General features: G+C 35.5%; 4 protein-coding genes and 1 pseudogene across 6 annotated transcripts; 1 reads left to right on the top strand and 4 right to left on the bottom strand.

Annotated features, from left to right (window-relative positions):
- Positions 1 to 166: 166 nt before the first annotated feature.
- LOC142539065 (uncharacterized) lies at positions 167 to 2,009 on the bottom strand. Its single transcript, XM_075644358.1, has 4 exons — positions 1,664 to 2,009; positions 1,394 to 1,553; positions 902 to 983; positions 167 to 413 (listed from the first exon to the last, which is right to left on the bottom strand). Exons 1-4 carry the CDS (start codon positions 1,854 to 1,856, stop codon positions 219 to 221), a joined length of 630 nt encoding a protein of 209 aa, XP_075500473.1. The 5' UTR covers positions 1,857 to 2,009; the 3' UTR covers positions 167 to 218.
- Positions 2,010 to 3,664: 1,655 nt separating this feature from the next.
- Positions 3,665 to 7,445, bottom strand: LOC142540958 (SNAP25 homologous protein SNAP33-like). Of its 3 annotated transcripts, none has more exons than XM_075647452.1 (6): positions 7,208 to 7,445; positions 5,782 to 6,376; positions 4,659 to 4,752; positions 4,372 to 4,502; positions 4,156 to 4,253; positions 3,665 to 3,990 (listed from the first exon to the last, which is right to left on the bottom strand). In XM_075647452.1, exons 2-6 carry the CDS (start codon positions 6,274 to 6,276, stop codon positions 3,891 to 3,893), a joined length of 918 nt encoding a protein of 305 aa, XP_075503567.1. In that variant the 5' UTR covers positions 6,277 to 6,376; positions 7,208 to 7,445; the 3' UTR covers positions 3,665 to 3,890. The 3 variants fall into 3 exon arrangements, with proteins under 3 accessions (XP_075503567.1, XP_075503568.1, XP_075503569.1); XM_075647453.1 differs by having other exon boundaries at positions 5,782 to 6,337; positions 7,208 to 7,400; XM_075647454.1 differs by having other exon boundaries at positions 5,782 to 6,329; positions 7,208 to 7,399.
- Positions 7,446 to 10,547: 3,102 nt separating this feature from the next.
- Positions 10,548 to 12,581, bottom strand: LOC142539066 (uncharacterized). Its single transcript, XM_075644359.1, has one exon. It carries the CDS (start codon positions 12,183 to 12,185, stop codon positions 10,821 to 10,823), a length of 1,365 nt encoding a protein of 454 aa, XP_075500474.1. The 5' UTR covers positions 12,186 to 12,581; the 3' UTR covers positions 10,548 to 10,820.
- A 6,145-nt stretch (positions 12,582 to 18,726) lies between these two features.
- On the top strand, positions 18,727 to 22,116 carry LOC142539067 (biotin carboxyl carrier protein of acetyl-CoA carboxylase 2, chloroplastic-like). The gene is made up of 7 exons (XM_075644360.1): positions 18,727 to 19,060; positions 19,776 to 19,832; positions 19,956 to 20,089; positions 20,172 to 20,490; positions 21,032 to 21,103; positions 21,603 to 21,668; positions 21,842 to 22,116. The coding sequence occupies exons 1-7, from the start codon at positions 18,923 to 18,925 to the stop codon at positions 21,863 to 21,865; spliced, it is 810 nt and encodes a 269-aa protein (XP_075500475.1). The 5' UTR covers positions 18,727 to 18,922; the 3' UTR covers positions 21,866 to 22,116.
- Positions 22,117 to 22,253: 137 nt separating this feature from the next.
- On the bottom strand, positions 22,254 to 60,469 carry LOC142538556 (UDP-glycosyltransferase 83A1-like; annotated as a pseudogene).
- Positions 60,470 to 61,539: the final 1,070 nt, after the last annotated feature.

Here is a 61,539-nt window from a genome sequence, read left to right on the forward strand (position 1 = left end):
GTCTCACACAAGTTTTTCCCTAAAATATAATATATTGTACTCAAATTTTTCATCTGATCTACAAATTATTTCAACAATTTCACTCATTAAAGTAACGAGATTGTAAATTACTTGATCTACAAATTATTTCAACAATTTGAAATTTAATTTGATATAAATTATTAAAAAATAACTTAATTATAAAAAAAATAACTTAAATTTATGTATTTTTTTCCTTATTAGAAGCAGAAGCAATGTTTGAAAGAAACTTTTCCTGTGGGTCTCATTTTGCTTGACTTTTCTTTCGCAATAGACACTTGAACTCTTCTTTTCTCCTCGATTTTTGCCTTTGCTTCAGCCGCTAAACGATCGATCCTCAATATCTTGCTCTGGTAATGTTTCATGTTTCTTGATTTTTTGATCTCCAATTCAGTCTGAAAACAACAAAATTGAGAATTACTACACTTACACTGATGTAAGTTACATCATCGAAAATTAATTTGGGGAAATGACGTCTTCGGTTTTGTAACATATTTTTCATACGATTGGTCAATTCACAGTTTTAATCCAATAACTTATACTATCCCCCGACTTTTAGTTTTTTTTTCCACCGAAGTGCTGACCTCGCATTAGACACCACTCGACAACAATGTATGTCGCCACATCTCTATTTTCTAGTGACATGTCATCATTTTGTTGTGACATGTCATCATTTTTCTTGTCACTTTGGCACTCCGATTTAAAAATAAAATTTAAAAAATGTGCAAATTATTGTTCTAATACCATAAATTGAGCACAACTTGACCAAAAAAAAAAAAAAAAGTACTTAAAAAGGACAAAAATATAATTTTCCAAATTATTCCCAAGAGTTTTATTGGATCATGCATGCAAAGAGTGACCATGCCATATTAAACATGCAAACCTCTCGTCTTTCGAGTCGATGTTTTGCTTTGGTCTTCTTCTCTTTCTCCCAAGCTTGAATCTCTGCGCACATCTTATCATATCTGCAAACGAGATCCATCCCTCGATAGAATACAATTCAAATTATATATCAAACTTATGATCAGGCATGCATGAACTCGTGTTTCGGAATGCACGCGCCGCCCGATTCACCGGAAAATTTTTATATATATCTGAGTCTCTGTTCCTTGTTTTCAGATGTACATGATCTTTATATATAATATAACTGCTAAAATTATGAAATCTATTCTAAAACTCAATCATATGTACAAATTTCGTTGCACCGAGTAATTGAGCAGTCCCCGCCGGTAGATAAGTCTGTTACCCTCCATGTTTTGTGACTAATTGAGGTGACTAATATCCCTCTCCCTCTCCCTCTATATATTTTATCCCTTTCTATCAATTAGGAATGTATATTGCATGAAGAAGAAATCAAATCAATGAACAATAATACCGTTTTCGAATCTTTATCATTTGAGCTTCTCCCCAAGAATCTGCATTATTCCTGCGTACCCTCGAAGTTTCCTTCGACCTTTCATGCCCGAATAGGATAGGTGTAGGCCTCGAAAAGAATGAAGTCCTATTATTCCTCTGAGTTGGTTTCCTCAGAGAAACTTTTCAGACCAAAATTGTAGGATATCTTTCAGTCTTGGGAATTCATGCCTTAGCTTGATGATCATGTAAAGGAAAATAATAACTAATGATTAAAACAGAAGGAGCATACCTGTTTTGGCTGGTCTGAAGGGCTCATCTCTTCTAGTACTTGCCTGCCTTGGATATCTGGAACCGGTTTCTTGTGATTCGATGGAATATATGGCATGAGCAGACGCAGCCAGCGCGGTGGCGAATTCGATATCCCATGAGTCATATCCACGTCTCATTTTTGGTCTACAAACTTTCGAGAAATATAAGAGCATGTACTTCTATATATGTGAAATTTATCTTGTAGCTTATTTTCTCAAACTTTGAATTGAGGCCTTCAAGGATATTGTCCAAATTTTACCGCCCTTTTAAAGAGACTATTAATTTATATTGTAGAAATAATGAGGCCATGCAATACAAGATTTCTCCATATATATATATATATATATATATATATATATATATATATTTGAAAGACAATCCAACTACAAATAAATGTAGGTAGCCTTTAACTCAATTCGTTCACTAAAACAAAGAATTTTTAATGGGCTGTGAACTCAAAACCTAAAGAATAATCTGATAAATCAACTTTTAAAAAAAAATGAAAAACTTTTGAACGTGGATGATATTTGTTGTGAACATTATAATTCGATTCCTTGTTTGTTTCAGAGATTTCTTTAGAGTGTATGCCGTGAGATTGAATGAGTAATGCCAAAGTTTTCTTAAAAAAAAAGAAGAAGTAAAGCCACCAATATTCTAACCAAACTCGTTTCACATTTTCAAATTTAAGCGAACCGAAAACAAAAATAAAATCCAATTATTTATTAGGAAAAAAAATACTCTGAAACCAATTCTTGATTATAATAATTTTATTTACATCCAAAAAATTAAGAAAAGTTATATCGTAAACTCCATTCCACGGAATTTTCAACAGAAAACATAGAAGGTCAAAATCTAGCATGTGTTTCCAAGAATTGTCCTTGGCTCATGTGATGAAGGGAAAAAAAATAACATACATTAATTGTCAAGAAAATGAAAATGTGCCTAAAGTGTTGATTCAGTTCTTCTTTAATGTAAATTAATGCCTTTTTTTTTTTTGCATGGAATAATAAAATTTTGGGGACCATTATATGCATATATTTATTTTTTGTGGCTGATATGTATTTTCTGAAAAATAAAAATATTCATGGTACAATTTTTCCTATTTATTTGCTGTAATAATATCATAATTTTTTTTTTTTAAAAAAGCACAATATGTTTGGAAGTTGGAACTATTTTATGGGTGGGTTCACAAAGTTAATTGTACTGTACATGGACTATTTATCTAATAAAAAATTCAATAAAATGATCTATACTGGTTCTCAATTATTAAAATAAATTGGTATTTGTAATGAATATTAAATGGGCACATGGCTTTTATTGAAAACATTATTTTCAAAAGTATTTAAAATTATTTTGGAGCAAGGGCGTTTATTTTTTACAAGCTAAATGTTTCGATAACAAAAAACTAAAAAAAAAAATTGGAAAAAAAAGAACCTATTTTCCACTAAAATTTTAGATACGAAACTTTTTCCAGTGTATTTGTTCATAAATTTGTCCTATTTATTCATAAAAATGAAGAAGCACGATATTCCTTTATGACCAAAGACAATATCATCTTCCTTCTTGTCTAGCTAAATTGTTAATAACACATAATTGAAAGGCGAACATATTACATATTAATGAGAGCCTAGATTTCAACATGGAGATAATTTTTGGGAAGAAGCTCGTTACAAGTATACGTCGAATCCGATATCTTCTCCCAAATTTGAGATTTCGAATTTTTTTTGAACATGAGACATGTAGATTTGTGTTAGGTGCAATAATTGTCTCTGCTTAGTAGAACGATCGAATCGTGGTGCTTGAGCTGCTGTGCGATTTAAAAGATTTGAGTTGCACACTTTTGGTAAAACGGTAATTACTCGGTCCTACAATTGACATCAGAGCCAAAGTCACGGGTTCGATTCTCATTGATTGCAAGGAATGCAATTATTGGGAAGAAGATTGTTGGATGCAATATAGTTTTTGGTAAAGCGGTAAGCACTCGATCCTACAATTTGTATGTGTATAAATGCATACATGTACATATAGAAAGATAATAATAGTTAACATGTAGTGTCATAACAAGTTCAAATTTTGTCCGAATCATATAGAAATATGGATTGCATATGAAGCTACGGTTCTAGAAACCGGTGAAACGCGAAGACAACGGTAACGTAATGGAAGGTTACACAATATGGGATAACAATCACAGCCATGGCTACAGCCTTCTACTTTCCAAGCAAACGACGGCCACGTTGAGTAACGCCTTTCACTCGGATGTTTAGGACCTCCACATCATCCTGAACATTATCGATAGCTTTGGTTTGCCTGCAGTGTAAGAACCATAGGAGAATAATTAATTTGCACCTCCAAAAGATAATCTATTTTATCATAGTTTGATAGTCGTGATAGGTAACGTTGCCACACAAACACCAAGATATGCACTTCCCGGAACTAGGAAAATAAATTGAAGAGAAAGGTTGAATAACTGACCTCTCAATTTCAGATCCCATGTCTATAGCCATATCCTTTAGCTCCCCCAGTATGTTACTTAAATCTGAGAGGGAATCATCCTGTTTGGCTTTCTCAAACTGGCGGAAAAATCATGTAACCATAATCAGTCGGGCGTCAAAAAATGTAAAAGGTGTACTTTTATCACATCAACGCTTTATTTCTTGAAACCTAAATATTACACATGAAAAAGCATACCTCAACTTTCTGCAACGCATTTGTCGGTTCATTCGGAGGTGTATGGCTGTGAGATCTTTCCTTGGAAGCATGAGTCAGCCCCAATTTCTCTCTTTGCTCCAAGTGATTGCCCTTTCTTTGCACCGGATCATCTACAGAATAATTGAAGTCTTAAAACCAAGAAATCGTAAATAAAACTATAAATAGCAAACCTTCGCACGGGTCTAGGAATAATAAGCCTAAAGATCAGCTTTATTGGGATGTTTAACAAATGATATTGATGATTAATAAAAAAACATGCCACATACCTCGAATGATCACAGGGCCTGCTATTGGGCGAGTTTTCTTGGGCTTCCATGTCTTGGAGAACATGCCCCCAAGACTTCCCATGAGCTTTTCACCCTGTAATAAGTAGGCACATGGTTTTTAGGATCAATTATTGCAAATAGCAGAGACATAATGAGCACAATTGGCCAAAACATTTAACAGATGTAGGAATGATGAACTAACATTAGCACATAGACAAGGCATTGTTCAGATTCACTTGAGTTCTTTAATTCATACATTTTAGTAGATAAATCCAAAATCACCATTAATTTTTAGTAGTTTCACAGTGCCTAGACCATCTTCATGCCTTCCTAGAACTAAAATGATATTAATGAAGAATAGTTTTTAGAATGTTTTGTAACAAGGATAGAGAATGGAAGTGATGGTAACTCTGAGTTATTAAGTATATATTCAAGAAGCCAATTTTCTAGCCATAAAGGAGGGTGAAACTAATGTATATATGCAAAAGCCATTAGAAATACGATCATACAAACTTACTAAAGCATGCAAGAGACAGATAAGCTCCTCACGAGTTTAGGCAAGGAAGTCAAAGATTAGGTTGAATCAAATATAAAAGAGCATACTAATGAGGAGAAAGAGGGAATCATTTTCGAAGAAAAGATGAAGGAAGAAAAAGTCTTTCTTTAAAAATAGATAAACAAGGAAAAAATGTTACAATTTAGTTCTGAGGTTTCACTATTGAAGTTGAATGAAAGAGTTTGAGTTCCTATTTTAACCCAAATTCTTGACTCCACGCCTCTGCTCCCTCTCCTTAGATCTAGCAGATGGATACAAAATTATACATTAAGTGCTGTCAATAATGCATTTTCCCTTGCTGTATTTCCATTTCATTTTCTCCACCATAGTTTAGCATTCGCATATGATTTTAAAAGTAACAATTCTAAACTTAAGCCAGGAAAAGATTAAGGGCAAAACTTAGAATTGTGTTTCCTGTATACGCCTTTCAGCGAGTCAAATGTCCACAAACTTATGTACTAACTTAATGCTTCTTGCAGATACTGTTAATGACAAACATATCTCTGGCTTCTAAGACGCCAATAATTCTGCATCACCAGAAACCAGTCATTAAAAAATTATGCATACCCTACTAAGGTCATGATCGATATCAGCAGCAACCATGTGAGTTCTCGTAATCTGTTCTCCCTGTTGATGCAAGGTAATCAATGTTTTAGTAGCATCATCTCTCATATCTTCAGCAATTTTGAGACAACCATTGACAGCATTTGTAGTCTCTTCCGCCTTATATACAGCATAATTTTCCAATTCCTGCACACCTTGGTTCTCCAATCCCCCGGAATCCATGAAATCATTCTTGTACTTGTTTCTGGCTGCCGAAGAGAGAAAAGAATTAGATGACGTGGTCCCTTTAATCTCGTCATCATCAAAAGGGTTCGAGCTCGAATTTGGTGTCATGGGAGAAGGGTCTGAAGAGGTTCGTCTAGCAGCTTGAAGGGATTTCTTATTGTCAATTTCATCATCTGAATCAAATGGATTAGAAATGGGCTTATCAGAGACTTTTGGGTCGCCTGAGTGGTGTTTAGAGAACCTATGCAATGGGGATTTCTTGTGACTAAACATTTTATACCGCCAAATGAATTAAGGATCAAAATAGATGTGTACTGATAGTGAATCTGCAAGTCTAATCAACAAAAGAATATGTCCTGAATTCGTGAAGTTCCTGTGAAAGAAAAATAGTATGTATCAAACTGTCAGGGCGTCTGCACGAGCATAGAAACAAGCATAATAATAAATCAAAATCAAAATCAAAAATCAAAAAAAAAAAAAAGAAGCTTAGAACCATTGAACAAACCAAAGAAAGAAAAACAAAAATTTGATCAGCAAACATGGACTGATAAAGTAAAATAAAATCAAGATTATGTGAATCACAAAATGAAGTAACAAAGTCCCGTTGAGCGAAAAGAATAACTGGGTCAAAGACATAAAAGGTCCCAACTCATGAATCTTCCATAGACAACGAAAGTAAAAGCTTCCAGCCGTTCCCGACAAGAAGATGAACTTACAATTTACGTAATTCACTAACCAATAACTCTCTTTCTGATTACTGCAACTTATGAAGTGGTAATTTAGACAGAAAAAAAAAAGAACAAAAATCCATTCTACAAAGCAAACGATTTATATACAACGTTGATAAGTATTCATTAATCGGAATTGCATTCATACAGAAGTACTAAAAATACGGCATGTGATCAAACTTTCTGTCGGAAACCAACCAACCAACAAAATAAAAGTACAAAAATTACAACGAAAGGACTTACGATTGACTAACAACGATCAAATCAGCTGAACAAACGTAACTAAAGAAACTGTAAGATCACATCTCTCCTCGAGCAAGAAGTACAAAACACCCAGAAAGGGGGGAAAACGAACAAATCAAACTATTACTTTCCATAAGAAACTGAAGATTGAAACTTTTCAACTGAGTCACATGTAAAGCAACAAATTTATTCCAAATTCTTGCAAATTAAGAAAAAAATATAGGCGGTAATACCTGAAATTGACGAAAAATTAAAAGGATAGTCTAGAATTGGGAGAGCTCCAAAAGAGAAAGGAAGCCTCTTTCTGAAAATTCAACGGCGATAATACAGAGAAATGAATTTGGAATGGTAATAAATAATAAAAAAAAATGATGAAAAATCGTCAGAGAGACTTGGTAAGAGCCAAGAGGGTTCGAAATTGGTTGGAAACTGCGAGTATTCAAACACTGCCCGCTTGGCCACGAAACCAACGCTTTCAACATCTCCTTGACTACATGCTCTCGCATATTAAATTATATTTTCTTATATTTTGAAATAAAATTTCATAAATGATTTTTTTTATAGTTAATTAATTACGAGAATTTATTGTCACGACAATTGTGATGAAATTTTGGATTATTTAATTTTAAATTGATATGATTTTTGTTTCTACAGGATATATATAAATGTATATATAAAAACGATTGATTAATGAACCAGAGTTGCTTTGCAGGTTATTGTACTAGTTCGAGAGTTTACTCAATTACATTTAAAATCTATTTCGATAAACTTATATACTAACTATTTATAAATTTTAGTTTATTAAATATTTTAATAACATAATGAAATATGTGAATCTTATTTAAATTTAAACTCACAGCGATCTGATAAAATAAGTTATCATAAAAAGTGTAAGAGCGAACATTTATCGTTTTACCAAAAGTTATAGATTGTGGTGGTAACGGTGTAACTCAAATTTTTTAAATCGTAGATCAATTCAAACAACACGTTTTGACTGCCCTACTCAGGAGGGACAATCATTACACCCAACAATCTTCTTCTCAATAATTACATTTATTGCGATCAATGAGAATCGAACTGGTGACTTTAACTCTGATGTCAATTGTACAACCGAACTTTTGCCTATTTATCAAAATCTATATATTGTGGTAATCACGCAGTTCAAATCTTTTAAACCATACATCAGTTCAAAAATCACGTCCTGATTGCTCCTCTATCTAATAGGAACAATTATTGCACCTAACCAAAAAAAATATTGTAATCATCAAAAAAACTATTTTTCATTTTTTTTACATAGATATTAAATTTAATCACATCCAATACATATGTAACTTTGACAGTGAAGATAGTGTAGCCATAATAAGGTTTAGATGAAATTTTATGGAGGTCAGGATTTTATTTTTCCCCGTAGACAAATTAATTTTCAAATCATCAAACTGCTGCGTTATTATTCCACGAAACAAATTCAACATTCATTTAAATTATCGTTGGGAAAATTAAAAAAAAAAAAGCGCATTATCCAAATAATAATTAGAAAATACAATAAAATAAATATCATTGTTCATAGTAATTTAATTAATTAAGAATCACTTAAATAGATTGTTGTCAAAAGAGTCGTGCTTGTGTGTGTGTGTGTGTGTGATAATATTGTAATTTACGCGTAATTAAAAGCGTGTACGCGTGTTGGACCTCTTCCAATTGTAACATTGAATTCATCCACTAATGCATTTTTTTTTTTAGTTTCCTCCTAAAAAGTCAATCGGTGCAACACAGAGCCGAATTATATTATATTCAAGTGTGTAATAAAATAATAAAAATTAGATTAATATACTTGACCAGGGTTAATTGCATCAATACCTTTTATTTTAAATAAAAAAAAGATTAAAACAAACTAGTGAAAATTAATAGCATTTTAGATCAGATGGACAAATGAAAGTAATAATTTTTATCGGTGAAATGAATAAATCATATTTATCAGATGGACAAATAACCTATTACTTATGGCATTTTGTAAATATTTTAATAACATACTATTACCAGATGGACAAATGAAAGTATAATTTTTTTTAATAATAACAAAATAAAATAATTGTAATTTCTCGAATAATAAATCTCTTTTGATATAGTATCCTATATTTTCATCGGTGAAATCATATCGATATTTACAAAAACAAGTAATACATTAAAACCATCTACCCGAGAGGGAGCTATATATGCGATAGTTGAGGTTTTAATGTTCAAAGTTGTTTAATTGATTGATTACAATTTTAAGTTTCTCGGCTGTGCGTTCAGTTGTCCTAACTTCTCAGCCGCATTATTGGGTTCCGTATGGATGTTTTTACAGGTAAAAACAAAGTAAGGTGTGATAACCATTATAGTATGAGTAGGTTTTTTTGTAACACACTCTCATGTATTTTTATTCGTGAGACGAGTCAGTTATGTTTATATTTACAATAAAAGTAATACTTTTGAAATAAAAAATAATATTTTTTCATAGGTGATCAAAATATAATATTCGACTAACAAATTGACCCCGTGAGACCGTCTCATAAAAATTTTTGTGTTATATATTCGGTCCAACAACCTCTTGAATCCTGGAAAATCATTTTGATATTCATGATAAAGACGTCATTTTAATTGTAAAAATAGACTTCAAAGAGGCAAAAATGTGTGTTTCAAGTGGTATTATAAAGTCACGCATTAGTGAATGAAGCACACATTAACCTAGAACAATAATGTATATAATTGACATATAAATATATAATAATTAAGTACGAAAGGGAGAGGAGAAAGGGTGGCCCTGTTATCTGGTAGGCGACTAAACAACCACTTTTAGCTAACTAGTAAAGTTCTGAATAAACCCATATTTTATTTCATTTTATATTATTTTATTTCATTTTATATATATATATTTAGGAAAAAAAATGAACCATATAAAAAAAATTATTTAATACACATGTTATCTTGTCAAAATATATGGTAAAAATAAGATAAAAAATGACTTTGTATGCATATATTATAAAATGCTTCCACATGCCAATTTTCAATACCTCATAATTTCCCTTCATTGTCAAGTCAAAATAATTACAGCACAAGAATTTAGGTTGCAGATGATGCAATGCATGCCACGTTACAAGCTACAAAAAATATATATATTATTGACATTTGGAAATATTTAATGTTAAATCCCCATATCTAATTAGCACAAATTTTTACGATAAAAATTCGTGTGAAACGATTTCACAGATTGTATTTGATGAGATTGATCTCTTAATTAGATCATCCATAAAAAATATTAGTTTTTATGCTAAAAGTATTACTTTTGACTCGTCTCATAGATAAAAATTCGTGAGACCGTTTCATAAGAGAGCTACTCAGTTCGGAAATATAAATGAAAACCTATAGAGATTTATCGCGGCATACGTACAATTTCAACTGCTGCAGGTTTTATGGTATCAAAATCGGAAATTATAAAGAAATTTTTTTGCTTTTGTTCTATGTAGTTATTTATCTTCGTTCGTACTCTCTCTTTAATAGTGAAATTTAGGCTCAGGAAACAATAAAGATTTAAATATATTAAAGATAAAATGTTACATAATCCAGAAATGACAAAAAAAAAAATCTGAAAAAAAAAGAAAGAAAATGTTACTTGAGAGCTAATAGGGCTAATAATATTGCTACTGCTTAGAGAACTTCAAACTTCTGTAAAGAATGAATGAATCTGTACATTGGTAAAAAAGCTAGCAAGATCATCATCGTCAGCTTGAGAGAAAGCCGAGCAATGGAAGTTTATGCTCGTTTCCACTTTCGTGATCGTTGCTGATCCCAATCCACCATTCTTCATGATCAACTGTAGGCAGGCAAGTTGAGATCAAGAAAGTCCCGAGTGTTCGAGGCCGGCGGCATTTGAATCACAACAGACGGATGAGTAGTGGTTTTTGGCTGATCTGATGTCAAATGTGATCTCTTGTGCCCACCTAAAGCCTGCCCTGATGGGAAAATCTTGAAGCAAATTGGGCACTCGTGCTTCTTAATTTTCAATAATCCAACTTCTGATGCAGTTTTGGTGGCGAAAACACTGAGTTTTTCAATGCTTTGAGTACTTTGTATTGGTGAATTTTCGGTTTCGAGGCTGTCGTTTTCACTTCTTGGAGCGCAGCGGCCTTTGAACTTTTTGTGGCTTGCTCTGTGACCCCCTAGAGCTTGGTACGAAGGGAAGGCTTTTTGGCAAATCGTGCATAAAAATTTGCTGGTTTTCTCAAAATCATGGGAATCAAAAGGGCTGTATGTAAATGGGGATTTGTAGCTTTCAACAGGCAAACTAACTTCAGAATCATTTGAATCAATGCACTTTCTCTTGCTTGACTCAGCCTTGTTGAATTTTAGCCCTTCAAACTGATCCAATCCACTTTTCTGAATCAGATTCCTCGGCGAGTTAACTTCAGATTCTCGATCAAGATTTTTCTTCTTTCTCGTGTTCTTGAGCTTATCTTCCGATTTCTTGAACTTCGACTCACTACAAAACGACCCCTTGCCAGAAATTTTACCGAATTTATTAGCTTCTGAAAAATTCAAACTATTATAAGAGGAACCAGAAGAATTCATGTCAACCCAATTTCCAGTATCCCTCGAAAGCATGATCAAACTCAAAGCAACCTCTTCTTGCTCTTGCTGATCAATCTCAGAAACACAAGGCGAAAAATTCGCTAAAGACGATGAATTTGTCGTAGATGTGTACCTTTTCATTCTGTTTGACCTCTTCTTCTTGCAAAATGGAGCTGCTGATTCATTGTCAGATTGGCTATCCCAAGAATCATCTTCCGAACTATTCGCAATCTTTCTATTCACAGAGTGGGATTTCATATGGCCAAACAAAGCCTTCCAAGACTGGAAACTTTTGCCACATTCTTTACATATTTTTTCTTGAAGCAAAGTATCTTCTTCACTTGGCGTTGATAATATTCTTGCCTTCTTTGGATTCTCCCTTAGGCCATAACTACTCGGACTCCCGAATTCCGAAAGTTTGTCAAATTTAGCATTGTTTCTGCCATCGGAGAGAAGTGGAGGTATGTTTTCTTGAAACTTATGATCTCGATCAGATGAAATATTGATCAAATGAGACCTCATGTGGCCACCCAAAGATCTCCCACAGGAGAAGCTCTTGCTGCAAAATTTGCAGATATGCAGCTTCCGTTCTTGATCTCCCTCCATAGAGTTTCGATTTTAGAGAAACTCAGGAAACACAGATCAGAAGCAGATCAACAAATGTCGTCCAACTTCTGGCTTATTAAAACCAGAAGAAACGGCACAAAATCAAGGAACGAGAATATTATAATAAGCTCAAACTCGAAGTGGGATCACAGGTTTCTTGAATCTAGAACTGGTGGAGAAGAAGGGAGTAGAATAAGATCCGATAAACAAGAAATGTGTAAACGCAAAATTTAAAACTAGAGAAATGAAAAAGAAAGGCAAGCTAGTTAGCCACTAAGGTAAGACCCCCTCTTTGTTTCTCTCTAATTTTAAGCTACTTTTACTAGTTGCAGAAGAAGTAGTAGCTATAGGGTTGTTGAAAGTTGAAGAAATTATCAATTTTGAAGGCAGAGTCGGTTACCTTTGTTGCTTATGATGGCAAAATATTTACATATATATATATACATACATACATATATATAATTATAATGTCAAGAGATATTTTGCAAGATTTTTATTCGCGGGATTTTGAATAAAAAAAAATTTATTCAAAGAAGAGCCTAAAAATTAATGTACAAATACTTAATATATTTATAGCATCACTCTATATATATAAATATATATGTATTAGTAATTGAAATGGGTTCGTGTGGGAGGAGAAATCCATGCATGAAAGCAAAGATAAAAAGAGGTAAATAAAGCAAATACAGATAGCAGCACGTGTACTCCAATTGAGAATCCAACATTAACTCAATCCTGAGTAGGTTTTTTGTGAGACGATCTCACGAATCTTTATCTGTGAGACGGGTCAACCCTAACGATATTCACGATAAAAAGTAATACTCTTAACATAAAAAGTAATAGTTTTTCATTGATGACCCAAATAAAAGATCCATCTTACAAAATACGACCCGTGAAATCGTCTCACACAAGTTTTTGTCTCCAATCCCGGATTTAAGAAATATTCAACTTTTTTTTTTGAAGTAACATATTCAATTTTTCAAGAAACTAAAAGTTAACTGATAAAAAATGATTCTTTCCTTTGTCTCTTGCTATTGGAGAAGCCTGCATTCCCAAATGAAAGAGGGGATTTGGTGGTCTGGTATATTATCCAAGAGGCAACTTGGGGTTAGATTTTTTTTATAAAAAAAATCTATTGGCAAAATATAAAAAAAAATTTAATTTAAATAAATATATTTAAAACATTATATTTTTTACAATGATTTTTATATATATAAAAAAATTGTATACATAACCCGCATATGTATATGTTTTTTTTTAAGACAAAAGAGATGAGATAAAAAAATATCAGTTGAGACCAATTAAGCTAAAGCGCGGTCTCAACCCACTCACATTCCAATTCAAAGTAAAACTTTTTTTTCCTAAAATAAAAACAAAACTTTTTAATTTTTTTGCATATATTCCTACTTTTCACACTATCATTAATTTGATATATTTGTGTGTATGATATCAAAATCAAAGTGAGATGAAGTCTCGTATTCGATGTCTAATTATAACAAATTTCTCTTCAGTTCGAAAACAAAAATCAATTAATATTAAAAAAAACTAAAAAAAAAACCAACCAAGATTAAATATTTAATCAACCCTTAGTTAAAGGCTCTTGTGATTCCACTCTTTGTCGTCTTGACGGTTATACTTTTTGACCTTTTGGCTCTATTCATTATAGTATTTTCAGTTTATTTATTTAAATTAAAGAAAAATATTCAAAAATTCTGGGCGGGGCCCACCTCAACATATCCATCCTCGTCTTGCTTTCAATTAACCTTCCCATTTTTATTCCCCAAAGTTAAACATCCATTGTAATTTTATCACATATATATACTAACTTTGCATCTCGTGCACGTGTTACGTGTTTGTACGATTATATATATGATTTTATAGTTAGGACGTAAAATTAAAGAAGATGTGTTAAATCAAATTTATTACGTTAAATTACATCGTAACAATTAATTCGATCCGAGCGCACGAAGCTCCCGGCCCGACCTATATCAACTAACCATATAATTTAAGTAGAGTATAGATATGACGACGACGCTTCTTTGTAATTAGCCGGCTCTTATTGCACAAATCGAACTTTTTAATTTATTGTTCTTGTTATTAATATACCAATGCATTTTCAGCCTGCATTTCGATTCCAAGATCTAGCTGTGCATTGCCATTAATCAACTTTTGTGTACGAGCAGGTCTCTTGTGAGACATGTCAACCTTACCGATATTCAGAATAAAAAGTAATACTCTTAGCATAAAAAGTAATATTTTTTCATGGATGACCCAAATAATATATCCATCTCACAAAATACGATCCGTGAGACAGTCTCGACACAATTTTTTTTGCCAATGTTGTACATTTTATTAAGATTAATAAATTTAATTCGATTAAAATGAGGGCACATTAGCACGTAGTTGGAGAGCAACTACGGGGAAATATCTCACACGATGCGATATTTAATAATGAGACACATTAATTGTTTACATGTTTGTGTGTGTGATTTAAAAGTACATAATTAAGACAAGTTTAATTGACCTCAACTCGATCATTAAAAACCTCCTTACAACTTTTTCTGTATTTTTTTTTTGTGATTGTATTATTTTGATTTCATGGAGTGTTAGGAAGAAATTCTTCTTATCTTGAAGTGATTTTTTTTATAAAAAAAATTATAAAGAAGAAAGTTAGAAACAAAAATACGCGGAATTTGAAAATAAAAATTCAAAGTTAATACAAGTTAAAGTTTTGCGTGTTTTGAGAAAAATTATTTCCGAGCTTAATTTTTAGTAAAACGACAACACTGTTTTTGTCCTATATAGCATTTATATTGGTTAGTTATCTGAATTTTGGTACGGACATTATCAACAATGTATTTATATAATTATTGTTATATTTTAAATATTTTGTATCAAAAATTATTTATCTTGTTGTAATATTAATTCTTGAAAATTTATATAATATTAATAAAATTTAAAAAAATGACAATTTGTAAATATGCACAAAATATCTAATTAAAATGGAAACGAAAATTATAAAAAATACAATTTTTTTTTAAAAAAATAAATGTTTGTAATAAAATATAATTTGAATTTTATAATTCTATTTCAAACTCTCGAAAATTAATATATAAATAAAAGTTTATATTTTTAAAAATCTTCAAAAAAACTTTAAAAATTGAGATCAATTATGAAATATCATAAGTTTTTCAAAGATAAAAATATCAAATCATAATTTTAAACTATTAACAAAATAGCTGAAGAAAGAAAGTATCTCAATTTTACTTCTAGATAAAAATTATTGAAGTAGGGGCTAGAAATTACAGAAACAGAAACAGAAACAGAAGCAAGTATTCACAAGCACCCAAGACACTTCCACTCGGCTAGAATATATAATACTTTTCAAATTGTTCAAATAATTTTCCAAATGTTTATTCTTGTTTTTTGTTAAAGCATAAATTATATATGCTTTAGTGATAGCCATTTCTTTGGAAAATATGTTACATAAAATCATATTTTTTCACGTGTTGGGTAAGATATAAGAACTTGAAGACCCCTTCGAGGTTTCTGGAGACGCGAGGTTTCACAAATGAACATGATTTATTTATTTATTTTCATGATATGGTACGTAGTTGTGATTGTGTTCACTGACTACTAAATCCATATGACGAGTAATGAAGAATTGGAAATTTAGGTTGATTTACTTGGCTTTTACGTATAATCTTTAGCGCCAAGTCAAAGCAATAATATCTACCAAGTGTGCACTCATTTTCAGCTAATTGAAAACCTTGAAATTTGTTGATGCTTATGATGTTGTGGCATAAACTTATCACAATTGTATTTATATCTAAGTTCGAACTTAGGTGATAGTAATAAAAAAAACCACACCCCATGTAATAAATAAAATTATGATGATTTATCCAGTACACATTTACGTATATATAGCGGCTACATGTTCCCCATTTTAAAAAAAATCCTTGACACCGATATTTGGAAAAAAAAAAAAAAACTCGACATTTAATCGATTTTTTTTTTTTTTCAAATTATCTTGCAAGTGCACTAATAGACGTTGGGATGCAAAAATCTTCCTTCCTTGTTAGAGTAATAGAAACGTGATGTTTTGACTTCTATACGGTTTAAAACATTTTAGATGCACAATTATCATAAGCTATAGTTTTGGGTAAAATGACAAGAGATCGGTCCTATAATTTGTTTCAAATTCAAGGTCATCGGTTTGATTCTTATTGATCGCAAAAAGTGTAATTTTTGAGAGAGAGAATTTTTTGGCAGGGACATAGCCACAGAGATTTTAAATGTGGTGAGTGGAATCTGTTTCGAAATATATATATATAAACATAAAAGCGTGACATATTATATCGATACATAGTTTTCTATTTATTAAAAATATTTTAAAATATATATATTTTTCTTGAAATAATAAAAAAGTTTTGAAATATGTTATTTGGAGACGATATTCCATTTTTTGTCTTTAATTATTGGGGTATAATAATTATCTATACTTGTTAGAGCAATAGAAACGTATCGTATGAGCTGTTGTACAGTTTAAAATATTTGAGTTGTATTATTACTACAATATTTAATTTTTAGTAAAACGACAAATACTCGATCTTACAATAGATTTATCGAATACAAAGATCATTCTTTACAGGGACTTATAGCTTACTATACTGCTTAATTAACTAAAATTAATTAGAGAACACATTTTATTTTTAATCTATTAGGATGAGACCAGAATCACGTTTTCTTCCATAAACTAATTTTTTTTCTTTGTAATTGATGTGTAAAGTATGAAAAAACTTGTGTGAAACGGTCTCACGGATCGTATTTTGTGAGACAGATCTCTTATTTGGGTCATCCATGAAAAATATTAATTTTTATGTTAAGAGTATTACTTTTTATTGTGAATATCAGTAGGATTGACCCGTCTCACAGATAAAGATTCGTGAGATCGTCTCACAAGAGACCTACTCGCAAAATATCTGTTTATCAGAAAACTCGTTGAAATCAAGAGGATATAAAACAACCAATTAAAATAATCTAGCTTGATGTAAGCTTTGACTATTTATTTGAATGTTCAAAATAGCTCACGAAATCTAGCACAATATGTGCATCAATTTCATCTCAAATGATAAAAGAAGATTATTTCAAGGTTGGCTAAACAATATTAATATAAAAAACAGATATTTAAAAGAATAGTAAATAACACAAGATACATGAAACGAATCTCGTGAAATCCAAATAATAATCATATGTTTGGTACACTCGACCATCTAAAATAATAAATCTTAGACTGGAAACATAAAACTAGTGAAGATTTATTCGATACTACATTCAAGATATCGACAATTTTTTCGCGAACTCCTTACGTGAAATACTTACAATTCCGCTGATGTTCACTTGGAACAATACCCGCGGAGCATCAAACAAACGCTCTTGACCCTCGATGCTTTGGGCTTTATCGAGCCACTCCTTAGGTATGGTAATACGAGTCATTAGGGCCGGTGCCTAAAATTGACTGCTATTTATTTGGAGTATTACCAGATTTATTAAAACTTTTCTAAATTTAGTCTAAAATATTGATTTTATATTGAATTTTTTTATCCTTTAATTACTATTTTTATGTTCTGTGAATGTGACCAATTTTTATCATATTTTTATATATCTATATTTGGTAAACAAATGGATTTGTTTTTTTTTAAAACAATCTATAACTATACACCTAATACACTATTATTAAGTCAAAAATGGAATACTAATTACTAGAGGAGTAGGTCTCTTGTGAGACGATCTTACAAATCTTTATATGTGAGACGAGTCAACACTATCGATATTTACAATTAAAAGTAATACTCTTAATATAAAAAGTAATACTTTTTCATGGATGACCCAAATAAAAAATCTGTCTCACAAAATACGATCCGTGAGACCGTCTCACACAAATTTTTGTCTTACTAGAGTCCTCGACCTGACACAATACTGACCACTAAACATCAACCATAATTCTGGTAGGAATAATGTCATGAAATATAAAAGCTAAAATCTTATTTACTAGAATTTAGATCGAAGAATTTGATTTGAAATATAGATTTAACTAATACTAATATTAAGTGAATTTGAAATTTATTGATTTTGATTCAATCAATTTAGATTTATAATCTCATTAGCTATAATATATTATATTGTAATTGAATTTGATCAAATTCATCGACTTACTTGGAAAGTTAAAAGTGAATTTCAGATCAATTTCACGTTGTTACGAAAGTTTATTAATAATTTACTAAATATGAATATGATTTGAAATACATTTTTCATTATCTTTCATTAAATCAAACCTTTTAAATCTATCAATCCAAATGCATTATTAACTTAAACATATCGAAATTTAATATTAAGTCATGAATTTTATATTTATATATATTTTATATGAACTACAATTATATTATTTAATAACTAAATGTTAATTTCAAAAGCTGGAGGGGTAAAGTGAAATTTATTGTTACTGGTTTACCGAATAAACAAACGTGGAGGGAAACGGAGAAACTGAGGCATGCATTTGAAACGCCGCCGTGTCGTTGGGCTTTGTTTATATCGCCCTCTCCCCCCCGCTTCGTCTTTGTTGTTTTCTGCTGATTCCTCTTCAAATTTATCGCCCATTTCTCCCTACAAAAACCTTGTCATTATTCTCTTGATTTTCACCCCTCATTTGATCGAAATTCTCGCTGATTTGATCGCCGATGGCTTCTTTTAGCGTTCCGTGTCCGAAGATCTCGCTTCTGCTAGCTGCTTCATCGCATTCCAGGACTGCTGGCAGCCGACATTGTCCTGCGTCGTTCTCTCGATCCGATTCCAGATCAGTTATCGCTCCATTACAGGTTCATGTTATTCTTGTGGTGCTTCTTTTACTGACGTGGACTCAATCTACATCTTTGTAGCCCGCTTTGTTTGTGATCTTTGCTATAAATTGAATTGATGCCTGGAGCTCAGATTTTAGTCGTTTGCGCTAAATTATATCTCTTTTCGAATCGATGTTTAATGTTTGGATTTGCTGAGCTCGTTGCGGATTTATCTGTCGCCTTTATCCACCCATACCATGCTTCCTCGGTTAGCTTTCTGGTAAACTTTGCATGTCATCGACACCATTTTTGTGCTGGAAAGGTTTATCGTCAATTTCTGTTGCATTTAATGATAAAAATTTCATGTTTGGTATGAGTGTCTCTTTCTTTACATCTCTGGCTTGTTAAGTCACATGAATTTGTTCGTCTGGATGCCTTGTTGGGCTGTATCCGTGTTTCGTTTCATTAACTTTGTTACTTTCTCTAGCATAAATGAATGATGAACCTCAGGAGCATGGCTTTATATGGCAATTAGATCACATGCTATAAAACGAAGAAAAGAAAAAAGAAAGGCAGTACTGAATTGCTTGGCATTTTTGGTTCGTGCTAGTTAAAAAACTTGTATGTGGTGATAAAGAATTTTCTTTATGGTTAACTTTGACAAAGAAATTAAAGGAAGACATTTGTATTTTGTTTCTGAATCTTCTGATTATTGTTGCTGCAAAGCCATAACTTGAGGATACATTTGTTCCAGCAAGGGCGTAGCCATAACCAGTCTGCAATCTTTAAAGTTTACGCTCAGCTCAATGAGGTAAGATGACACTTATATGCTATTATTTAATCTACTATTGCCTTTTTATCTTTTGTTTTTGGTTAAAAATTATTTATCTTGATATGCCTTGAATTTGAGATAAGATTACATTACCTTATCTAGGTCGCTGTTGAGAAACCATCAAATTCTATTCCGGCACTCGAGTTAGTTTTAGCCAAAGAATCTGAAAGGCAACTTGAAGTTCCAGACGCATCATCCATTTCAGCTTTTATGAACCAAGTGGCAGATCTTGTTGAGTATGTGAAGGACATTGCATAAACATCACAACACTTTCTGATTGAGTATTGACAAATTATTTTATTTATCTGATGCGTCCAGGCTTGTAGATTCAAGAGATATCATGGAGTTGCAGCTTAAGCAGATGGATTGTGAACTCCTTATCAGGAAAAAGGAAGCATTACCACAGCCATCAGTTGCAGCTCCAATTTTTTACACATCACCTCCTACTCACCAGGCTATGCTTCCAGCACCAATGCATCATGCAAATGTTCCAGCTCTTGCTTCGTCAACTCCAGCTGCAATGCCAACACTGCCACCTGCACCAACAAAACTAAAATCAGCACATCCTCCATTCAAATGTCCAATGGCTGGAAACTTTTATCGTTCTCCTGCTCCTGGTGCACCAGCTTTTGTGAAGGTTAATACATTTTCTTTTATTGCATTTGCTTATGATTTCCCTAAAAGACCGTGCATGCTTTGAATTGTGTTTGTATGATAGAATGGTGCCTTTGTCGACGATTATCATCCTTCACTGGTTCCCAAGAATTTATCCGATCCTTCTACCAGTTAATTTCTTATCAACCTCTCATATCCAGATGAGTTGCAAAGTGCAAAATTTATTATAGCTGGTAATATTTGTTTCAATTGTCTCTGCAAACTAATAAATGGAATGACAGAAAAGTGTTTAAAACTTTGAAATTGTATGCTTCTGTGTCTTGAACTTGAACTCTGTCTTATTCTTTCGCACTCAAGCCTTCAAATTTTTTATCTTTCCTTCTTGGATTCTAAGTAGGCTGCTAGCGGTGTAACTGGGTAAAATTTACACACCACTTTCTCAGTCCACACCAACTGATAGGGGTCATACTCTCTGTGATTTTAATTTCCATTCTTATCATTGTTCTTCATATAGTTGCAGTAATTCAGTTCTGTAATTTCTAACTCAGAGTCTGATTTTATAGGTTGGCGATAAGATCCAGAAAGGACAGGTTATATGCATCATTGAGGCCATGAAACTAATGAATGAGATTGAGGTGAGCTGCTCTGTTTGACTGTCTTACTTTCCGTCACATACTCAAAATTCAATATTCAAAACATGACCTCAAAGTATTATTTTCAAAATTTTCAATTAAATTATTCTCGCATGCTTCAATCAACTATGGAAAACACTGCTTTTTACAAAAAAAAAAAATTATCTCCACGTTTTTCATGAACCATTTCATCTTTTTCGTTCAATTATGACACAATATCATTCCACCACATATCATTTTTATTTTTTAGTTCATGTCTAAATATCATTCTAGAAAAACTTTCAAAAGTTCCAGTTTTTTGCTTCCATTTTTTTTAGTTGAAAGACCAAACACCAGCTATCTGGTTTTATATCGGTGATAGAAGTAAAAGAGTTCTACGTGCCAAGATACAAGCTCCAGAATTCTTAACAAAATAGTGTTTTCCATGACTTTGTAGATGATAGTTATAACCGTTTCTACATACAATAGGATCTAATACATTTTATGGTGCATTTTTTCGTAGGCCGACCAATCTGGCACTGTGGTCGAGATACTCGTAGAAGATGGGAAACCTGTCAGCGTGGACATGGTATGTATCCTCTATGCTCCCTGCCTTATTTCATCACTCCTATAATGCAAACTTTCAGATTTTTCAAAGCCAAGTCTTTGAGAACAAATCTCCAAAAACACAGGAAATATAACCAAACAAATCCCGTAGTACTTTGTTTATTTTGTTCACAACGTATTCCATTTCCTTTGCAGCCTTTGTTTATCATCGAGCCATGACGAACCAGGTTCAGTCCGTAGTGAAGAGCAGTCATATATGTATAAGTAAGAAAGTGCGAGATCTCTTTGGCCCTTTGGGATATTTATTCCAACATTAAATGATGGTGTTTTTAGAATAATAGGGTGTTTGTCTCATGTTGATACGTCTTATTAATTATGAATAATACAATTTTTTTGTTTTTTGTTTTGATGCGACAAGATAGATATTCTTTTCCCTGAAAAAATTCTCAAGTGATGTTGGCTTTGGTCTATTTCTATTTTAATTTTTATTTTTATTTTTTCCACAGCTTTATGTCATTACTTGATGTTTGAATACAAACTTTTAAAAATGCAAAATAAAAGTTGTATGCCTGAAAAATGCATACATTTTGAAATTAACATAATTATCTTATTTATTTGCTATATAGGTTACAGTCTCAGAGAGAGACTTTTTTTCTACAAATTCTTTAAAACCAGTGCTTGGTAACTCTGAACACCTCATTTGCTTTACTAAATACTCCAAGTTGGCGAAAGAAGATTCTCCTTCATCAATACTGTTTCTGGCAATTTCCTTCAAATTTAGCACATTCTCTTTGATCTTATTTGGCATGCAATTAATGTACGGTGCATTAATTTGACTAAATAATTTGAAGACGGAAAAACGTGGGGTTGACATTATTTGATTCAGGAAAATTCAGAGGAGAAAACACGTTTTTATACGCGTTTTCACACGGACAAGGGGCTCTATAAATAGAGCCCCTTCATTCTGAAATCATCCTTTCTTCGAGTCTTCTCTCATCCTATAACATTTGAGTGCTTAGTTCTATAATATTTATGATGTGTTTGTTCTCCTATATTAAGAGATTGTGTGTTCTCTTTGGAAACATAGTGAGTGAGTTGTACACCGTAAAATATTATAGTGGAATTCTTTTCATCTTGCCCGTGGTTTTTACCATAATACTTTTTAGGGGTTGTCCACGTAAATCTCGATGTCTAGTTTATTCTTGATGTCTAGTTTATTCTTTATTTTCTTATTTATTATCTCAAATTACCGCACGTAGGACCAACAAGTGGTATCAGAGCCTTGATTTAAAATGTCTTAAAATTCTGAGTATGCTATGTGGTTGCAGCCTAGACCGATCTTCCACATCAGAAAATATTTTTTGAGATTTTTTTATTAAGGCGGGATTAATTTTGTTCAGTCTACTAAATTGTTGTACACATAATGACGGGAAGGTAGGAGATAACAAAGTTAAACGAAATCAATTTTATGCTGTGAAAAATAAAGATACAAGCAGTTTTAAGAAAGGAGAATTGCTTGGCGGCTATTGGAGATAGACCTGTGAAAATTACGGACGATGGAAAATGGAATGAGATGAATGATAATGATGTTGTTAATTTACACTTGGCTATAGCAGACGAAGTTTTGTCAAGTATCTCTGAGATAAAAACAGCCAAAGTTATATGAGACACTCTGACAAAGATGTACGAGGTTAAGTCGCTGCACAACATGATTTTCCTAAAGAGAAGGCTTTATACTCTTCGGATGGCGGAATCTTCATCAATGACCCGACCATATCAACACACTAAATACTCTATTTGCCCAACTCACCTCCATGGGGCATAAAATAAGGGAAAATGAACGTGCGAAGCTTCTACTTCAAAGTCTACCAGATTCATATGATCAACTTATCATCAACATAACCAACAATATTCTTATGGGTTTTCTAAGATTCGACGATGTTTTAACTGCGGTTCTCGGAGAATAAAGCCGGCGCAAGAATAAGGAAGATAGGTTGGTAACATCGAATCAAGCAGAGACTTTACCAATGATAAGAGAAAGATTTATGGACCGTGACTCCAGTGGGAGCCAAAGACGGAGTAGATCAAAGTTGAGAAGCAAGAAGAAAAATATTTACTGCTTTAAATATGGCGGTAAAGGACACTTCAAAAAAGAGTGTATGAGTATCGACAAGAATTCTCAAGAAAATGTGGCCAGTACTTTAGGCAGTGGTGAAATATTATTTAGCGAAGCGGCAACAGTTGCAGAAGGCATGCACAACTTTTGTGACACATGGATTATTGATTCAGGAGCGACATGGCACATGACGTCTAGGAAAGAATGATTTGATCATTATGAACCACTCCCAGGAGGATTTGTATTCATGGAAAATGATCATGCATTAAAAATCGCTGGGGTCGGTACTATCAAAATTAAAATGTTTGATGACACCATTCGCACCATACAAGAGGTACGACATGTGAAAGGACCGACGAAGAATCTTTTGTCCTTGGGGCAATTGGATGACATTGGGTGCAAAACCCATATCAAGGATGATATCATGAAAATTGTGAAGGGTGCGCTTGTGGTTATGAAGACGGAAAAAGTTGCTGCAAATCTATATGTATTTTTGGGAGAAACACACAAAGAGACGGAACTAGTTGTTGCATAAATTGGTTCAGGAGAATAATTAACAGTGTTATCTCATAGAAAGCTCGGGCATATGTCAGAACGAGGGTTGAAAATTCTCTCAGAACGGAAGCTGCTGTCGGGACTTACAAAAGTATCACTACCCTTTTGTGAGCACTGTGTTACCAATAAATAACACAGATTAAAGACTGACACTTCTACTGCCAAAAGCAAAATTATATTGGAGCTGATTCATTCGGATGTTTGGCAAGCACCGGTTGTATCCCTAGGAGGAGCGAGATACTTTGTCTCGTTCATTGATGATTTCTCTAGGAGATGTTGGGAGTATCCAATCAAGAAGAAGTCAGATGTTTTCCAGATTTTCAAATATTTCAAAGCACGGGTTGAACTTGATTATGAAAAGAAAATCAAGTGTCTGAGGACTGACAATGAAGGAGAATATACCAGTGACGAATTTGATGCATATTGTCAACATGAAGGCATCAAAAGACAATTCACAACGACTTACACACCTCAACAGAATGGAGTGACAGAGCGGATGAATAGAACCTTGTTGGACAGACAAGAGCTATGTTGAGGACTGCTGGTCTAGACAAGTCATTTTGGGCGTAGACAGTCAAAACCGCTTGTTATATTATCAATCATTCTCCTTCAGTGGCGATTGATCTGAAGACTCCGATGGAGATGTGGACTGGGAAGCCGAAAAATTGTTCTCATTTGCATACATTTGGAAGTCATGTGTACGTTTTGTACAGTGAACAAGAAAGATCGAAGTTGGATTCGAAATCCCGAAAATGTATCTTCTTGGGTTATGCTGATGGAGTAAAGGAGTTTCGCTTTTGGGATCCTAGTGTTCACAAGCTTGTCATCAGCAGGGATATTATCTTCGAGGAAGATAAAGTAAAGGGAGACAAAGACATTGAATTCAGAAACTACTATATTTCAAGTGGAAAATAAGACGGACGAAGGTCAAGTTTCTTGTGAAGCAGCACCAGAGCACGAAGAACAAGAATATGTTGAGTATGAGGTTTCAAATGTTAGGCATTCAACTCGAGACAGAAGACCACCAGGTTGGCTTTCAGATTATGTCACTGAAAGCAATATTGCATATTGTCTATTATCAGAGAATGGTGAGCCATCGAGTTTCCACGAGGCTACTCAAAGCTCGGATGTATCCTTGTGGATGATAGCAATGCAAGAAGAGTTGGAGGTATTAGACAAGAATAAAACTTGGGATCTTGTTACACTACCACAAGGGAGGAAAGCCATTGGAAAGAGATGTGTCTATAAGATCAAGCGTGATGACAATAACCAAGTGGAGCGGTATCATGCTAGATTGGTGGTAAAAGGATATGCTCAGAAAGAAGGCATTGACTTCAATGATATATTTTCTCCTGTGGTTCGGCTTACAACAGTCAGAGTGGTGCTGACATTATGTGCGGTGTTTGACCTGCATCTAGAACACTAGATGTGAAAACGGTGTTTCTTCATGGAGATCTTGAAGAAGAAATATATATGCTCCAGCCAGAAGGTTTTACGAAAAAAGGCAAAGAGAACTTGGTTTGCAGGTTGAACAAAGCTCTGTACGGTCTCAAACAGGCGCCGAGGTGTTGGTACAAGAGATTTGATTCCTATATCATGAGCCTTGAATACAACAGACTAAGTGCGGACCCTTGTACATATTTCAAGAGGTCCTGTGATGATTATATCATTTTGCTGTTGTATGTGGACAACATGTTGGTAGCAGGCCCCAACAAAGATCATGTCCAAGGATTGAAGGCACCGTTGGCTAGGGAATTGATATGAAGGACTTGTGACCAACAAATAAGATTCTAGGGATGCAAGTTCACCGAGATAGAAGTAACATAAAGATTTGGCTTTCTCAGAAAAATTATTTGAAGAAAGTCTTGCAATGCTTCAACATGCAAGATAGTAAGCCAATATCAACCCCTCTTCCTGTTAACTTCAAGTTATCCTCCGAGATGTGTCCTAGCAGTGAACCAGAGAGGATGAAGATGTCTCGAGTACCATGTGCATCAGCATTGGGAAGTTTGATGTTCGCCATGATCTGTACAAGACCGTTCATTGCTCAAGCAGTGAGAGCAATTAGTCGGTATATGGCGAATCCTGGACGAGAGAATTGGAGTACTGTTAAGAGGATCCTTAGATACAGTAAGGGTATCTCGAATGCTGCATTATGTTATGGAGGATCAGATTTTACACTCAAGGGCTATGTCGATTCATATCATGCAGATGATCCTGATAAGAGGAAATCTACTACTGGTTATGTGTTTACACTTGCAAAAGGAGCTGTAAGCTGGGTTTCAAATTGCAAACAGTTGTAGCATTATCTACAACGGAGACAGAATACATGGCAGCTACTCAAGCTTGCAAGGAATCAATATAGATTAAAAGGTTATTGGAGGAGATCAGATACAAACAAGAGAATGTTCTTTTGTTTTGTGATAGTCAGAGTGCCTTGCACATTGCAAGAAATCCAGCCTTTCATTCAAGGACGAAATACATTGGAGTACAATTTCACTTTGTGTGAGAAGTAGTAGAAGAAGAAAGTGTGGAAATGCAGAAAATCCATACAAATGATAACATAGTTGATATTCTGACTAAGTCAGTAAACATTGATAAGTTTGAATGATGTATATCCTCAAGTGGTCTAGCGGAAACGTAAACAGCAGAAGATGGAAATATTGAAAGGATTCGTGGAGATATGTTTGATTCTCAATCTAATCTCCAAGTGGGAGAAATGTCGGTAGAAGAATTATTTGACATGAAATTAATGTGCGGTGCATTAATTTGACTAAATAATTTGAAGACAAAAAAATGTTGGGTTGGCATTATTTGACTCAGGAATATTCAGAGGAGAAAACGCGTTTTTATACGCGTTTTTACACGGACAAGGGGCTCTATAAATAGAGCTCCCCCTTCATTTTAAAATCATCATTTCTTCGAGTTTTCTCTCATCCTAGCATTTGAGTGCTTAGTTCTATAATATTTGTGAGGTGTTTGTTCTCCTGTATTAAGAGAGTGTGTGTTCTCTTTGAAAACACAGTGAGTGAGTTGTACACCGTAAAATATTATAATGAAATTCTTTTCATCTTGCCCGTGATTTTTACCCTAATAATTTTAGAGGTTTCCACGTAAATCTCGGTGTCCAGTTTATTTTTTATTTTCATATTTATTATCTCAAATTATCGCACGTGAGACCAACAAGAACTTCATTCACAGTCTCTTAAATCTCATTCCTTGACACAATCCCACTTTCGTTAGGCTTCAACCAAACATCAACTTTCCAAACGTCACAGACGCAGCTTTTTGAATACATCTGATCCCCAAAATAAGGCCAACAAACCAAAGGAACCCCCATACTTGCACTCTCCATGAATGAACTCCAACCACAGTGAGTAACGAAACATGCGACCGAGAGGTGCCCTAAAACGGCCTCTTGTGGTGCCCATTGAACTATTTTCCCCCGCTTAGCCACTCGTTTTAAGTATTTATTGTTGTTAGAAGGGTACGAGTTGTCTGTTAGACCAGACCAAGCCACCCATAGAAAGGGCCGGTTCATTATCTCGATCCGTTTCGCCAGTTCTTCAAGTTTTTGCTGATTGAACCTCGATGTACTACCAAATGCAACATAAACAACCGAGTTCTTAGGTTGTTTATCAAGCCATTTTAGGCAGGTTGAGTCTTCTGGGAAGAAACTTCCTGCAGATTGGCCTTTAGCTAGTAATGGACCGATGGATAAAAGATTCGGCGCTAGGTTGCAGGCCACGGGATCGAGTTCTTGGATCCAGTTGCAAAGAATCCAATCTGCATTCTTCATATTATGAATGATACCTTTGATATAACGTGAAATATTTCTTTTTCTGTGTTTTTGTCGCCCGGAAAGTACCACGTTAACTCGGTAATGGCAATGGCTGCCATGTTCTGCTGCAAATTGATCTTCAGATCATTCTTTAATGGAGTCCTTGCAGAGGCCATAGGTATAATATATTTTTCCATGATAAAAAAATTACATAATATATATAATTCAATGGGATAATATCACTGTTTAATATAATAACTTTCTCGAATTGTACTCGTGACAATCTAAAAGATTAGTCTTCTGCCTATGATATGTAAATTTATCCATATAGAAAATTAAAACTATAATGAAACAAGACACGTATAATTATTATAAAATAAAATAAAATAAAATTCTAGTATTCTTATCATCTTTATCAATCAACTTAGCCTCGACAAGATGTGGAATCTTGAGTCCTAGAGCTAAGCATCCAGGCAACCTTCAATCCCATCTTCTTAGGTATTTTCATAATCCAAGCCAATGGTGAATCAATAATCACGCCACTTATCATGTCATTACTCCCACCGTATTGATTAGTTTTCTTCAGAATGTTAGAGATTTTTCTCAAAAAATCATGTTTTCACGTATATATAAACATGATAAATAATATGCGGAAGCGAATCGAGCGTTACCTCCGGCCATTGAAAATTTGTAAATTCTCTGATTTTTCTCCGATTGAAGCCTTCTAAACACTCAACTCTCTCTATAGATGATGTATTATTCTGAATGAGATTATGTGTTTAGGGACCTCAAACACTTGTATATATAGGCGTTTCATACCGTCAATGAGTTAATGCGGGAGCACGAGATTCAAAAGAAAAATTGTTTACGCATCTCAATTTTTCTAAAGTTGAGGGGTGCGTACGCAAAATTTGTCAAAAGGTGTGTGCAATAGCCGTCGCCATTGTTGACACACGTTTTAATTTTTCTTTTGAATTTTCATTTTAATATGTGTCATAATTTCTTACATTCTCCCATTTGACACATATATCTCATTTATAATAGGAGAAAACAAAACACATGAATCATGGCGATATGTCATCTTAAAACGAATATTATCTTCCATGTATTACAATGCATTATGTATCTCAATCTGTATAACTTAATGAATAAACCTTATGTTTATTCGAGATCCAACTTTATTGATATTTCTCGAATTAATGAATGTGTGCACTACAAATATGAGAAAATATCACATCATAGTTTCATTAACTTTGTTATTACAACAAAATTACATAAAGGAACCAAGTCTCATTCTTTCTGTATGATCCTTAAATTTCAATGGTGGCATGCCTTTAGTCAAAGGATCTGTAATCATCAATTCGGTGCTAATGTGTTCGATAAGTAACTTCTTTTCTTTAACACGTTCTCGTATGGCTAAATACTTAATGCCGATGTGCTTGCTTCGACTACCACTTTTGTTATTTTTAGCCATAAAAACAGCAGCTGAATTGTCATAATATATTCTTAATGGCATATATATAGAATCCATAATTCTAAGCCTCGAAATGAAACTCTTCAACCATACACCATGTGAGGTTGCCTCAAAACAAGCTACGAACTCAGCTTCCATAGTGGAAGTAGCAGTCAATGTCTGGTTTGCACTTCTCCAAGATACAGCTCCACCAGCTAGCATGAAAATATATTCTGAAGTGGATTTTCGTGAATCAATGCAGCCAGCGTAGTCTGAATCAGAGTAGCCAATTAATTCTAAATTCTCAGTTCGTCTGAATATAAGCATATAATCTTTGGTCCCTTGAAGGTACCTCGTTACTTTCTTTGCAGCTTTCCAGTGATCTAAACCTAGATTATTATGATATCTTCCCAACATCCCAACAACAAATGCAATGTCAGGTCTAGTGCAAACCTGAGCATACATTAAGCTTCCGACAGCAGAAGCATAAGGAATGTTTTTCATTTGTTCCCGCTCTAGATCATTCTTTGGGTATTGGCTCAAATTGAATTTATCGCCTTTCACAATGGGAGCTATACTTGGTGAACAATCTTTCATCCGATATCTCTCTAAAACCTTGTTGATATAGGTTTCTTGAGACAGACCTAGAATACCTCGAATTCTGTCTCTATGTATCTTAATGCCAATGACATAAGATTCATCGCCCATATCTTTCATATCAAAGTTTTTAGAGAGAAATTGTTTCACCTCATATAACAAACCATTATCATTGACCTTCTGGTATATACATTGATCCATGGGGTTTTCAACGAATCCGAATGAAGAGATAACATCATGAAATTTCAAATACCATTGACGAGAAGCTTGTTTCAATCCATATATAGATTTCTTAAGCTTACAAACCAATTGCTCACCATTACTAGAGAAGAATCCTTCAGGTTGTTTCATATAAATATCTTCCTCTAGTTCTCCATTGAGAAAAGCTGTTTTCACATCCATTTGTTGTAAATCTAAGTCAAAATATGCAACTAATGCTAGAATGATACGAGGAGAATCTTTCTTAGATACAGGAGAAAAAGTCTCCTTGTAGTCGATTCCTTCCTACTGAGTGAATCCTTTAGCTACGAGTCTTGCTTTATACCTTTCAATGTTGCCTAATGAGTCTTTCTTTGTTTTGAAGACCCATTTACATCCAATGATTTTTACACCATCAGGCAACTGAACAAGATCCCAGACTCCATTAAATGCCATAGAATTCATCTCTTTTTTCATAGCATTAAACCATAATTTTGACTCATTACAACTCATGGCTTGTGAAAACGTTTCAGGATCATTTTCGGCTCCGATGTTAAAATCCGATTCTTGTAAATACACAACATAATCACTAGATATAGATGATCTTCTTATTCTAGTAGATCTCCTAAGATTGTTTGGTTGATCAACAATTTCTTGTTGTTCTTCGTTAACAACTTGATCTGCTGGATTTTCATCAGTAATTTGTGGAACTTCAGTAACTGATTGTCTAACACTCATTTGGTCTTGAGGGGTGTGAATAACGACCAATCTGTCATTTGAACAAGAGGGTTGTGCATTAATATGATCATTCTCAAGAATTATGTCATTCGAATGATCACTCCCACTAATCAAATCATTCTCAAGAAATTTTGCATTTCTTGATTCCACAATTCTAGTGTTGTGAGATGGACAATAGAATCTGTACCCTTTGGATTTTTCGGCATACCCAATGAGATATCCACTTATAGTTCTTGGGTCCAGTTTCTTTTCATGTGGGTTGTAAACTCTTATTTCAGAAGAACAACCCCAAACACGTATATGTTGCAAACTCGATTTCCAACCTTTTAATAACTCAAATGGCATCTTTGGGATAGCCTTAGTTGGAACTCGGTTTAATATATACACAGCTGTCTTAAGAGCTTCTGTTCAAAAGGATTTAGGAAGTTTGGAGCTACTAAACATACTCCTCACCATGTCCAATAATGTTCGATTTCTCCTCTTCGCTACACCATTCTGGTTCGGAGAACCAGACATAGTATATTGGGAAACAATCCCATGTTCTTGGAGAAACTTCGCAAACAGACCAGGTGCTTGTCCATTCTCAGTGTATCTACCGTAATATTATTCACCTCCATCAGTTCTTAGGATCTTAATATGTTTTCCACATTGCTTCTCCACTTCAGCCTTAAAAACCTCAAAGGCTTCAAGTGCTTTGTTTTTGTTATGAAGCATGTAGATATACATGTATCGTGAATAATCATCAATGAAGAAGATGAAGTATTTCGGACTTTACATGTCCATATCTGGACAAGAATATCTGAATGTATGATTTCTAATATTTCTGTACTCCTCTTGGCACCTTTTTTAGACTTATTGATCTGCTTTCCCTTAATGCAGTCCACACAAGTCTCAAAATCAGTAAAATCTAAAGTACTGAGTACTCCATTATTTACTAATCTTTTAATTCTCTTTATGGAGATGTGTCCCAATCTCCTGTGCCACAATATAGAGGAATCTTCATTTATAACACATCTTTTAATACCTCCTTGAACATGCATAGTGGTGTTATTATTTTGTAAAGAAATAGAGAAAAGATCATCAACTATTGTACCATTTCCAATAAGATTTGATTTATAAAACAAATTTATTGACTTATCCAAAAACTGAAATGAATAACCAAGGGGTACAAGTTTTGAAACTGAAATTAAATTCCTAGAAAAACTAGGAACATAAAATGTATTTTCCAATTTTAAAATAAAACCACTATCCAATATAAGGCAGCAAGTCCCAATAGCCTCCACATGCGAAGACATCTTGTTTCCTGAATAGATGCTCCGCTCATTTTCTATTGGCTTCCTTAGGTTTTGCATACCCTACAAGGTATTTGTAACATGGATTGTAGAACCAGAATCAATCCACCATGCGTTATAAATCATATTAACCTTATTAGATTCATAACAGACAAATGAAGTAGGAATACCTTTCTTTTCAAGCCAGTCCTTAAATTTATTGCAATATTTCTTCATGTGTCTCGTCTTTTTAAAGAAGAACTACTTGGATTCTTTCTTGATGTCAGGTTAGGGTGGAATTATTCCTTTCCCTTTTCCCTTGACTTTGACTTGTTTCTTATACTTTTCTTCTGTAGTCATAAAGACATTATCACTTGTTTCCATCAACAACCTTCTTTCCTCTTGAACACACATGGTCATTAATTCATTGATTGACCATTTATCCTTATGTGTGTTGTAAGAAATTTTAAAGGTTTCATATTGTTGTGGAAGAGTGCATAAAATGTAGTGCACAAGAAAAGTCTCAGACATTTCCACTTCAAGTGTCTTTAGACGAGCCGTTATGTCCCGCATCTTCATGATGTGCTCTCGCACACCTCTCACACCGGTGAGCCTTAATGAAGAGAATTCCATAATTAGGGTACTGGCAAGTGCCTTATCTGAAGACTGAAACTGTTCATCAATAGCCTTCGGTAATTCTTTGACATTATTATGCTGATCGACTAAACCACACATACCAGCAGAGATTTTGGTCTTTATGAATGATCGAGCAAAACTTGCACTGTGAAATCCTTAATAAAAAAATATGATTTTTGTATGCTCAAAATTAATCGCAAGTGCACGATGTCAAGTAATAGTATAATGTACGTGAGTACGAGTATCGTTCCACTGGAGACTGTGTTTGACAATTATTATTTTCAGTTATTAAATCTTTAGCACGAAAATTGGTTGATTGATTATTACTACTATGATCAAATAAACATGCAAATAAAAAGATTCAATAATTAAATAATGAAATATGATATCTAAAATGGTTGATTAAAATTCAATGAAAAATGAATTTGTTGGGAATTTTGGTTCACCTACCCCTCGTTAATTAATTAATTCGTTCGATAGTGACTGTATGCTTCCGACATGATTTCCTATTCAATTGAACACACTCTCTCGAGCTATGCCAAACTAATTATACTCAATGAAGTAATTAAATTTCTTTAATTATTTATCAAGAGCGAATTGCATGTCGATCTATGAAATCCCCTAGTTTTCGACCCTTAGGACTATAACTATCGGCGCGTATCCAATTTCATATATCTATGTAAATTGTAGATCCACGGATTATACTACTCGTTCCTATCACAAGTTATTCTCTCGAACTTACTCGCAACATAAAAACATTGTTAAAGTTAGCTACGCTCTAACAACACGATAAAACAATAGTAAAATCAAGAATAAATCACAAATCGAAATATTGAATTAACTAAATCAGAGTTCGGGGTAGGATCCCCTTAAATCCCAACAAATGTTTAAAGTTTAGCTACTCGAATTCATAATAGACATAGACAACAATGTTTAAAAGATAAAAACTAAGTTAGAAATACTAGATTTTACGAAAATTGCGAAGAACGACGCCCGAAAATCTTCGAATCTTCACTCCAAGCGCCAAGTTCTCTCCAAAGCTTGTGGCGGCTCTCCAATAAAGTCTGAATAATCTCTGAAAACGTCCAAGGATCCCCACCATATTGCCCATATCCAGAACTAAGGAAAGGAATCGTCCAAAATTTTTCCAAAAATACAGGCGCGCCTGGGCGGACATAAGTTTCCGCCTGGGCGGATGGTCTTCGCAGATTCTGTATTTCAATTTTTCTTTGACGCGCCCGGGCGAATATAAGTTTCCGCTCGGGCGGATCACTTTCACAAAAAATGATTTTTTCCCAGCTCTGAAGCGCCAGGGCGGACATAAATGTGCGCCCGGGCGGAAGTCCTTCGCAAAAATTCTCTTTTTCTTTAGTTTTGTACGAATCTCCTGCATTTTCACCAACGAGATACATGAGTAACAATAAAACATAATTTATTCTAAAATGTGACAAAATGCATGTAATCTAAACGATAAATGCAACACGATGCGACATAACATGATATGAAAAACAAGTAAAATCCCCCTATATCAACCCTCCAATACTAACTTTTTGCTCGCCCTCGAGCAAAACAGGTGACAAGAAAAAAATGGAACATGACACAAAGTAGCTCGACAGTGAATTCCTAGTCATCAATTAGCCTCAGCGAAACTCAACATATTCCCTTGTCGATCAATGTAAAAGCATAATTCTTCGCACTTCCCTTGGTCTAGACATCGTTTCAAATAAAGCCTGAACGTGTGTGTGTGTTGTTAGTCCTAGCATCACAAATGATAGAGGGATCTATTTTCAACAATTGTCAGATATTTAAATCAGCCTGTTAGTGTAAATCTTACTCTCCTCTATTCCACTGCACTCAGTATCCATCAGCAACTATCTTTTTTTTACTCTTTTTTTTCTTTTTTTTTTCTGAATAGGAATACAGTAATGAAAAGACTATATTAGAACTTTTCATTTCAGATTCAAATCCATGTTTTACATTTTTAGCCAGGAATAGGATTTCATTCCTTTATTTGGCTCCCCAACACCTTACATCTCCAACTTTAGCCAGGAATAGGATTTCATTCCTTTATTCGGCTCCCCCACACCTTACATCTCCATCGTTCTTTTTTTTAACGCTGCTGATAGATGCCTCGATTCAAGAGAATATCGTCAAGTTCAATTTACACCTTCAAACATCTTCGTTCCCCACTTTAGTTTTAAATTTTCACCATCTTATCATGCATGCTTCTAGTTCTAACATTTGTGCAAAGAAAGTTCAACGTTTTAAATAAAACTTCATGTCTTTACCACAATAGGTGCTAAAGAAGTGCAAGTACACTACAGACAGGGCATGTCTCATCACTTCCTAATCATCCTTGGCTAACAAGTACTACTTCAAAAACTGTCGGCTGACATACACCAATGCAAAAATGACGAACACTAAATGCCAACAAATATAACCAACAAAACACCAAAAATGAACACATAAAACAACACCCATCCACCCTCCAATACTAAAGTCAAGCAGTGTCCCCCATGCAACAGACAATAGAAAAGAGACAGATTGTGCATAACAAAACAGATGCAATATGACCTAAGTATGCAACATAAATAGAGATAAACAAAGAGATCTAAATGAAATGCAAGAAATAAAAACAAAGGACATAAGTGACTCCCCTCTCAAAGATCATCCTCCTCGTGCGCCTCTGGGGGAATGACACCAGCATCCAGCTCTGGGGCATCGGCATAGTGGAACTGAAATGGTGGCGGGAAAGCTGGCATAGGTGGTGGCATAAGGGCTGGGTCAATACCACTGTGGCTCAGGGATAGACGCAGCATGGCATCAGTAGCAGTCTGATACGTCTGACTCACAGCCTGCCACTGTAACTGATGGTCCGCAAAGGCGGTAAATTTGTCCATCCGGTCCTGAAGAAGGCGACGTCGAGGTTGCAGGGCCGGTGGTGGTAAGTTCTTTATGACTTATATTTTAGCTTTGTCCACCTCAATCCCTTGTTCTGAAACCTTGTGCCCTAAGACAATTCCCTCTTGTACCATAAAATGACATTTTTCCCAATTCAGCACTAAATTTGTCTCTTCGCATCTCATCAACACCACCTTCAAATTCTGCAAACAGTTATCAAAAGACGAGCCAAAAATCGAGAAGTCATCCATAAAGATTTCAAGAAAAGTTTCGATCATATCATGGAATATAGCAGTCATGCAGCGCTGAAATGTAGCTGGGGCATTACACAAACCAAAGGGCATCCGTCTAAAAGCAAAAGTGCCATAAGGACAAGTGAAAGTGGTTTTCTCTTGGTCCTCAGGCGCAATCATAATTTGGTTATACCCTGAATACCCATCCAAAAAACAATAAAACTCATGACCCGCTAATCTCTCAAGCATTTGATCGATGAAGGGCAGTGGAAAGTGATCTGTACGGGTGGCATCATTTAATTTCCTATAATCAATGCACACACGCCATCCCGTAACTGTCCTAGTGGGTATTAATTCATTTTTTTCATTTGTGATCACAGTGATCCCACCTTTTTTCGGCATACACTGAACATGACTTACCCATGCACTATCAGATATAGGATAGATAATACCTGCATCAATGAGTTTGATAGTTTATGCTTTTACTACCTCTTACATCTTTGGATTCAATCTTCTCTGAGGTTGCACAAGAGGTGAGTATTTGTCTTCCATCAAGATCTTGTGCATGCAAACTGATGGGTTGATCCCTTTGATGTCCGCCACCTTCCACGCAAAAGCACTCTTGTGCGTCTTCAAAACGCAAACAGTTTGTCCTCCATTCCTTCTGTCAAAGCCGCAGAAATAATGACAGGTAAAGTGTTATTCTCACCTAGGTATACGTACTTTAGGTGTGGAGGCAATGGTTTGAGCTCAAGCGTCGGTGGCTTCTCCAGGCTTGACTTCTGAGGGATCAAGTCTCTTCGATCTCCCAAGTCTTCTAATCTCATCCTTATTGGCCTCTTCCATGGTTGGTTGCATTGAGGTATGCCACTATTTCGGCTTTCTCTTCGTCCAATTCATCTTCTCTCAGTTCAGTAGTGAGAGTGGCTTCTAAAGGATCTCTAATAGCACCCTGCATATAGTTAGACACAAGAGCATCAAAAGCATCAATTCTATAACAACTCTCAGAGTGCAATGTGTGCTTGAGTGCATTTAAAACATCAAATGTAATCTCTTCCTCCCCCACTCTCAATCTCAACTTCCCATCTTGAACATCAATCAGGGCCTTGTCAGTTGCAAGGAACAGTCTCCCCAAAATCAAAGGCATCTCCATATCCTCCTCCATGTCGAGCACCACGAAATCTGCAGGAAAAATAAATTTGTATACTTTCACTAGCACATCCTCAATCACTCCTCGTGGATACTTGACAGATCTATCAGCTAGTTGTAAAGACATTCTGGTTGGCTTAGGCTCTCCTAATCTGAGTTTCCTGAATACAGATAAAGGCATAAGATTAATACTTGCACCAAGATCACACAAAGTTTTGTGAAAGACAACATCCCCAATCATGCAAGGAATAGAAAAACTCCCTGGGTCTTTTAGTTTCGGTGGGATTTTGTTTTGCACCAAAGCAGAGCAATTTTCAGTTAAGTTCACCGTCATGTGATCCTCCAACTTCCTCTGATTAGCTAAGATGTCTTTCAAAAATTTAGCATAACTGGGCATTTGCATCAAAGCATCGGCAAAAGGAATATTGATATGCAATTTTTTGAATACCTCAAGAAACTTACCGAATTGTGCATCAAGTTTTGCCTTTTTTAATGCTGCAGGAAAAGGTGGAGGGATAACAATTTTAGATTGTGTAGTGGGTGGTGGTATTGAGTTGGAAGACTTACCTTTTGATGACTCAGTCTGTTCATCCTGTGCTTGAGTTTTTTCTGTTCCTCTAGCCTCTAAGATCTTTCCATTCTTCAACTCGATGGCCTTCACTTGCTCTTTTGGATTGGTCTCTGTGTTACTTGGCAAGGTGCCCGGCTCTCTATTCACTATCATCTTCGCTAACTGCCCAATCTGATTCTCTAGCCCCTTTATCGATGCATCCTGATTCTGTAGTCTAGTCTCGGTGGCTGAAATGAACTTAGACATCATCTGCTCCAAATTGGACTTTTCTTCTCTAGGAGGGTCAGATCTGTACATCGGTTGTTTTCCATACGGTTGTCCTCTCTGTGGTCGATTCTGGCTGTTTTGGCGACCCCATGAGAAATTGGGATGTTGCCTCCATCCAGGATTGTATGTGTGTTAGAGTAGGTGCCCGTCGAGCCAAGTGTTGGCCGAGTGTTCACAATGAAACTCTATCTATAAGAAATCTTTATTTTAATAATATTTGAAATTATTGTTTTGGCACATCTTTATCTGTATACCCATGCTAGTTGCATAGATAAAGCCCTTGAATATACAAATAGTAGAAAGAATATGAGATGCTCATATGATGAGTATCATGAAACTCATATTTGGAATACTGTATATTCTAAACAATTCCTAGTCGATTCAGCCGCCGCTAAGAAGGATATAGGCCGCTCGAGTTCGAGACTAGTATCTGCGATGTGAGTACCATGTTTCATTGGTAGGGGACATTGTGATGTCCGAGCATGCAGATAGGTGCTCCTGGTAGAGTGCACTGAACAACCCTCCATAAAGGACTTTCCAAGTGGTTCTCACTTATCGAGTGGAAACGTTCTAGTTTATGGTTGTACACCATTAGTCCTCTCTATGTGCTAGAATTACACTTTGACTTGTTTACCGACTCTCATGGGGTCATCAGGTGGCAAGGTTGGGTGTTCTGTCGAAACATATAGGAGTCGATGCATTGTAGTCGGGGATTCACCGCTTACCTTCGGGTATGGATATCCTATGTGTTCTCATGTGTATGTAGGTTGAAATCTCTGATCAGAGTATGGTCGTAATTATGAAAGGGGTTTCATAGATTACACCATCGATGCAACTACGACATGACATATAGTATCGATTCATTGACAACTCTCGATAAACCAATGGTTGTCGAATCGGTCTGGATATATGAGTTGAAGGGACCGTACTGTACGCTAACCATAATTGAATGGTTCTTGCAGGCACTATCATTTGATACCTAGGGAATCGTGTAAGCGATGCTGCTAGGCGTTTAACATGATTGGTTGGGTACTATCAGACTTGAGTTCTGACATTCTTGTTATCAAGGAGTTGATAAGTAAGAATGGAACAATTGGGGTATGCTCGTATAAGGACATGTTTAGTTCGAATCACATGGAGATGTGAACCCACGGCTAGTTGTATCAATGGGTGCATGATGAACGCTACCCGTGCTCAGGGCTCGGCTCATATTATTGGGGGGCCCTGGGTGCCGGAAAGCTGTGAAATCCATTGACATGGTGATGTGAACTACGTGAACTCCCATGATTTCGGCTCATATTATTGGGGGAACTCATGGCGACCGTCCATTAAGGTTCAACATCGATGGGTAAGGCTTGACACGTGAAGATGAACGACGTCATATTATTTGGTCCTAATCAAACGTGAGACAAAAGTTTACGTAGAGGGTTGCATTGTGATGCAATTGAAAACTACCTTTTAGGAATTGTGATTGGCTGATATTATTCGGGATCATGATTCGCTAATTGGACCTTGCGTACCTACTGAGGAAAGGAGTTTCCCGTTTTCAATAGAGGGTAGTGAAAGATGTCAAAACAGTGGGAGTAAACATTTATAAAGTAAAAGTCCATACTTTATATCTTACTAAATATTTTAAAATAGTCATTAACATTTATCTGTTATACTTTTCAGTACAATTTTTGACAATGTCTTCGATTCGCAATCCGCTATCTACAATACTCGACAAACACGTATTAACCGGACCTAATTACCTCACTTGGCTAAGAAACCTAAAAATTGTCTTGAATTCGGAAATGATAGCATATACACTGACTGAGTCGCCCCCTGTTGAGGCTCCGACTGACTGCACTCCTGAGGAATTGCAGACTTACAAGGAATGGTGTGACCATGACTTGAAAGCCAGGTGTTATATGCAGGCTTCTATGAATGATGAGCTGCCGAGGTGTTTTGAGGATGCAAAGAGTGCTGCTGACATTCATTTGCATCTCAAGGAGCTGTTTGGTGAGCAAACACGGGCTCTTAGGCATTCTACCGTCAAGGAGCTGATCACTTTGTGCATGCGAGATGGGGCCTCGGTCCATGAGCATGGCCTGAAGTTGATTGGGCTCGTGGACAAGCTCGTTGGCATGGATCTGATGTTGCCTTCGGAGTTGACCACCGACGTGTTGCTGTTATCGCTGCCTAGCTCATTTGATCCTTTTGTGGTGAACTTCAACATGAACAAGATGGAACCGACCCTTGAGGAGTTGGTGAACATGCTTGTGAGCTTTGAGTCCACTATCAAGAAAGAGAAGCTGGTTCTTTATGTGTGTTCTTCATCTGGTACGAAGATTGATCCACATGGGAAGGGAAAGAAACGTTCTTTTCAGCGTCCCAAGAAGAACGTGCCCTTGAAGAGGCAATCTCCGAGTCCCGTTGTGGCAGCCATACCAGTGAAGGCTGACAAGACTATTGATATTTGTCATCACTGCAAGAAGCCTGGACATTGGAGGAATAATTGCAGGGAATATCTTGCCCAGAAGAGTTCTGAAAACGGTATGTTCTATATTGAAGTAAACATTTCAATTAACTCTACTTCTTGGGTATTATACCGGTTGTGGCTCACATATCTGTAATGAGTTACAGGTGATGGGAAGAAGTAGGAAGCTTAGGGAAGGTGTGACCTTCTTGAGGATGGGCAATGGAGCAAGAGTTGCTGTCAAGGACTGTTGAAGATGTTTACTTATTGTAGAACAATAGTTTTAAGTTAATTTTATGAGATGTTTTGTTTGTACCTGAATTGGTGAAAAACATTGTTTCCATTTCTATGCTAGATAAAGATGGATATTCTTGTTTATTTAGCAAAGGTGTTTGCAACATTTACAAGAATGAATGTTTAATTGGTACTGGAGAACTTGAAAACGATCTCTATAACTTTTAATTGAAAGATATTCCACTAAATGTCCATTCAAAGGCCGACACCATATGAGATATGGATGGGTAAGCCTCCCAAATATTCTTATCTTAGAATATGGGGGTGCCCTGCTTATGTGAAGCAGGTAGTGGGAGATAAATTGGATAGTCGATCCATTTTATGTTACTTTGTGGGATATCCAAAGAATTCTGTTGGATAGTACTTCTATCATCCCCAAGAAACAAAGGTGTTTGTTTCTAGGAATGCAACCTTTTTGGAAAGGGAATTTCTATTGGATAGAAAAGGGGAGATGATAGAACTCGAAGAGGTTCGAGAGACACCCACAATTATAGAACCTACAGCCGAAGAGCCAAGAGAGGAGATACAAGCTCCTAGAAGATCCAAGAGAGTCTCGAGACCACCTATGAGGTATGGTCTGCTTCTTGAAGAGGGCCATGATGAGCCTAACCATGGATGTGATCCAAGGACCTACAAGGAAGCGTTATCTGATGCCGATTCATCCAAGTGGCTTGAAGCAATGGAATCTGAGATGAATTCCATGCATTCGAACCAAGTGTGGAATCTCGTGGATCCACCTGAGGGAATTGTTCCCATAGGGTGTAAATGGATTTACAAAAGGAAACTTGGGGCGGATGGGAAGGTATTGACCTTCAAGGCGCGATTTGTGGCAAAAGGATATACTCAAAGACAAGGAGTTGACTTTGAGGAAACCTTTTCTCCAGTTGCAATATTCAAGTCTATAAGGATATTGCTAGCCATAACTGCTAGGTATGACTATGAGATATGGCAGATGGATGTCAAGACAGCCTTTCTTAATGGGGATATTAAGAAAGAGATTTACATGTCTCAACCTGAAGGGTTTACATCTGTCGGAAGTGAGCATATGGTATGCAAACTTCAGAGATCTATTTATGGTCTAAAACAGGCATCTAGGAGTTGGAACCTTAGATTCGACAGTACAATCAAAGAGTTTGGTTTTACTAAGAATCCTGAGGAACCCTGTGTGTATAAGAAGGTCAGTGGGAGTGCTGTGACATTCCTTGTGCTTTATGTTGATGACATTCTACTCATTGGGAATGATGTAGGAATGTTGCAATCAACTAAGATATGGTTAGCGAGTAAGTTCTCGATGCAGGACTTGGGTGAAGCATCTTTTGTATTGGGAATACAGATCTATAGAGATAGATCAAGAAGATTGCTTGGTATCACCCAGTCCACATACATTGATACCATCGTGAAGAGGTTCTCGATGGATGAGTCCAAGAGAGGACATCTACCAATGTGTCATGGCGTGTCCCTATCCAAGTCTATGTCTCCCAAGACTGATGCAGAGATAGCGGCGATGACAAGCATTCCTTATGCATCTGCGATTGGTAGCATCATGTATGGGATGATATCTACACGTCCTGACGTGGCTTTCGCACTAAGTGTAATGAGTAGATATCAATCGAACCCTGGTCTTCCACATTGGAAAGCTGTGAAAGACATTCTCAAGTATTTGAGAAGGACCAATAAGTTGTTCTTGGTCTATGGGGGTGGAGAACTGAAATTGGAAGGCTATACCGACTCTAGCTTCTAAAGCGATATCGATGACTCAAAGTCAAACTCTGGGTTCGTATTCATTCTCAATGGTGCTGCTGTCTCCTGGAATAGTTCCAAGCAAGACAGTACCGCGGATTCCACCACTGAGGCCGAATACATTGCTGCATCAGATGCAGAAAAAGGAGGCTGTTTGGATAAGGAATTTCGTCCAAGAGTTGGGCGTCATTCTTAATAGAGTTGCTCCTGTCCCGGTGTTGTATGACAACACGGGAGCTATAGCTCAAGCAAAGGAGCCAAAGTCTCATCAGAAATCCAAACACGTATTGAGAAAGTACCACATCCTCTGAGAGATTGTGGAAAGAAGAGAAGTGTCGATTGACAAAGTCGGCTCCGCAGATTATGTTGTTGATCCACTAGCTAAGCCTTTACCTATACCATTATTCGAGATGCATCGCGAATCAATGGGTTTGAAGCATTTGGGTAGTTGACTCTAGTGCAAGTGGGAGATTGTTAGAGTAGGTGCCCGTCGAGCCAAGTGTTGGCCGAGTGTTCACAATGAAACTCTATGTATAAGAAATCTTTATTTTAATAATATTTGAAATTATTGTTTTGGCACATCTTTATCTGTATACCCATGCTAGTTGCATAGATAAAGCCCTTGAATATACAAATAGTAGAAAGAATATGAGATGCTCATATGATGAGTATCATGAAACTCATGTTTGGAATACTGTATATTCTAAACAATTCCTAGTCGATTCAGCCGCCGCTAAGAAGGATATAGGCCGCTCGAGTTCGAGACTAGTATCTGCGATGTGAGTACCATGTTTCATTGGTAGGGGACATTGTGATGTCCGAGCATGCAGATAGGTGCTCCTGGTAGAGTGCACTGAACAACCCTCCATAAAGGACTTTCCAAGTGGTTCTCACTTATCGAGTGGAAACGTCCTAGTTTATGGTTGTACACCATTAGTCCTTATGACCCGGGACAACATTGAGACTCTATGCGCTAGAATTACACTTTGACTTGTTTACCGACTCTCATGGGGTCATCAGGTGGCAAGGTTGGGTGTTCTGTCGAAACATATAGGAGTCGATGCATTGTAGTCGGGGATTCACCGCTTACCTTCGGGTATGGATATCCTATGTGTTCTCATGTGTATGTAGGTTGAAATCTCTGATCAGAGTATGGTGGTAATTATGAAAGGGGTTTCATAGATTACACCATCGATGCAACTACAACATGACACATAGTATCGATTCATTGACAACTCTCGATAAACCAATGGTTGTCGAATCGGTCTGGATATATGAGTTGAAGGGACCGTACTGTACGCTAACCATAATTGAATGGTTCTTGCAGGCACTATCATTTGATACCTAGGCAATCATGTAAGCGATGCTGCTAGGCGTTTAACATGATTGGTTGGGTACTATCATACTTGAGCTCTGACATTCTTGTTATCAAGGAGTTGATAAGTAAGAATGGAGCAATTGGGGTATGCTCGTATAAGGACATGTTTAGTCCGAATCACATGGAGATGTGAACCCACGGCTAGTTGTATCAATGAACCATTGAGGGCCACACAAGTACTAGCTTTCTAGATCCCGTTGAGAAGTAAAATAGTTCAATGTGTTGAACAGCTTATAAAGGAGTTTATAAGCGTAAGGAAGAATAGAAGTATGACTTCAATGAGAGAGATGTAATTTTTAATTTATGAATGTGTTTCTAAATTAAAAGTTGTCCAAATAAATAATGTATTTGAAAATTGTGATTTTCATAAACATTATTATGGACTAAATTAAGTTAATTCAAGTGTTGAATTAATTTAACCCTAGTGGGCCTAGTAGAGTCCAAATAATTAAATTAATTCAAGTGTTGAATTAATTAAATCATATTGGGTCTTGTAGAGTCCAATAGTAAAATAATTATTCAACTAGTGACTTGAGTAAATTCAAGTAATGTTTAATTAGTCTAAAATTTGTATGAGATAATTAAATTAAGTCCATGGATTTTTAATTGTTAAAAATCAAATAAAAATGCATGCATGGGAGGTGAAGAGTTGAGAGACAACTTTTTGTTTAACCAATGCATGGCATGCAAAAGTTGGACACTACTTTTTCACATACCAAGACAAGTCTCCCTCCCCTTCAATCCATCATGCTCATTGCCGAAATTTTAGGAGGTTCCTCTCCCTCATTTTTTCTCTCCATTTTGTTCTTCAATTGTTGAAGAAAGAAAATACTTCTCAAAGAAAAATCCTCATATTTTTCTAGTGCAAAATATGAAGGGTTCTAGCTAGTTGGTGGTGGGCTTAATATTTGAGCAAGGTGGGCTCAAAGGGAAGCTTGAAGATTGTCTTGCCATTCAAGAGCTAAGCTGTTTACACCTTAGTTGGAGCCATCATCAATCTTTTAAGATTGATAGGTACATTTCTATAAACACCCTATGTATGACATTTTTGGTGTTTTGTATTTGCTACACATCTAGTATAAGGTGTTCGAATTTTTCATCTTGAAAAACAAATTTTGAAACTTCCGTTGCGCATTCGGGCACCTAAAATCGATCCCTTTCAAGTGGTATCAGAGCTATGGATACTATTTTGTGTAGCTTCCACATGATATTATATTGAGGTCAATTTCTAACCGCATGAGATGATTTGTTGCAACGATTCAAGGCCGGATTTGGGGCGGCTTTTGGGCAGCAAGTTGCTGCGCATTTCGGGCAGCTTGGGCTGCCCGAGGGACTGCCCGAAACGGGCAACAAGGGCAGCCCCGAACAGCCCTTGATTTTAATAAAAAAAAAAATTTTGATAAGAAACGCCTTCGCCATATCCTCCCATGTGGTGATCGAACCTACAGGCAAACAGTTTAACCATGCTTTAGCCTTATCACGTAAGGAAAAAGGAAATAAACGCAGTCTAACAGCATCATCAGAAACTCTATTAAATTTAAAAGTATCGCAAATTTCAAGAAAATCTGCGATGTGCGTGTTTGGGTCGTCTATTACAGATGCTCCAAACTGGACTGTATTTTGAATCATCTGAATTATAGCTGGTTTGATTTCGAAGTGGTTTGCCCGCACAATAGGCCTCGCAATGCTGGGGCGTGCTCTATCCAAAGAAGGTTGAGCATACTCCAGCATCGGTATGCGGCGTGGCATATCAACATGTCTAGCATCATGGTGTTCCTCCTCATGATCGTTCTCGTGCCTCTCCATCAGTTCTTTCAGTCTCTGCTGCTGTCTTCTCCTGCGGAACGTTCTTTCAATTTCAGGGTCAAACTGCTCAAGCTCCACGTCAAGTGACTTTGGCATGCACTGGACGATATATCTGTAACAGAATATGAAGTGTTAACTTAATAAAATGAAACAAGGCTAAAGAAAATAACTAAAAATAAAATTGTGAATTAACAGTCCCCGGCAACGACGCCAAAAACTTGATCGAGCAAAACTTGCACTGTGGAATCCTTAATAAAAAATATGATTTTTGTATGCTCAAAATTAATCGCAAGTGCACGATGTCAAGTAATAGTATAATGTACGTGAGTACGAGTATCGTTCCACAGGAGACTGTGTTTGACAATTATTATTTTCAGTTATTAAATCTTTAGCATGAAAATTGGTTGATTGATTATTACTACTATAATCAAATAAACATGCAAATAAAAAGATTCAATAATTAAATAATGAAATATGATATCTAAAATGGTTGATTAAAATTCAATGAAAAATGAATTTGTTGGGAATTTCGGTTCACATACCCCTCGTTAATTAATTAATTTGTTCGATAGTGACTGCATGTGTAAGAATTATGAATATTTTTACTATTATTATGGCTATTATTATTAACTATTATGAGTGCAAAAAATTGAAAAACATGCTTGCAAAATATTGACAAAACATGAGTGCAAAACATTGAAAATCAAATGTGCCAAACTTTTGACTAAAATAAATAAAATATATTAAAGTATGCATCAAATTGTGGAAATTGTTTCCAAATCTTGCCTATAAATAGATGTATTGAGTTTGAGGGAAATCACACCAAAACCTCTCCATTTAGAGCAAGCTTGAAGTTTGAAACCATCAACCTTTCTTGAAGTGAAATTTAGGAGCAAGAATTCTGTTATATTTCTGGAAATTCGTCCCATCACTCCCAACCTCAGAATCCGATCTCCACCGTTCATAATACACTTTCAAATGTTCTAAACATCATATCCAAATTTCAGCCTCATCCAACGGTTCAATTTCTTGTAAACGTATCTGCAAGAATACTGCTCGGAATTCAAGCGAATTTAGCAATCTTACGGATTTTCGGACGTTATCTTCCAGCTTGTTTCTTCCATAATTTAGGAGCACCTTTCAGTAAGCGGGCTTACGTTTTAAAGTATTTAAGTATGTTTTCGAAAATTCGATCGACATGATATATTCTTTCGATTTGATATATGAATATTTCGTTTTGATAAATTGTTAAGCATGTTTAAATCAATTTCAAGTGCATGTTCCTTTCGTTTCAAAATTATGTTGTCTTCGTTTCATGTTATATTCTAATATATGTTCTTAAACACCAATTTGGTGTATTCTAAGAATTATGTTTAAAGGCACATTTATGATTCAAGTTAGAAATGGTAAAAAAGGAAAATTTTCCTAAAACATGATAAGATATGACAAGTTTATGGCCCTGATGCGGTGGGTAAAAATAACCGATATATGGCCTCACCCATTAGAGGAATTACATATAGGGGACTGATCAGTAACATTATGGATAATAAGATGAAATAACAGTGTAATACGAATAATATATATGTCTATATGCATATGATAAGTTATGTTTGCTCATTGTTAATATCATGTCTTGACTTTTGTTATGAATTATTATTGTGACATGAAATTCATTTAATATTTACATAAATATATATAAGTTATGTCATGTCTATCATTTTGTCTAATTATTGTCCCGACGTTTGTTGAGATACGGCAAATTTCGAATTGTTAAGATCTATATATGGATATCCTTGTGTTATTATGATCGATCGGCCCCCACTTGCTGGGTATTTCACAAAATACTCACCCTTACACCTCTCACTCCCAGATAAGAATGAGAAACAAGTTGAAGAAGAAGAGCAAATTCATTTCTGGGGATGGTAACAGGGTTTCAGTTGATCAAGACATACTTTGGAATTTGGCTATCTTTTATTTTTACGTTGTTCGCTTCTGCACTCGTTTGTTAAGTTGATTACGTTGTAAAGACAATGTATGTTTTATGAAAAAGACTGGTTTGGTTGTACACTGTACTACGATGCTTGTTGAATTACGATTAAATAATTGTAAAACAACGCCGGATGTCAACTCACCCCGGTATCGGGACGTGACATTTAAGTGGTATAAGAGCCCTCCAGGTTCATAATTTGGCTGGGAAATTGCCATAGGAAATTTGACAAAGTTAGTTTTTGGCAAGACCCTAGCGACTTCCTACCAATGAACAATATTCACTATTCTTATCGTGACATCTGAAGATCGCAAAATTCTATTGTTGAAGCATCCAAAATCACGTTTTGCCGTTTTTGGTAATAATCGTGAATATCATAACTCCTTGTTCTAAGCCTGTCCATTTGTTTTATTTCAGGAAATGGCTCCCCGTACTCGTGCTGAAATACCCAAACGTATGTGTGAAATCGCCCTTAGCGACCACGAAATTGCGATGGCACATCTTAGAGCGCAACTTTATGAAGAACAACAAAAATATCACGATCAATTGTTAGCCAAAGACTTGGTATATGAAAACTTGAAGAAGGAAAAACAAGAACTAGAAGATATCAAAGACCATCTTCAGGCTGACGTGCAAAGGTTTGCTTATTATCTTAACTCAGAAGAAAAACAACACGAAATGACCAAGAACTAACTAGAGGCTTCCCAAACAATAGCCCTTGAAATGGATGGATTACGCGAACGAATGTTAGAGGAATCTCAAGCACTACAGTCTCAGATTCAACAAATGTTGCTAATGGAAAAACAACGCCGTCAGCAAGATAAGACAACCATTCAAGAACTGCAGAATTCGGTGCAGAATTTGACTCTGCAAAATGAACAATTACAGAATCATGTTCATCATCTTGAGGATGCCATCATTATGGCATTAGAGCAGGAAGTAGAACCGGAAGAAGAACAGATGGAAGACGAAGTACTAGGAGATGGCGAGATTTTAGATGATTGAGTATTTAGTGTCGTGAATATTTGTAATAAGGATTTATAATCCATTTCCTTTCTTTTGTACTTCTTATCATTGCACTTCTGAAAACTTTGATTTGTATTGCTTTTCCTTTTCATTGGAATCAATAAAAAGTTTATTTGATCTATTACTTGATTGATTTCATATTTGAGATAATCTTCAATATTTTGTACATAATTATTCAAACTCTTAGAAATTCTCATGCATGTAGGAAATGGCAGAGACACCCCATCGTAGCAACCGCAACCCGCGTTATGCCAATCGCAATAATGATTGCAACAACAATAACAACAAAGATACACCACCACCAGCAAGAGTTGGCCTTAGCAGAGAAGATTTAATGACCATAGCAACCATTGTGACAATAACCCTCCAAGGAATGAGCCATTTAAATACCAACACTAATCAGCCACCACCACCGAATGGAATCAAACACCATTATGAATCTCTTCAGAGGAATCGAGTCCCAACGTTTGACGGCAACCCTGACCCAGAAGTTGGTCAAGGCTGGCTCAAGAATATTGAGACACAGTTCCAATTGCTCGAAGTGCCAAATGAATTAAAAGTGACTGTGGTGACACCATTCCTAGAAGAAAAGACGGCCAAATGGTGGGAGACAATCTCAGCAAATATGACAGAAGTCGGACCAATCACGTGGCAAAGGTTTCGAGAAGCATTCTTGAAACAATACTATCCAGCAGAGTTGAGATTAAAATTGTTGAGTGAATTCGAGAATTTTACTCAAACCCCTGGATATGTCTGTTGTGGAGTACACTTCTAAATTCAACTCCCTTGGAACCTATGCTCCTGCCATCATGGCAGATGATATCCTGAAGATGCATCGTTTCAAACGTGGTCTGAACAGCCGTATCCAATCAGCTCTGGCAGTTTACCAACCCACGGGGTTTTGATGATTTAATTGGAGCAGCCATTAGAGCTGAGACTGATATCAAGCGCCGAGAAGATGAAAATAAAAATAAACGACCTCTCACTGGACAATCTTTTCAAGGTAAACAACCAGTTAAAAGGTCAAAACAATCGAGTGGACCATTCAAGGGAACTCCTTCCAATTCAACTACGACATTCTCAAGCATAAAATCATGTCCATTATGCAACTACCGACACATTGGAGAATGTCGAAGGAACACTGGTGCTTGCTTCAATTGTGGGAAGATGGGACACCGAATTGCTAATTGTCCTGAACCATTAAAGAAAATGACATGGTCAAACACTAATGCTAACCCCAACAAGACAAAGGAGAATAAGACCAATGCTCGTATGTTTGCCATAACTCAAGAAGAGGCAGATGATGCAAACGATGTCGTGGCAGGTACCATTATAATCAATAAAATTTCAGCTTATGTGTTGTTTGACTGTGGTGCCACTCATTCATTTATTTCTAAGAGATTCACTAAGAAGTTAGGGCTTATACCAGAGATACTTGTTGAACCTTTTAGAATTGCTACTCCCACCAGTAAAACAATTGAAACACATAAGATACATCGGAACTGCATAGTATATATCAATGAACACACATTCAACGCTGAATTGATTCAAGTCAACATGGTGGAGTTCGAAGTTATTCTGTGAATGGATTGGTTATCCAAGAGTCATGCAATAGTAGATTGTCAGCGTAAGATTATCAAACTTCGAACTCCAAGCCAAAAAGAAATCACATACCATGGCAAGGCTAAGAAACGTAAATCCCTCCTTTCTGCATCTCAAACCAAAAAAGCCATGAAGTCTGGAGAAATAGTCTACCTAGCAATGGTAAATGAAGTAAAAGAAGGAGTCGAGCTCAAGATAGAAGATATTCCAGTGGTACAAGAATTTTCGGATGTCTTTCCAGAAGAGTTACTTGGAATGGTCCCGGACCGTGAGATAGAATTCGAGATTAATTTGGTACCAGGTGCTACACCAATATCAAAGGCACCCTATCGAATGCCTCCAGCAGAACTCAATGAGCTAAAAGAACAACTCCAAGAGTTGTTAGACAAGAAACAAATCAGACCAAGTGTCTCTCCTTGGGGAGCTCCAGTCTTATTTGTAAAGAAAAAAGATGGAAGTATGAGATTGTGTATCGATTATAGAGAACTCAACAAGATCACAATCAAAAACAGATATCCTCTTCCAAGGATAGATGATCTTTTCGATCAACTCAAAGGAGCCACAGTATTTTCCAAGCTTGATTTAAGGACATGATATCATCAACTGAAGGTCAAACCAGAAGACGTTCCAAAGACAGCTTTCAGAACAGGATATGGCCATTATGAGTTTACGGTAATGTCATTTGGATTGCCAAATGCTCCAGCAGCTTTCATGGATCTCATGAACAGAGTATTCAAGCCATTTCTCGACAAATTTGTGGTGGTATTTATCGATGACATTCTCGTATATTCCCCAAGTGAAGTGGATCACAAAGAACATCTTCACCTGACTCTTCAGATGTTAAGAGAAAAATAGTTATACGCGAAATTCAAGAAATGCGAATTCTGGCTAAAAAGTGTGACTTTCTTAGGACATATCATTTCAAAAGAAGGAGTATCCGTGAACCCTAAAAAGGTGGAAGCAATCACTGGCTGGCCGAGACCTAAGACAGTAACTGAAATTCGAAGTTTTCTGGGATTGGCAGGTTACTATCGAAAATTTGTTGAAGGTTTCTCTTCAATAGCTACGCCTCTTACAAAACTCACAGAAAAGAACTCAAAATTCAACTGGAGTGAGGAGTGTGAAAAGAGCTTCCAAACGCTCAAGGAAAAGCTTGCATCTACACCAGTACTGGTTCTACCCACTGAGGACAAAAGCTTTACCATTTACAGTGACGCATCAAAAGAGGGTTTAGGATGCGTACTCATGCAAGAAGGAAGAGTAATCACATATGCATCAAGACAATTGAAGCCGTATGAGAAAAATTATCCTACTCACGACCTCGAACTAGCTGCGGTAGTTTTTGCCTTAAAAATTTGGATGCATTATCTTTACGGCGCCAAATGCGAGATCTTCACAGATCATCAAAGTCTCAAATATTTGTTTACACAGAAAGAATTGAACATGAGGCAGAGAAGATGGATTGAATTGTTAAAAGATTATGATTTAACAATAAGCTATCACCCGGGCAAGGCAAATAAGGTAGCTGATGCTTTAAGTAGGAAAAACATGGGTAAAGTGATCCTAGCTTCACTTTCTGCACAACCATGCCTTCAAGAAACAATCAAGTTAAGACAAAATCAAGATCCTACTTTGACAAAACTTAAAAAACAAGTCAAATAAAAGAAGTCACAAGATCTTCATATAGACGAGAAAGGAGTTTTGTGGATGAAAGGACGATTGTGTGTACCAAACATCGAGAATCTTCGACAGGAAGTAATGTCTGAAGCACATAAATCAAAATTTTTGGTCCACCCGGCAGTACAAAAATGTACAGAGATTTAAAGAAAAATTTTTAGTGGAGCGGAATGAAGAAGGATGTAGCAGAATACATCTCTAGATGCCAGGTGTGTCAACAAGTTAAAGCTGAACATCAACGGCCTGAAGGACTTCTTCAACCCTTGGAAATTCCAAAATGGAAATGAGAACATATTTCCATGGATTTTGTAGTAGGTTTACCAAATTTTAGACAAAGTCATAATGGAATATGGGTAATCGTAGATAGACTCACAAAATCTGCACATTTTCTACTTGTCCGCATGAATTATAATTTGGAAAAATTGGCTACCATATACATGGACAATATTGTGCGATTACATGGAGTTCCGACAAGCATTCTTTCTGATAGAGATCCAAGATTTGTATCTCGGTTCTGGAAAAGTTTTCAACAAGCTATGGGGACTAAGGTTACTCTCAGTACATCTTATCACCCTCAAATTGATGGCCAAACAGAGAGAACAATACAAACCCTTGAAGATATGCTACGAGCATGTGCTTTAGAATTCAGTGGTAATTGGAGTGAACATCTACCTTTAATTGAGTTCGCTTAAAATAACAGTTATCATAGCAGTATTGGAATGGCTCCATACGAAGCTCTGTACGGCCGAAAATGTCTATCACCTCTATACTGGGATGAGGTAGGAGAGAAATCCATAACTGGACCTGAACTTGTCCAAGAAACCGTGGACAAAGTAACAATCATTAAAGAAAGACTCAAAATTGCTCAAGATCGACAGTAAAGTTGGGCTGATCTAAAGAGGAGACCAGTGGAGTTCACAGTTGGAGAAAAAGCTTACGTAAAAGTTTCTCCCATGAAAGGAGTTGTTCGATTCAATAAAGCTGGGAAATTACATCCCCGATACATTGGAACTTTTGAAATTTTGGAAAGAATCGGAACACTGGCATACAGACTAGCATTGCCACCGGATATGTCAAGGATTCATAATGTGTTTCATGTTTCACAATTGAGGAAATTCATCCCGAACCCAAATCATGTTCTTGAAACTGGACCACTTCTGATAGAAGGAAATCTGAATGAAAAGCTAAGATATGAAGAAGTTCCAATTAGAATTTTGGACACAAAAGAACAAGTGCTAAGGCGACGCAACATTTCCTATGTCAAGATACAGTGGTCTAATCATACCGAAAGAGAAGCTACTTGGGAACTAAAAGAGAAAATGTTCAAGCAATATCCATGTCTTTTTGAAAATCTAGAAAACTCAAGTTTCAGGGACGAAACTTCCGATAAGGAGGAAGGAATGTAAGAATTATGAATATTATTACTATTATTATGGCTATTATTAACTATCATGAGTACAAAACATTGAAAAACATGATTGCAAAATATTGACAAAACATGAGTGCAAAACATTGACAAAACATGAGTGCAAAACATTGAAAATCAAATGTGCCAAACTTTTGACTAAAATAAATAAAATATATTAAAGTATGCATCAAATTGTGGAAATTGTTTCCAAATCTTGCCTATAAATAGATGTATTGAGTTTGAGGGAAATCACACCAAAACCTCTCAATTTAGAGCAAGCTTGAAGTTTGAAACCATCAACCTTTCTTGAAGTGAAATTTAGGAGCAAGAATTCTGTTATATTTCTGGAAATTCGTCCCATCACTCCCGACCTCAGAATCCGATCTCCACCGTTCATAATACACTTTCAAATGTTCTAAACATCATATCCAAATTTCAGCCTCATCCAACGGTTCAATTTCTTGGAAACGTATCTGAAAGAATACTGCTCGGAATTCAAGCGAATTTAGCAATCTTACGGATTTTCGGACGTTATCTTCCAGCTTGTTTCTTCCATAATTTAGGAGCACCTTTCAGTAAGCGGGCTTACGTTTTAAAGTATTTAAGTATGTTTTCGAAAATTCGATCGATATGATATATTCTTTCGATTTGATATATGAATATTTCGTTTTGATAAATTGTTAAGCATGTTTAAATCAATTTCAAGTGCATGTTCCTTTCGTTTCAAAATTATGTTGTCTTCGTTTCATGTTATATTCTAATATATGTTCTTAAACACCAATTTGGTGTATTCTAAGAATTATGTTTAAAGGCACATTTATGATTCAAGTTAGAAATGGTAAAAAAGGAAAATTTTCCTAAAACATGATAAGATATGACAAGTTTATGGCCCTGATGCGGTGGGTAAAAATAACCGATATATGGCCTCACCCATTAGAGGAATTACATATAGGGGACTGATCAGTAACACCATGGATAATAAGATGAAATAACAGTGTAATACGAATAATATATATGTCTATATGCATATGATAAGTTATGTTTGCTCATTGTTAGTATCATGTCTTGACTTTTGTTTTGAATTATTATTGTGACATGAAATTCATTTAATATTTACATAAATATATATAAGTTATGTCATGTCTATCATTTTGTCTAATTATTGTCCCGGCGTTTGTTAAGACACGGCAAATTTCGAATTGTTAAGATCTATATATGGATATCCTTGTGTTATTATGATCGATCGGCCCCCACTTGCTGAGTATTTCACAAAATACTCACCCTTACACCTCTCACTCCCAAATAAGAATGAAAAACAAGCTGAAGAAGAAGAGCAAATGCATTTCTTGGGATGGTAACAAGGTTTCAGTTGATCAAGACATACTTTGGAATTTGGCTATCTTTTATTTTTATGTTGTTCGCTTCTGCACTCGTTTGTTAAGTTGATTACGTTGCAAAGACAATGTATGTTTTATGAAAAAGACTGGTTTGGTTGTACACTGTACTACGATGCTTGTTGAATTACGATTGAATAATTGTAAAACGACGCCAGATGTCAACTCACCCCGGTATCGGGACGTGACAGTATGCTTCCGACAGGATTTTCTATTCAATTGAACACACTCTCTCGAGCTATGCCAAACTAATTATACTCAATGAAGTAATTAAATGTCTTTAATTATTTATCAAGAGCGAATTTCATGTCGATCTATGAAATCCTCTAGTTTTCGACCCTTAGGACTATAACTATCGGCGTGTATCCAATTTCATATATCTATGTAAATTGTAGATCCACGGATTATACTACTCGTTCCTATCACAAGTTATTCTCTCGAACTCACTCGCAATATAAAAATGTTGTTAAAGTTAGCTACGCTCTAACAACACGATAAAACAATAGTAAAATCAAGAATAAATCACAAATCGAAATATTGAATTAACTAAATTAGAGTTCGGGGTAGGATCCCCTTAAATCCCAACAAATGTTTAAAGTTTAGCTACTCGAATTCATAATAGACATAAACAATAATGTTTAAAAGATAAAAACTAAGTTAGAAATACTAGATTTTACGAAAATTGCGAAGAACGACGCCCGAAAATCTTCGAATCTTCACTCCAAGTGCCAAGTTCTCTCCAAAGCTTGTGGCGGCTCTCCAATAAAGTCTGAATAATCTCTGAAAAACGTACAAGGATCCCCACCATATTGCCCATATCCAGAACTAAGGAAATGAATCGTCCAAAATTTTTTCCAAAAATACAGGCGCGCCCGGGCGGACATAAGTTTCCGCCCGGGCGGATGGTCTTCGCAGATTCTGTATTTCAAGTTTTCTTTGATGCGCCCGGGCGAATATAAGTTTCCGCCCGGGCGGATCACTTTCGCAAAAAATGATTTTTTCCCAGCTCTGAAGCGCTCGGGCGGACATAAATGTGCGCCCGGGCGGAAGTCCTTCGCAAAAATTCTCTTTTTCTTCAGTTTTGTACGAATCTCCTGCATTTTCACCAACGAGATACATGAGTAACAATAAAACATAATTTATTCTAAAATGTGACAAAATGCATGCAATCTAAACGATAAATGCAACACAATGCGACATAACATGATATGAAAAACAAGTAAAATCCCCCTATATCAATGAACATTACGCAGAGTCAATTAGATCGCTCCCATTTTCATAAAAATCAACATCATCCAGAATGTTGTTTTCAATAATACCAAATGGTTCTCCTTTCCGTATAGCATAATCAATATCCATCCACCCTAATTGAAGAAGAATTCTTTCTTTCCATATTTGATAATTATCGCTCTTTAGTTCGGGAATGTCGCATTTCATATCAGAAAAACTCGCAGGTTGCATTACTGCACAAAATATCATATGCTTAAAATTTTGAGACAATATCATGTTTTACCAATGTAATTCATGTTTTTTTTTAAAAAAATCTATTGACATAAAATTTGCCTGTGGGCATAAATTTTAATTCAATAAGATTTTTCTGTAACTTTATGATAAAACTATTAAAATGTATTTTCCTTAACTCCTGTGGGTAAATTAAGAAAAATATAATTTGATATTTTAACCTAATTAGTTATATAATAAATATCCCTGTGGGTAAAATTTATTATGTTTATATAATTAATTAAATTGATATTCATTATGTGATCCAAATCCACTTAATGCATAATTTTCCATAATTAAAGATGCTGTGACTATTTCTCAATTATTTAAAATTACACGGTTCACTGGGCAAAATTTTGGCTTTACTTTAATACTTTATATAATAATTATTTAGTAACACAATCAAGATTTTCCAAGAGTGCTCCCAGAGAAGATAGGTAGTGCTAAGGCCCTTTAAATACCTAACTCCTAGTCAGAGCAGCATTCTTCAGGGAGACCAGTGGCTAGTCAAGGTAATTTAAACCGATCTATGAAGAACTCCCTCAGATCATGTTTTCTTACGTCAATTTATAATTATTATTCACTTTAATTATCGACATTTATGTGAATCTTTATAAGCCAAATTTTTCATTAAATAACTTTATATTCACATTTTTACTTAATATGAACAAATACGTTCTCCATCAGTTTTTCTCTTCAATCAGAGTAGTAGTAAAGTGATGATCACATTTACGTGAAAATGTGAACTTGTGGGGACCCGGACGCTAATCATATTCTTAATCATCATTAGGACAATTTAATCAATTATAATAAACATGGTCTAATTTTTTTTTTTTAAATTGCGGAACGTAATGGAATACATGCAAATATACATCTCAGTATATTAAAAGTACAAGTCCGGTACTATATATATACAATCATTCAACTAAGGTTTAACAACTAATTGTCAAGTATCCAAACCCTATCTATAATCCAAGTCCGTAGTCTCCACTCTAATCACGATCTATCTTCATCTCCTCGACCCTGAACCTGCCCCACCTGTTGTCATACACACATACAAACACGACAACAGCCGGATAACTCCGGTGAGAAATAAATCCCAGTATAAATCAACGAAACATGCAGTTATATCAACAATGTAAAAGCATGTAAAACATGTAACAAATATCAGTAACATGTAACAAAATTAGAAACATAATCAATATAAAATTGCCAATCAGACTCGTGACTCCACGTTTCAGACTAGACTCAATCCTAGTCTAGGGATCCCGGTTTCCAGACGTTGGCATTCCATATCGATCAACAATAATAGAAGAAACTCCAATTCTATCCACATCGATATGGTATCGATCACCAGTAATAGAAGAAACTCCAATTCTATCCACATCGATTGCCAATCGTCCGGTGACCTGTACATGATAGACTTTGGCACTTTCGCCAATTTACTATCTTGTGACATCGTTCAATGTGCCCGTGGCGATCCCACCACTATCAGGAACTTCTGTCACAAGATCACTCGACTAATACCTGCTTTCTATACTCAAGTATATCATACTATACTCGAGTCGATCTCCCGGTACCACATTGACTTATACCTTTCGTCTGTAGTCTTGGTCTGAAGCAATATTAGTTCTGAACTCAAGACTGTCTCTGTAAATCTGAAACGACATATCAAGAATCATAATATCAATATTTCATTCTCAATTCAACACTGAATCTGTTTAATCTGGATTTAAGTCAAATCTACGGCATAACGGCACAATCTCAGCATCCCCGTCAATACCAAATCGACAGACATCAATTACAAATCATAACTCATATGATACAATCTGTAATTCATTCACAATCCAAATCTGTCCGATTTCAAATCAATATAATCAGAAAATCATAACAATTCCATAATCAGTCTGTTTCTCAATCTGACTTTGATTCTACGATATCTAACATGTCAAGAACATCATATATGAATCATATTTGATTCTGACAATGTCATAATTTCAAGACATATCAAAACGTAACAAAACTTACGTCCAGTGGTAGCCTGCGTTGATAGAAACACAGTACTGAAGTCGGATTCTAATTCGGACGGACGGATTTCTCACAAAAAGGCGTAAGGATTTTTCACTACTTTTCTGAAGCTTTTCTCGATTCCTGTTTGTTCATCTGAAGGAATTCGAAAGTTTGATATACATATATATATATAGCATGCATGTACGGGGCAAGTGGCTTCATCTTTGCAAAACACGTCTCGCGCATATGCGCGAGACCATATGTCTCGGCGCGTCCTCTGCACAGCACCTCGCGCACATGCGCGCCCTTACTCGGCACATATGCGTGAGGACTTTGTTCATTTTATCCAACTCTCGGGTACCCTCGCGCATGTGCGCGGATACACGTCGCGCATGTGCGCGAGGTTCTCTGGACATCTCGTGCATGTGCGCGCTCCCCGTCGCGCATGTACGCCCACTTCTCTGGAGTTGACTTTAAACCCTCGCACAGCTCGCGCATATGCGCGCACACCCACCGCGCATATGCGCGAGACCCTCTGCCCGTTTCGCGCATGTGCGCGTCTCATGTCGCGCATGTGCGCGAAAGGCACTGTCCTCGCACTTACATCTTTTCATGCTGAATCAAATCGTGTCCCGATTAATCCTCTCATAATTATATCAAATTATAAATCAATAATTACAGATTACTAGGATTAAATTCTCGGGCATTACAGAACTCCTCATCAGTTTTTCTATTTTATCAGAGTAGTGATAAAATGATGATTATTTGTTGTGATAAAGTGATGATTATTTGTTCATTTGTGAACATCTGAAATATTTTATTATTATTTATTATTATTATTATTATTTTAAAAAATAATAATAATAAAAAACCGACAATGTTTTAATTGTGGATCCAGCATTAATTAATTGTGGGTCTCGTATTAATTAATTAATTTTTTTATTAAATAATAATAAAAAATCTACCGACACTTCCAAAAAAAACTTTCAATGCATTTTCTTTAATAAGTGGGTCTCAATAATTTCAGTAATACATTAATACATTATTGAACGCATTTCATTCATCTTCATGAAAGTTTTTCTGCAACTTCTCCTATCGAATATTTTACTCTCAAAAATTCTTATTTCATTTCCAAATTCAGAAATTTTAATTTTCAAGACTTCAATGAAGAATTCAAAGTAAAATCGAGAACAAAAGTTCTCAGGTAAGTTATTTTATCCGACCTTCAAGTTTTATTTTTCTTACGCAAATTACCAGAAGCAAATTTTTCCAAAACTTCATGATATCCTATTTTCAGAAAATAAATTTTCAAGGTAGAGGTATCAATGCTTTGATACCAAATGTTATAGATTTTCTCAAAAAATCATGTTTTCACGTATATATAAACATGATAAATAATATGCGGAAGCGAATCGAGCTTTACCTCCGGCCATTGAAAATTTGTAAATTCTCTGCTTTTCCTCCGATTGAAGCCTTTTAAACACTCCACTCTCTCTATAGATGGTGTATTATTCTGTATGAAATTGTGTGTTTAGGGACCTCAAACGCTTGTATATATAGGCGTCTCATACCATCAATGAGTTAATGCGGGAGCACGAGATTCAAAAGAAAAATTGTTTACGCATCTCAATTTTTCTAAAGTTGAGGATGCGTACGCAAAATTTGTCAAAAGGTGTGTGCAATAGCCGTCGCCATTGTTGACACACGTTTTAATTTTTCTTTTGAATTTTCATTCTATTATGTGTCATAATTTCTTACACAAAAAATCTTCTAAAAAACCTGGCATCACTTTGTTCACGCTATCGTGCAGTTTCTTCGGATCCTTCTTGTCCTCATCATGTTCTAGGCCATCCGGAATCGCCATGACCCTTATCCCCTTGTTCCAATCCTCTGACCCGGCCAATGCTGAAGCCTTGCACTCATGTGTTAAATCCGTCGTAAACAAAGTAACCATGATTCCAAATTTGGTGAGTTGGTGTGAGATTTTGATAAAGGGTGCAGCATGGCCCTGGAAAGGACAGTACACGACAAAAATGTGGCTTTCATTTTGGTGAATATTTTGGACTTTGGGATTCATCTATCTTCCTCTTGTCACCTTAACCTCTACAATATTGTTCTTAATCATGAAGAAACACCAAAGATTTGTTGCAGTTTAAGAGCAAGATCAGTCAAATTGTTCAGCTGGTTCACAGTCGAAATCACGCTCACTCCTAAAAAGTAGACCATTTCCAGGAGCGATTCGGCTTTGTTTTCCTCAAGTCGGTTTCAATGGCACCTTGCATGATATTACATTGCAAGATATAAACAAACTTTACAAGTTAGAATAACCATAAGGTTACCATACAGTTGTATATAAATTTATGTAGAGTAGCACGCACGTGCTGTATTATATCTTTTGGGGTTTTCTCTGTTAAAAGGATTAGTGGATATTATTAACAGTAGATTGTGAGGTAGTGTTGCAGTGGGAAAATGTTAGTGAAATTGAAATCCATAAATTTAATTATAATATTCACCATTCGACAATTATACTCAAACTTAATTACTATATCGATGGTTTTAAATATCTTAAATTAATTAGAAATTACGAGAGTAATTATTATTTTCATTCTTATTGTTTAAACCTTAAACCATTTTTATCCTTCCTACTTGCAACATGTCAAAAAAAGCAAAATGTCAATTTTAGTTCTGTATGTATTATTGTTGTCTGACATTTTCAATTTAACTATATTTTAATTATCGATTTTGTCTTTTTCAATTAAATAACTAATATCATTTTTAAATTTTTATAACCGCGTGGTGACAAAAATCTTTCGTAACATGCAAATGTATGTAACAACGTAATTATAAAAAATAACAACAAAAGTAATCAATTAATTATATGATTTTGACTACAAAGAGTAAATTGATCTTTAAAACATAATCACATGCATGATTGTAACTGATTTAACAAAAATATATAACTAGAGTTATTTCACCTCAATATATAGTCAAACCTCAATATACATGATTAAAATTGACATTTTTTCCTGAAAAAATCCTTTAATCTATGCATTTGGACTCTTTGAGTCCTTAATGCTAATTTATCATTAAAAACTAACAAAAAAGACACATCTACTCATGTATGATTTTCTCTCAAAATTGGATACT

Source organism: Primulina tabacum, chromosome 3, assembly GCF_025594145.1.
Source record: "Primulina tabacum isolate GXHZ01 chromosome 3, ASM2559414v2, whole genome shotgun sequence".
In the NCBI taxonomy this organism is placed as follows: Eukaryota; Viridiplantae; Streptophyta; class Magnoliopsida; order Lamiales; family Gesneriaceae; genus Primulina; species Primulina tabacum.

Excerpts from the sequence above, each read along its gene's own strand:
- LOC142539065 (XM_075644358.1), bottom strand. The coding sequence starts at position 1,856 with ATGCTCTTATATTTCTCGAAAGTTTGTAGACCAAAAATGAGACGTGGA. Across the intron at positions 1,554-1,663 it reads CTTCAGACCAGCCAAAACAG|TTTCTCTGAGGAAACCAACT; the intron begins GTATGCTCCTTC and ends TGGTCTGAAAAG. Across the intron at positions 414-901 it reads ATCGACTCGAAAGACGAGAG|ACTGAATTGGAGATCAAAAA; the intron begins GTTTGCATGTTT and ends TGTTGTTTTCAG.
- LOC142539067 (XM_075644360.1), top strand. The coding sequence starts at position 18,923 with ATGGCTTCTTTTAGCGTTCCGTGTCCGAAGATCTCGCTTCTGCTAGCT. Across the intron at positions 19,833-19,955 it reads TTTACGCTCAGCTCAATGAG|GTCGCTGTTGAGAAACCATC; the intron begins GTAAGATGACAC and ends TACCTTATCTAG. Across the intron at positions 21,669-21,841 it reads AACCTGTCAGCGTGGACATG|CCTTTGTTTATCATCGAGCC; the intron begins GTATGTATCCTC and ends TTTCCTTTGCAG.
- LOC142539066 (XM_075644359.1), bottom strand. The coding sequence starts at position 12,185 with ATGGAGGGAGATCAAGAACGGAAGCTGCATATCTGCAAATTTTGCAGC.
- LOC142540958 (XM_075647452.1), bottom strand. The coding sequence starts at position 6,276 with ATGTTTAGTCACAAGAAATCCCCATTGCATAGGTTCTCTAAACACCAC. Across the intron at positions 4,254-4,371 it reads ATGCGTTGCAGAAAGTTGAG|TTTGAGAAAGCCAAACAGGA; the intron begins GTATGCTTTTTC and ends TTTTTCCGCCAG. Across the intron at positions 3,991-4,155 it reads ATGGGATCTGAAATTGAGAG|GCAAACCAAAGCTATCGATA; the intron begins GTCAGTTATTCA and ends CTTACACTGCAG.